The following is a 62,916-nucleotide window of genomic DNA, read 5'->3' on the forward strand; positions in this document are numbered from 1 at the left end:
TTCACCCTAATTTCACCAGGGAAGTTGGCCCATTTATGATTGCAGCAATAGTCTCAGAGATGGCATTTTAATACTCATGATAGCATCTGGGCGCCGCACGCCTACAACCACAGTCTGGCTTCATTAACTGATGCTGTAAATGGAGCTGTTGTTAGTTCTAATATATTAAACCCACTTTGCACTGCAGAAAGATAAACATTTGCGATTTAGCCGGTGAACATAACGACAGCATTTAGCAGCTAAAGTAACACACATTCCCCCAGAGGTGGTGGAGACCAAAGCACAGCCAAAACAAGGTTGAAGTTTGGATTTTGAGAAACTCAACTTTGAATGAATGCTATTGTTGCTCAACGTGTGCAAGATGTGCGCAGACAATTGTTTGCTGACACGTTGGGCACAACAACTTTTACAAGCCCACAATATGTCAAAAGGGATCGTCAGGTTGTTTCGTAGTTCTGACCCTTAAGTGACAAAAGAAAGGATGAAGGCAGCTTTACATACCCAGTGCTTCCTTGCCAGATAACTTGACCGTTTGTATTCTTTTTTAATACCTCACAACTCTTCTTATTAGAGTCCAGTTTTTCTAAGATGATTTCATGGCAATGAGCATTTTATTTCTGCTGACCAATGGGGAATTACAACTGGTCCATTGTCTTCCAATCTTCCAATCAATCACAATCATCTAAAAGCATCCTCATTTCTTGCTACATACTTACTACTTTCAGCCAACTTACTAGCAGTCCACTAGTTTTATTTTTGTGATCAATTAAATTAACCTAAAAAGAAAAGAATAACATAGTTTGGTTAAGGTGCTTCCGGCCAAAAAGGATGAGAACCACTGTAAGTGTACTGCTTCTGTTTATTGTAAGCTATTTATTCCTCTCCCACTGCGCCCAGAGCAGGTCGGGGTACTGTAAACCTACTGTAGTCATCCAACTGTTATTGCAGAGAAATATGCAAATTCCTCCTGAATAATGAGGGATTCCTTGAGCACAGAGCAAGAAGGGGGGTGGGGAGAGGGGAGAGGGGGGGAGGATAGGGAAGAGAGACGGGGACAGTGGAGAATGAGTAGGAAAGAAGAGATGTGTAAGGGAGGAAATAAGACGGGGAAGATATTGGGATAGTGGGCGATTGTAGGAGGAAAAGAAAAAGCAGGAAGCTGCAGAGCCTTGAGACGTCAAAAACAAAAAGGAGGGCAAAAGAGAGAAGTGGGTGAGGAAGGCCTCGGGAAAAGACAGAATGGGGAAGTGTGCGGGGAGATGAGGGGTCGGTAATGAGAGAAGGTGTGAGAAGAAGACCTGAATGTGGTATTTCCCAGTTCCCATGGTAACGCTAGACTGATACCCCCCCCCCCCTCTGTCTCTCTCTACAACACATATTCTCACATCTTTCTGCTTCTCCCATTTTCATACCCAGTGGGATAACATTCCACACTAAAGTATGCTAAACACATAGTACATTATGTGTCCTTGATGGATGGTGATGCTCTCTGCATATTGTATACAGTTGTCGGTGCAAAGCCCCACTCGTGGGTACTCGTGTGTGACGAGAGAAAGAGAGAGAGGATGACGTACATTTTAAAATGATTCAATTAGACATACTTTCAGATCGCTTGCATTTGCCAGTATGTGTCCTTTATAGTACATAAAGATTTTGGTGAATTGAAATTCCTGACTTTGGCGCTCCCAGTGATTGTATGAAAAAAATGGCGGACTGTGAGGCAAATGGTTTAAATAATGAACCGTTTGATACAATTATTACAAATGATGGCGAGTGACATTCATGTACAATTAAGAGAAAAGGGCACGGGAGCCATCAGTCATTTATGGGATGCTATGAACACACACAAAATGTACACGTGGGGGATTTTCAAGTTGAGCAAATAAGCAAAAAGCAGTATGTGTCTCTGGCAGATCGCTGGCTGCTGTGCTCCGACACTAATCGTCAGGGTCAAATTTGGTGTTGACCCTGTCAACTAGATCCATGTGTAGGGTTAGAGCTCTATAGGTAGCAGCCTGTCACAGATCCCGCTAGGTCGCCATAGGCGGGGCCTTCACACTGGTGCAGTGGGTTGGCAGAGGGGCGAAGCTGCAAATATTTGCAAATAAATTTCAATGACAGCAGCTAGAAACTAAACTGATGAGGTGGTTTTCAGCCGAGATGCCCCACTGGATGATAGAAAAGCCTGTGCACAGAGCACAGTGACATCATTAGGTAATAGTTGAGAGGCGGAGCCTCAATGTGAACACATGATAGGCTTGACATTAAAGCTTCATTTAATTTAAAACAACTTTTCTCCAATATACCATGTTCTTTATTCATCAAAAGTGTTCCGCTATCTTGCATTCATTGAGGTAGAGTCTGAGATTTTTTTTTCTGGTTCCTTTAAAGTCACAATGAAATGTATTTGTGAGCATCTTTAGTGAAGCATTTCAAAATGACATCATGAAAACGTCTGTACAAACACTATTCTTGTGACAATATTGTTCCGATTATTTTTTTGTGAAGTCAAAATCATGATTGTAAAAATTGTTGACAGGATTCAGCTCTAGTTGGCAGCAGAAGAACTCCGTGTCTTCAATAGATAAAAACAGGCTTGAAGAATGCTGATAGAGCCCCAGAAAAAGACAGGAATCAAATATTATTTATACGAGCTTATGAACAAGGCTCCACGAATCTTTACGACGCGGGGATAGTCGTTTCTCCAACCAAACAGACATGTAGAGTTAATAGTTTCCTATAAACACACACACACACACACACACACACTGCATGCAATCGTTTTCTTTCTCTACATTTGCAAGAAGAAGCACCTTGATATATGTTCTTGTTGACAACACATTCACAGTCCTACTGACAGACGCTGGCAGAGCATGTCCATTAGATCATTTATTTTGAAAGCTCAGTGCAGTGCTTACACTCTATAAAGTAATGAGCCGCAGACCTCTTGACAGGAGCATGTGCGTATTTCAAAACCGGTGGGTGCTTGGGGATTTTCCCAACATCTTGCGCTGTTCAATACCATCACGTTTCAGTTCATTCCACTGTATTTCCATTGTCATTGTGCCCACCACTGTAACTCTACACGTCTAACCAATATGTATTAGATCTAAAATGTCCTACATTTGGCAGGATCTCAGGGAAGGGGTTTACACATTGTGGCTTTCAATCTGTTATGGGCGAAAAATGTTGATTTCATTCTAAAGAAACAAAGACTCGAGGCTTTGACTTGAACGCGTCGGTCACACGAGACATTGTCCTTAAAACTCCAGCAGCACACCGAATCAAAACTAGTCTTGACCACTCAATTTATTTCATCACAGGTTATTACACATAAGATTTATAATCTGTATTAATCTATTTTATGGTGGTATATGGTTTATTGTTTCACTTTGAAGACCGGGATGTTAGAGAAGGTCACGTGTTACCTTCATGGATGTACCTTCGGTGATGCGCATTAACACAGAGGTTAGCAGTGCGGCGCAACCGGAGCCTGAGAGTTTGTTATCGCCTCTGCAGGGCCACAGTGACAGAGGGGAGCCGATGTAATCGTACTGATTCGGTCAGGGAGGCAGGATGGTTAATGGAGTGGTAGTGATTAGATTAGCAGAGGCTGCTGGGCAATGTAGTGTTTCTAATTGAGTTGGTGGGATGTCTGTGTGTACCGTGTGTGTGTGCGTTCACGTCTTAAGCTAGTCTGTACAGCGGTTATAAGCCTGCCAGGTACAATCGCTTTTATGGGTACTTCACACAAACATGCAATCATTGCCTCGTCAATCCCATGAACACGCATACAACATGTATCGTTACAGACAAGCAACCCAGGTGTTCATCCTCGCAGCTAAATGTTGCAGTATGGCTTTTGCCTCACGACACCAATTAAAGTAAATGGCAGCAGATGAACTGCGACGTCGAGAGATAAACAGTCATAGCATGCCAATGAAACACTTGTGCATTCACTTACGCACAAGTGAATGCAGATGTGTTGAATACTTAGAGCCTGCATGTGAACAAGCTGCAAACGCTGCAGCTAATATATAGAGAGCTAAATATAGAGAGCGCTCTCATTAGGATGTTTTACAAAAAGCAATTTCCAGTTACACAACAGCTGCACCATCTGATGAGTAATATCTGTCCCGATGATAGCAACAACACTTCCTGTATCTGCCGTCACTGACAGAATTCTAAAGATTATTCAGGAATATTTGGGGGACACGGGTAAAAAGATTAAAACCCGACGGTGGTGAAAAAAACGGCAGCCAACCGGGGTCACCAACAGGGTAACCACAGAGAGAGCTGTAGTGATTTCCATACAGATAAATAGGAGTTAATCACATTTGTATTCTAGAGGAGAACCAGGATAGAATAATTATAATAGGATTAGTGTTGATTAGAAAGGGTTCGGTGAGGTAGAAGTAGAGTAAGAAGAGAGGAAGACAAGCCAATGCCAAATTGAGTAATAAATGGTTCTGGCTAATGCTGAACAAGTGGCTAAATACTGCGTCCTTTAACATCGTTACGCAGATGACACCCAGTTGTACGTCTCACTTAATCTTGAGAATTGATTAACAGAGCTATCTCGATGGCGTCTGCAGCTGAATACTGATAAGTTCTGGTCATTTATCCTGATCACATTTTCAATCAATGATCAGCAGCCTTCATTTCCTCTCACCTAGACTGCAGCTCATTGCTTACTTGTCTTAATGGTGCCTGTCTATAAATGCTGCGGAATGCAACAGTAAGACTTCTAACAAACACTAGATATAGAAAACATATCTCTCCGATCTGAGTAAAGTTACAGAAATAAATGTCTGATTCTGTGGAGTACATATTTAAGTACTTAAGTACTTAAACCCTCTGTAGTTCGTCTCCGCTTAACATTTCAAATAATGTAACCCATCGTTCTTGCCCAAGACCCTTAATACCTGACAAGCAATTGTTCTTAAAAGTTCTACTGTCTTAAGACAAAGTGGGAGTGTGCTTTTGCTGTTTTAGCTCCAATACTGTGGAACTAATTGTCAGATCAGCTGAGTCACTGGCATATTTTTAAATCCCTTAGAAAACCCTCTTGTATAGACTTTACTTTTCACCAATGGAGGCCTCTCAAGGATTGTCAAGTCATTACAGGTACTGCTGCAAATCACTATCAGTGAAAAGGAGGAAGCCATGGCAGGATGAGAGAAAGTCGGCGTAACAATAGTCCATTCTAACAGTTAAACAGTCAACTGCAGGAAAGAATTGGACATAAACTACATATGTTTTTATATAAATGTAACGGAATGAGATTATCTGAGAATAAATATTTCAACACAGCGTGTGTGTGTGTGTGTGTGCATAAGTGTGTGTGAATGTGTAATACTGAAGTCTCAGTGAGACACTGCTGGAGTTATCTAGGTCATAACGGATGAATTTTTAATTGTACTGTATTGAGCTTTATACAGTAACGAAAAAAGAAAATGGAAAAAGCAGCTAATCTCGTCTGTTAAAAAGCAATGCAGCTGCACGTCTTTGGTTCTTCTTGTTATAAATAGGATTTATACAAATAGTTCCAAAAGACCCTCCGGGCTCTAATTGTACAGCACCACTTAAACACACATGCATGCTCGCAGATACACACACCTTCCACACACTGAAGCTTCTGTTGCATGCTGGGTCACTGGGAAGGGAGCTACTGTACTTTACATAAAGGTCACTGGAGATGTTATGGTTACATCATATGCGTCTTAGACCAGTGGCTCCCCAGGACGGGTCCATCAATACATTTCCTATAGGCTGTGTGAGATTATGAACATTTTGCTTTTTACTGCAGAAGAATTCAGTAACAGAGAAATGTAGCTGTAGGCGATACACAACACTTACGCCACAGAGGAATAAGAGATTTGCAGTTGTATCACAAAGCGCCTGGTAACTGCAGATGCTATCATAAAGCCACTGTGGTACCTAGATAACAACAGGACGTAATCTTCACAAGGACCTAAAACGCTGTAGCGGATAGCAAAATGCTAACGTCAGCATGCTGGTATGCTCACAATAGCAGGTTTCACAATCCAAATATCACTAAAATACAGCTGAGGCTGGTGGGAATTTCATTAGTTTTGCAAAGAATTGGACAAATTGAAATGTTGAGCTGGTGAGGGTGCTAGATGAAAAGTTTTTACAATTCACGAGGGGGACATCAATCTGCCAAACATCATGTGAATTCATCAAACATTTGTCGACATCTCAATCTTGAAATGCGGTGCTCTAAAGTCAGGGGATCAACACGGCGAAATGTCTCATAGAAGAAGTGCGAATTAGGCGCGTTTCATTCAACTGGTTTGGAGCAAATAAACTTGGCTGCGGTGTCGTTTTCGGCAGATTTTGGTGCTGAAGGCTACGCGTGACAGTTTGTATTCACCGTGTTTCATGTTGTCTGGAGACAAAGACACGCATTCACATTCATATCGGAAAGATTGTGGTGTAGGTTTAATCATTCAAAAAGTCTAAACTATAAAATGTCAGCCAATGAAGACATACAAAAGTCAATTAAAAAGTCAAGTCAACCTTCATTGTTTCATAAAGTCCCTTATATACAGTATGCATGTATTTATATATTTGTCTGCTTGTACCAAACACGATTGCTTGAACTTATACGAGTTATCAACACAAAATTGACTTCCGCTTCTCTCTCTCTTCCTCTGCAGTCCTTGCTGCTGATTCGTCAGGAGATGGTGGTTTCCCAGAAGAAGCTTGGCGACTTTTGCGAGGCTCTGAAGCAATACCTGAAGAATGTCTCCACTCAGAGAGACTGCTTTCAGTAAGTCTCACTACTGCTCCACATTTCCACAGCTGCCCTGCTGCTGCTGCTGCTTGTGCAGAGTGAAGCACCATAATCGCAATCATCTTTAATATTTAATGTGCTCCGTTTTCAGTGTCAGGACCTCACTGTTTTTCTCACTTCATCAAGTACTACCTCAAATATTACCTCCTCTGTTCTTTGATGTTCACGCACACACAACATTGTGTGTGCTTTGTGTAGGTAGCTCATCGTCATCTTTCCAAAATCGGAGAAAAAAACGGCTCTAACTCCCAAGTGGTTTGGATCAGTGAGCTGCTAATATACCGCATAATGCGCATTATATTATACTTTTAATATAGTCTGATATACACATACTGTGCATATTATAAACTTCCTTTGCCTACAACTCTGAGCTGCAGGGTTCCGTGAAACAATCTAATATCCAGAGAGATTTCTCCAGATCCCAGACTCAATAATCTGTATGCATAATCCAGAGCCATATACTGCATATGCCCTCGGCAAGACTCCGAAGCTCCGGCTCCACTGCGACTCTATTCGTGTTACAGTTTCTCCCACCAGTTACTGCAGCCTGTACTGTGAGATAAGGGGTCCGCGAGAGGGGCAGAGGTGTAAGGCTTGACAACTCCTATAGTAATTAGGTAATTTAAGACATACTGTAAAACCCTTGTTCATATTTCATTATTTTACAACATCGATTCATAGTTAAGGTAATTGGGTTTTTCTAACACTGTTTAACAGAAAAAATACTCTTTAATGTCAAATTTAACAGACAGAGACAGAGCGAGAGAGAGAGCAGTTTTCCAAAGATGAATGGGGGGGAAAGCTGCCAGTATCCACACAAACTAAAAGCTGTAACTGCTGCCAAAGGTGTCTCTACTAAATATTGACTGAAGTGGGGGGGGATTGCTTTTTGATGAGCAAGAACTACTATAGCAAGGTCTAATGATGAGTATCTACATTTAGAGGCAGAACATGAACGATGCAAACGCAGCAAAATCCATATTTTTGTTATGTTTGCACCCACCTCATTACAATGTATTTCACCCCATAGTGAAAATAGTGCCAGCATATCTTGTACTGAGATGATATCTGTGGGGAGGGGGGCACATATACAGTCATCTGCATGGAAGTTAAATCACGAGAGACAAGTCAGATGAAGAAATTATAATTGTTTATGATTAACATATGATATGTGATGACAGAGCCGTTGGTGCTTGGACTCTACAGGGAGATTTATCTTTTCTGGTTATGAAGTGCTGTTGTGCGCCTCGGGCTCACACTGTGATGGAAAAGTTGGTCACACATAATCAAAGCTCGTAGTGAACCGTGGCAGGAAACGTGAGATTGCACGTCCCTATCTTTAAAACTCAATGTTATTAAATCTCTTTTGCTGCTGGGAATTTTTTGCAACTGGCAGCTGATCCCAGCACTGTTTCTCCAGCGTTTTCCCTTCTATTGTAAAAGCAGTTCCAACATTGCCTTTTGTTAAATTGTATGTCTGTACCGTTTAGAGCTAAATGTTAGCATGCAGTTTAGCGTGTTAGCTAAACTAAGATGGTGAACCTGGTAAACGGTATACATACCTGCTAAACCACCACCTTTTATGTGGATGTCCAATCAGTGTTGATGGTAAATGTCGTCAATTGAAGCAATAAATTCCTCAGTGAGGAAGCTTGAGTTCTCCTGCTCGCAGATTCTTAGTTGTCTTTTGTTGCTTTTTTATTTTTGCGAGGAACATGAAGTTGAAACGTGACAAAAAGTTAAAGAGGGAGAAATCATGAAATCATTCATTGTAATAGTGCTACATTACAAATGAAAATCCAGTGTTTAAAATGTGGGTATACTGCTGAAGTTGGATACTATCAGTAACTTTGTCATCCATCCTTTTTTTCAAACAGCATTTTCTGTCATTCCAAACACTTTCAAGCATTTTCAAATTCTGGTTTCTAACAGAAGAGGCCTTCAGATGAAACTCTGCCGTTATTCTAGGGAGGCTGTTTGCTTTTAGCATTATCTTTTTCATTTGTTACTCTCCAGCGGAGCTCACACACCTCGAGTTCTTTCTTTTAAAGGCACTTTCACAGGTAGCAGAGAGCAGCAGCCTGTCCCCCCAGTGCCCTCCTCAGGTTGAGGGAAGAACTACCTTTTAGACTGTATATACACTGCTCAGGGCAAGTGATCAAATCCAGTGTTCAGATGGCAGAAAATACAAGAAGTGGCAAAGTATTGCTGATATACATGTTATTAGTCATAGTCATCTGTCCAGTGGCACTGACTACCAGGTTGCACCTCAAACTGCATGAACAGGACGTTTCTCATGTCACTCTTACTTTGTAATTACTTTTTTTGACAGACTATTCTTTGACTTTTCTTTTTACATAGTATACGATGACTTTTGTTTGGCTTTTTTTTAACATATACCAGGACTTTTTTCGACTTTTTATGTTTTTTTGACATATTACTACTTTTTTCAAAACGTTTTTTCAACTTACTAAACTGTTTTTAATGACGTTTTTCGCTATCCTATTACCTCTTTGAGTTTTTGTTACTTTATTATCTTTCAACATACTATGTTATGACTGTTATGACTTTTTTCCACATACTATCATTTTTCTTTTTACTTTTTATGATAGACTATACTAAGACTTTTTTTAACTTACTATACTGTGACTTTTTTTGACTATACTACGATGTTTTATGATTTTTTTAACCAACTATACTACGATTTTTTTATTTCATTTTTTTACATACTATAACATTTGTGACACATGGCATGACATTTTTTGCCATATGATACTATGACATTTTCATTACTTTTCTTGCCACACCGAACTATGACTTTTATTTTGACTTGTTAATGACCTTTGTGTGATTGTAGAAAGCTCTGTGCGTGCACAATGAAAATTGGAAAGTAAATTGTGTTTGTGATAAGAGGTACCCTGAGCAGCCATTTATGCAAACGTAATTTCATGCCAAAACAACTACCAAAATTGCAGTGCTCCATCTGATCTGCATAACCACAACCTCAGCTGCTCCGCTCCTCTCACTGTGATGTCAAATGAAATAGAATCCCGCTGCGTTAATGCTGCTATTCGCTTTTACTGGCACTAAATCAGAGGCCTTTGGGTTTAGTCAAAAACTCGTATCTCGGGACATTGTCGTACAATGATTTATTTAGCTTTAGTAGTCCATGGTCATTTTGTATAAAATATTTCAGACAGAAGTTAAGACTGTAAACATTTGAAAGAGACTACAGTTAGGTGGACATGTGATCGACAAAACTAAACGACTGAGTCGCAGAACGTCACCCCGATCCTTGTTTCAGATGTGACAGTTTGATGCCAGGGTGAGCGTCAGGTACAAACAGGACAGTCAGCGGCACAGACTGTTGGGGGCGGTTCAAAGCGGATCAATATCTATATATTAAGAATGGATGAAATGACAATGTGCAACATGAAAAGGGCCACTCGGAGTGACAAACGGTGGACACGTACAGCGAGACGCATCAATGCTCTACTTGAGCATTATGGAGCCCTTGTTCATTACAGCGAAATGTGCCCTCTGAAGCGCCTCACAGAATTGACCAATAACATCCAGCTTCTCCCACCGGCACTGACCGGGTCACACATTGTTTCATTAGATTATTATTAACACAATGCCATTTTTTTTTTAAATGGCATTGTGTCATGTGCTGTGGCATCAATATTGTGCAGGATGAGGAAACTATTCACCATCTTCTTCTCCTGAAACTATTATCGTGTCTATGTTGTTATTTTAATAATGTCTCTAATGTGCACCTGCTATGATGTATGCTTCCTCATATCACATGTCCTCAGCATCCTCCATCTTTCTTCTCTTTTACTCCTTTGCACCTACTCCACCTTTCTCTTCTGTGATGTCGAATCCATCTTTCCCTCTCCATCAACCTACTGCATGCCTGCATATCTCCCCCCCCCCCCCCCCCCCCCCACCTCTTCTCCCTCCTTGATCCACAAACCATTCTGTCATAACTCACTTCTTCCCCGTCACCTTCCCTCCTCTTATTATCCACTCATTGCCTTTTCTCCTCCGTCTCCCCTCCAGTGTGACTGCGGTGCGTCTGCCGGACGGTTTATCTTTTGTCGTCTACGAGTTCTGGGATGGAGAGGAGGAGTGGAAGAGGTGAGTCTTCAATCCCGTGTAAGCCCTGGCTTATATCTGTCACTCACTGCCAGTATTGAGAGCTTTTTGATTTTCTGCGACTTGTGTGAACAAGCTAAACAACAAAAAAAGCGTCAAAGTCTGGCTGTGGTACTAAAAATGAGAGGAATCAACAGGCAGAGTGATACATCTGTAAATGTTGAGAATGTTGCCCCATTGCTGCAAAATGTTTCATTCCTAATGCACCTTAAAAAATATTAAAAGCCATTACCGAGTGTGGACATTCATTTTGTGTCTGAAAATGCCGGCTAGTCAGCACTCTGAAAGTCCTTTCTCGAGCTGAGCGTGCCGTTTCTTCCTGCCATTGTTTTCATTGATTGGTCGATGGCCGATGAAAGAGAGCACTCAGGTTCCTTCCATTACTGTCACGTGCCTGTTGGAAAGAATTCCTCCACTCTCATTTAATTAGCAGTCTTCAGCCATTCAGCTCGCTCCGAAAGTTGCTGAAGCACTTGAGCTGCGTCAGGTCATCATGATTAAGTGATGGTGCCGGTGCTGGGCAATGAGGGGGGGGGGCTGCTGATGTAGCTGCCTGCTGATCTGAGTTTCTGCTCCACTGCACGCAGCATCCAACTGCCATCAATATTTCAACTCTTACAGTACGGGCTGAAGGCCGTGCTAAGCGGTTGAAGGCCGTGTGTGCTTGCGGGCATTCACGGGTGGCCATGCAGATGAGTTTGCTTGTACACATACATGATGTGTGAGTAGCTATATATATATATGTGTGTGTGTGTGTGTGTGTGTGTGTGCGCGCTCTCTCTCATCCTCCCTTCTGATTCCAGGCACCTCCAGTCGGCCCCCAACAAAGCCTTTCAGCATGTGAAGGTGGATACACTGTGCCAGCCGGAGGCCATGTCCTCTGTAGCCGTGCCAGGTCAGTGGAGAAATACTACAGAAGAATGAACTTCATTTTTTTTTTTTTTTATTGTCAGTCAAAGGAGCAGTCCAATGATTTTAAACGTTGCGTTCAGTTTACTGGTCACAGGGAAGTTTGAGTTAAAAAAAACAAATAAAGAATAGAAATGGACATTTACCGTGTGTAGGACTCAGTGTATTTTAGAGAGTGATCCACACTAGGGGAGTTCTGAGGCCTGTTCTGATCTCTGGGAGCTGCCAACAGTGGAGCAAGAGCAGACGTGATTAATCGCACCACTCGCTCAAACAAATGGCTCAGTCAAGCTCAGATGATTTGCTCCTATTTTATTTCCCACATAGAGCACAACAATAATTAAACGGTACAGTATTACAGTTACAAGTAGATGGCAGTGAAAAACCAATTCACTCTCAGGGGCTGGAGGACTAATACAACACACAAAGCAGCTACTGTAGAGCTGCTATAGAAGAGACAAAGCTTGGTATTATTTTGAATGGTTTCTGTCTGACACAATGTGTTAGAGAACGAACAGGAACATATTCATGAAAATCAGTGATAAGAGGATATCATATGAAATATTTATGTTCTATACTATTCAGCATAGTCAGTGACTTGAGGGTGACGCCTGGCAGACTGCCATTTCTACTTTTATTTTCAAGTCTAACTTTTTTCATCCTGCCCTCTCCTCGATCACTTCGACGTCTTTCCTTCTCTGCCTCGCCAAATTCCTCCTCATCTCCTTTCAATCGGTTTCCTCTCACTCCCTTCTCCGTCTGCACTGCCCTCTGGGCCTCATTTTCTCTCTCTCTCTCTCTCTCTCTAACCTCTATCTAACTTGTCATCCCTCTCTCTCTCCCTCTGCAGCCGCCTGGTGCAGCGTGAACAGGGACTGAGCATGAAGATATTCAGCGACTCGCCACGACTCCTGGACACTCCCCTCTTCCTCTTTGAACTAGCCCTCCGACCCTAAAACCTTCACCCTCCTCTGCGTTTCACCCCCCCCCCCCTCCCCCTCCCCCTCCCCCTTTCAACCCTCACATTCCTCAACTCTTTTTGTAAGTACATGTTTACACAGTGCAAATGAATGGTGTCAACTGCAGTGAAAATTGAACAAAGTGCATTTTACAGTGTGAGATTACTAATTTTGCTGGCTCAAGATATTGGATTATGTATAACGTTCATGTTTCGAGTAGCTTTGAGCCGCTGTAAAGTGGAGTTTGTCATGTAGCAAGGACCCTGGCGTTGAGTTTTTCATGTAGCAGTAACGTTTTTTGGGGTAGAGCATTTTTGGAATGTGGCTTTTCTTTTCTTCTAACTCCTGTTAGGGTTGACCACAGGTCGCTCATCTAGTTGGTCGTTATTTCATAGTAGCTGCTCATTCCACACTTGCTCCCATACGGTGTTCTAATAATGACATTTTTTGTTTTGTAACTGATCAAATGCTTCGGACATTATTCCCACGTCAGCCATTCGGCACCATCTAAACACCTCGTTGCCCCTCGTAGCTCCCAATCTCAGGAAAACTGAATGCCTGAAATTAGCTTGAAGGTTAGCTAACGCCCTAGCTAGCTGTCACACTGACTTCTTTGAGTGTCTTAGCACGTCTCTGCACTGATATGGACAAGAGCTAGCAAAAAAACTGTAATATCGCAAATTATCTTGATAAAACATTCATTCATGCAGTATAATAATACATACACGTGCATACACGTAATATACATTTTTTAATAAGACAACCTCTATTTTCCAAACCCCCGTTTTTGGAAAAGATGAATGAGTTTTTGGACATGAAAATGACTCTGAATAATATGAGGAAGGCAGATATAACACATCGGACATCATAAATGAGAATACATCGTTACAAATAAAAACAATCCATCTCAAAGAGAATCCCCATTGACCTGCTTTACCAGAGAACCAGGGTTACAATCGTAACTTTGGATTAGAAACGCTTACTGATCAATTTGAGCTTGTTGAGTGTCCTCACACACCAAGTAGGCTACATTAGTGTACAATGGCTGCTGTGGGAGTAATGTCTATTAAGGTAGGAACTTATAATCATGTGTAAACACAGCACGTGTTTTTAATGAGCAACAGAACCACTAAACCCAAATCTCTGCGAAGTCACGTATGATGATTGAATCCCTACATGAGATATGTGAAAACACCCGGCACCAAACACCAGCCCATAGGAGAGGGTCGGTTCAGTATCCGGAATTTGGAAAAGATGTCAATCTTCACAAATATTTGGGTTGTGTAGATGATTCTGATTGACAAGACACGTAGAGAAAAGAGTTCTTCGTGTAGCTTTTATTTCATGAAAGCAGGGCCATGGAAGAGGTGAGATGAATAGATCGTTTTGCTGTCAAGGGATAATTTGTGACTTAAGACAAAGAGTCTGCTGCTACCTTGAGACAGAGATAAGGGCAGCGCCTCACTGCTATCCATGCAGCTGAAGTTTGATTCATGTCTGCCTTCCGTTTGTGTACCTCTGTGTCTGAATTGGCGGTGAGTAGCTCATATTAGCTGTGTGAGTCCAGTAGAGATTGTACATATGAAAATGTTGTTCTATTATGATTATATTTGTATTTATGGACATCTTTTAGTGCTATGGTGCAAAGTTTTCCTCAGTGGAGGTTGGCAGCAGCTCTCTAGGCGCTGCGGCTTCTCGTAATGGTGATTTTGAATCCGAACGCCTACCATCAGACACTTATACCCATCTGAATGACATTGAATATGAAGCCTTAAAACATCACAACATGGTAGAGAAACTTTCAAAGGGGTTTTCAAAAGGTGACTTTCTTTTTTTGGGTGTGATGTAAACTCCCAGGAAGCAGGGAAATGCCCACTAAGCGGTCTTTTCATTGTGGTACCTCTCGGCATCAAATTACACAACACCAGATTTGTGTTGCTTTGGCATATTACTGATACGAAGAGTTTCTCCAATTCATTCGATATCTTTACATCAGACGTTTTCAGTTCACAACATATCACTGGAGAAATGACTTTGAAAAAGGACTTCACATCGCTTAGCATACCGTAGCTGATAGATCAACCGCCTCAGCATCAATATCTCGAACACCCAATGATCATGTATATTAACACTATCACCCCCCAACTATAGGAGGCCAAGGGTCTCAATGCCTAGGACTCAACTGGAGGTCAATAGAGAAACCCGTGGACCATCACAATCAAATGCTGAATGGGTCTAATCGGCTGGGTCTGGTCTCTCAAACAATGAGGAAAAAGACCAAAGCCTGAAAATTACAGTATTGTTCAACTCTGGCAGTAAAAGTGGCTCACAGTTCAACAGAGGGTCAGAGTTAATCTTTGACTCCATACTGTGCATACAAACCAAATAAATACAAGTATATTGAAACCTCTGTAGTAAATTGTGTGACTACAAACTGGCTTAATTAGCAACATTTCTTTCCTTCAGCGCAATTGATGCTGGAGAACACAAACCCGAACAACCATAATCAGGTCAACAAACCGGTTGATTTTGGCCACATTCCTGCGTTCCCGACCCACCCCACGCATCTGTTGTGCTCGTTCTCGATCTTTGGCACAAATCTCACCTGTAAATCAACCGCTCACCCTGGGGTGACCCTGAGGTTGAATTCAGGTCAAAACACCCAGACTCAATCCCCCAGACGCCTCACCTTACCTCACCCCCACTAACACCACTATGAGCCCACCACTGTAATACAATCAGACTCTCACTCAGAAAGCACAATGTAAAAAATGAGTGAATATTGTGACTTGAAGATACAGTATATTAGAGGTTATTGAGTATGATGAGAGTATTTAAAGATATATAGTGTTACTGTTGTATCTGCTTAAAGATGTTTTGATGAATCACTCTTTCTTTCTAGCTCTATCTATACTTTCAAAAGGTGCCATCTTGCCATCCACCTCACTGTTGAGTCTATTTTCACACGTGAATGACAGACAGCCTGTCATCTGCCACTACTGTGGTAGCAGTGAGTGGGGATCCAGCTACACTGATACCAATATTGATCTAGCGCCGCACTGGGCTGCATTGAGCAGGGCAGGACTGCGTGGAATGTGGAAGTGTTGAATATTATTACATATGCTGTAACAGAAATAGGTATGACAGTAGGCTTATAGAACAGGCATGCAAATGCGTTGCTGCTTTATCTGTGAAATGTCTTTACTAATCTCTCTGTGTCTGTGTTAAAGGCACCCTGTGGAGTTTTTCACCACTAAGTAGCGCTGTAGAGCAATGTTTTACTGAGTTGTTTGAATGGTGCCGGCCACAGGATTCACATACTGGCCGCTGGTTTCGCGCCGTTTTGCTGATTATATAGCAGTACCGCGCCAAGAACTGTAGCAGTGCACCAACAAAAGGCAGAGAAGACAAAGGCTGCTGGCAAATATGGATGTAAACAATGCGATAAAAAAGAAAGAGTTGTTTTGATGTTTTATGAGAAAGAAAACTCTCAAGGAATCCCACAATGGGGCCGTCATGTCTCTTAACATCTGAATAGCTGCAGTTTAGGGTCCGGCTAAACCAGGACTCACAGGTTTTTAAAACGCTGCTACGTGATGAACAGGAGATAACCTGCAGCTAAATCTGAAGTATGAAGAAGTTGCCTTACGATCGGCGCAACGCAGGTTCTTCAGAGGAATGGTAAATGGATTTGTACTTGTACAGCGCTTTCCTAGTCCTACAACCAATCAAAGCGCTTTAGCGCTTCACATCATTCACACCCATTCATACACTGATGGCAGCGGCTACCATGCAAAGTGCCACCTGCACATTCATGCATCGATGGCACAGCCTTTAGAGCCTTTGGCAGCAATTTGGGGTTAAGTGCCTTGCCCAAGGACACATCGACATGGACTGGAGGAGCCGGGGATCGACCCGCCGATCCTCTGATAGAAGGACGACCCGCTCTACCTCTACCGCCCCCCCAACACAACATCACTACCCACTTCGGTCAGTAGCTAAACAAAAAGAAAGAAGGAAAAAAAAAGCCCACCAAACTTTATTTTATTTATTCGTGCAAATATTTGAAAAAATATAAATGTGAAAATAACATAACCTCAAACAATCAGATGTACCCCTATCCCACCCCTGATCTAGAATCGGGAAATAATAATAACATATTTTATCTTGTATAGCATCCTGTCATAGGCTGTGCCATCATCTCGGCCTTGGTTATTGCAGTTGATGCAGAATGCAGCAGCAGAGACCATATCTCCCTTTATGGCTCCCTATAGAGTTCACTTTATGACTCTTGAAGCTACTTCCAGAGTCGTCTGTGGCTTTGGCTCGGTTATAATTTGTGATCTTTTAAACACTTTAAATCTGCACCAAGGCCACTCGGGTTTGAAAGATGTTTTCTTCTTTTTTTTTGGCACGTGTGGGGTAAATAAGTACAGCTTGTCAAAGTTGCTTGGCTCTGATTTACAGGCTAAACATATTTTGGATGTATTCCACTCCCATTCATTGCCGATTACACAACAACCACATTCTCACATATTAAAGATCGGATTAAACAATTACTTTCCTTTAATCCCTCAAATGACGTCCGCAGTAGGTTTAAATCAAACCTCAGATTCCGACAGTGATTTCAATCTCAGGTTTCTGAGGACGCGGCCTTTAAGAGACCACGTGATTCTTTTACCCCAGATAACAGGTTTACACCTTAAACTGCAGCTAAGCTAACCACAGAGCGACAGTGGGAGACACTGACCCTAAACAGGACTTTGGCTTGTTTACAAGAAAGCTCCACAGGGCACCTTTAACCTTTCACTTCTTTAAAAAAAATATATATATATATATAACTATTTGCACTCCTGTGCCAAATCCTTGTTTGCGTTCCAGAAGGAGCTGCTGTGTTCTGAATAAAAACATAAAGCCATATTGCATGGATTGATGTTTACATGTCAGTGACTTACTATACTGATAGCCATAGTTTTACAGTACGGAGTGCTCAGCTGAATGCAGCCCACACGCTCCAATCGAGGGTTTCTTTCCTGTACATTGTGCCCAGCTCCGTTGGGTTGTGTATATGCGGTAGATAGCGAGTGACCCGTCAGAAATGCCAATACCGTTTCCTATTGATACATTCCTGAATGTCCCTCAGACTGTGCAACCCGTTCTTTTCTATCCTCCTACCCCCCCCCCCCCCCCCCCCCCCCCCCCCCAGTGCAACCCGTGCTTCGCCATACAACGGGAAGAGTTATGCCGTTGAGATGCAGTGAAACAGGCCTTGATTGAACGTTCCCTGGCAACATGAACAGACACATGCGGCGGTCAGGCCTTCCTGTAAGCAGCAGCAGCGGTCTCTGTGGCTGCAGGGAAGCTGGTGAGCAGGAAGCGTGTCACCAGGTTTACCTCACGATAACCAAGCCAATCAGGAATTTGACGAGCAGATCGAGGCCATAACTCTCCCGTTCTATGGCCGTGTTCTTTTTCTATCCTTCAACTGAGTGCATGTCAACTGAATGTCCAGTAACTTCTTTGCTGTAGTATTAGGGCCATGCTACTCTTCAATGGGTTTTGTGCATTTCTTACCTTCTTTCTTTTCTAGTATTCCTATGAAGGAGACACAGACTAAAATCTATTATATAAAAAAATAAATATATATATATACACACATATATATATATATGACTAGAAAAATGGCATTTAAGAATGAACAGTCACTTTTATGGCAATGTTTAATGAAATATTAATTCTTAATGTATGTTTCAGTAAAAACAGCTTTCTCTTAAGTGTAGAGACTTAATGCAGGGATGCAAGTATTATATTTGGTCTTTAAAGAATATCTTGTTGAAATTCTAGATGATGTAGAGTGATGCAATTCAATAAAACTATAAAACTGAGAACTGTGGCTTTGATTTGAAAAATCCCGTCTGAGTCACATCGTTTCATGCAGGAAAGCTTCTGGCAGATCTGCGATTCATTTAAACTTTCAGTTGTCCTACGCTGGAGTTTCTGTCCCAACTCGAGCTTTATCATCCTGCATGACAATCCTCCGCTCACACATGTTTACTTCACGGTTTGATAAGCATTATAAACGGGCTAAGCTATAAACCATCCGGTTCACCCGATCTCAACCCGACAAAGCACAGGACTGGTGCAGGACGTGTGGTACAGCCTCATTAAAAGCAGCACTTTCAGCTTATTGGTCTTGGTTACAGAGTGTTCCAAACTCATTCTAATTCTAAGGAGATTTGAATTCTGTAGCGTGTCCGCATCGGGAAAGCGCCAAAATGACGTATATTTACCCCACACGGTATACACACACACGCTAAATACTGCAGATTTTTAAGTGTGTTGTTGATGCACACTATTCCCCCAGCATGCAATGCAAAACAGAAATTGGAGAGCTGCTCACGGCCAAAACAGAATCATATTTAAAGTCACTGTGAGGAACTTTTAACTGGTTATGAAACAGTCCCCGCATCAGTACTACATAGTAATACTGTTGGCTCTATAGGACGTACAGAGAATAAACGGGACCATCAGCGAGACAATTGTTTATTTCTATGTAGTTTTTCTTTATGCTCGTTGTTGGTGCCATAGAGTCGGATTCCGCGCAAAATTAGTTCTCGGGTGAAATCATGCAGGTTCACCAGAAACTCCTCAATTTCGCTGCTCCGCCGGCACCACGCTGCAGGAGACCCAGGCTGTGATGCTTGACACGCGGAATGAAGGGAGACACAGGAGGACCAGGACCAGGACTGAGCAGGGTTTTCTTAAAGGGGCTCTGGTGCTCGGAAACACTACCTCCGTTGTCCACAGGGACCAGCAAATTCAACACAACCTTTAAAAGTTCCTCGTATTAGCTATAAGTAAAATTTGCAAAGCTTCTTTTTTTTTAACACTGTAAAAAAAATTCATTCAATTCAAGATTTCACTTAAAAGGCACAGTGAGTAGGGTTTGTCGGTTCGTAAACACAACATTCAAAGTAGGCCCCATCACCATCGGTTTGGATTGAACTTTGTCAGCTTGGTGTTTCTTCTCGCTATATTTGTGTTTTCTTTTGTCACTTTGCATTTGTAGGAAGCTTCCTCTTGGATGCGTGCTTACAGTTTGGCACCTGGTCGCTATGATCTTATACAGGTTGACGCCCAGAAACGTCCCAAACACAGCAAAATTATATTTCAATTAAAATGAAAAGAAAATCGTTTTTAACTCATGCAGGTCTTTGTAGATACAGACACACACACACACGTCTAGTGGGTCATAAGTGATGATTGAGTGAGATTATTTTTGCACAAATCAATATATTGTATTTTAGGAAAATCCTAATTATTGTGCCTTTAAGTACAAAAGTATTATCAGCAAAATGTACATAGTATCAAAAGTAAAAGTACTTTTTGAGTGTGTGTTATTATATTATTGCTGATTTACTGTCACATGGGCATCATTTCAATTTTACAGCTGGTTTCCACTAAAAATCAAATCAATTGTGAATGGTGGTGAGACACATGACTCTCGAATAGCTCTTAATCTATTTCATAATAATTCTGTCGCTATGATTTTGACCACTCTTTTTCAAATCTGCAATACCTAACAGCTGGTTGACGGCAAAATGTAGCTGCGCTTGAGGCTACTGAACACGATGCCTCGTTCAGAGTGTAATAAGAGCAAAGAAATGCACATTCAACGAAGGTTTCATATAAAAAGTCTTTTATTCAATTATATTTTTATTAACTTAATATTCACCTTTAATGAGACTACTTGGATATTTGATCAAAAAAAAGTTAAGAATGCAGCACATTTTTCTTTTTTTTTAACAATCAAAAGAAATAACATGACTTATTCACACTATACAGAAACATCAAGACATCCTCCTCCCAGCCCTTTTGTTGGGACAAACCTCAAGCAACCGGTCAACCCAAGTCTTACTAAAACATATAGAGCGATTAAGTCCCGCCCACACCGGAGGGGAATTCCATCTGCTAGCAAACAAGTCAGAGAGTTATGCAGTATTATGTGTCTAAGAGCCTTGGCTAACTACAGTAACTCGCTAACACACAGCTAACATTAGCTTGCTAACAGCTAACTCGTCCCGGCATCATTACAGCCATTAACGTCACCCCTGGTTGACGTGTGTGTGCTAAAATAATCCTTCAGACATGCTGAAATCGGACAATTTTAGCTAGCTGCAGGCATTTTGGAAGCGTTCCAGCCCTCGGTTGCATATTGTAGCGGTTGATTCGTGGTTTCCGGAGCATCTCTACGGCTCTAGATACCAGCAGCTCTATGGAAATATTCCCGATCAGGCCTCCTCCTCCTCATATTCTAGTGGTAACTGGCTTACTGCACCATGTTCGGCACACATAATAAAACCTGTAAAGTTTGAATTTCATATCGGTACAACGTTCTAGTTGGTTTAATGTTACACTACTGACAATTAAATATTGTGCCCACCATTAAAATTGTATACATTGTTCAAGAAAATAACAAAAATGGAAAAAAAAGAAAAACATGTCTTCAACACCCTGCCCACCATCAGTTTAAACTCCTTACCCACAGACTGTATGTTAATGTTTTCTCAAATACAGGCAGGTCTAATGCCGATATGCACACATACAGCAGATCAACTACAGTATAAATATGAACAAACCTGAGGATTTCAATCAGATCGTCTCAGTATGGCAAGAGGCAGACGGAGCTCGTCTCACGTGCAGCTACGAACAATTAACCCAAATGAAAGTGAGGGAGGGAGGGAGGGAGGGAGGGAGGGGGTTAAAGGCCATTACAGTAGGTGCAAGTTTTGAGGGGCCACACTGTAGTTCAGGGGCCGTGTCCATTCTTCAAGTCCACGGTGGTCATAATTTAGTCATGGGCTCTTTAGGGGGAGAGGAAAGGGGGTCGTGGTCTGGTCTCCATGTAAACCCCTTGGATCGGTGAGGGAGGAGGAGCGGTCAGATCTTTCCGAGGACCTGCATGACGGCGGTGGTGGTGCTCTGGCCGAAGATGAAAGCCCCACAGAGCAGGGTCACCACTCCCCACGCTGTGAGGACCACTCTGGAGAGGAGCAGGTGACAAAGAAATGGAATGACTGAAGCAAATGCCGCAAGCATCTCTCAGATCAGTCAGTTAAAGAAAATAGCATCATCCCTTTAGTCTTTCTCTGTATACATTTTGGCAAATTGGTCCAGTTAAAAGAATTGTGAAAATAGCCATTAGCAGTTCCCGTTTACAATGTCCCCATGAATCTACAGACAGCCGACGCTGGGTTACTTTGATACTGAAGGGAATTAAGGAGGATCGTTTTCTATGATTTGTAGTCAGATTGTTTGGATATATTTGTATCTCACAGAACAGACACGCTTCCATTTGATTAAATGGATCAATCCACGCCGGCTCTGCGAGACGTCTGATGAGAGAGCGGCTGCGTTCTTTTACGCCTCACGTCTACTTACAGAGTTTAGTGAAGCGTAATCTGCACATATTGATTTGATGCTTTTAAACAGTGTCACATCGTTTGTTATGTTTATAGAGAGGCGGCGCGGTTTTCTTACCCGACATGTTTTATAACTTTTTAAAATCAGCCGAGGACGAGACGTGCGAGTTAGACGTTAGAGTGAGGACATCCAAAACACAGACAGGCATCGGAGCTCCGCGCAAGCACAACTTCTGTGACTTTAGGGCGTGTAGTCCTTATAATTACATATGTTATTTAAAATAAGGTCCGATGAAGGTTCATTGGAAGGGGCGGTGCTTCACCTCTCTATACGTTCATATGGCCGACAGTGATCGACAGATTCAGAGCAAAACATGTTGACAAAGTGTCAAGAACCAACAGACTCGGACGTATATTTACAACACATTAACATTTAAATAAATGAAGCTGGTTCTCACCTGGTTTTACAGGAGACTGGCTCCGACTGCATGGCGAATATCAAACAGAGTCCTGTCCAAACACACATCACAGGGTCGGAGGGTTTAAGGGCTGCAGCACACACACACACACGCGTGTGAGAATATGATTGTGTAACCCGGAGCGTTACCTGGGAAGATGAAGATGAAGAAGGCGCTGATCCCTCCGATGACGCTGATGACCTTGCTGATGTCCGGCACGTACGTGGCGATGAGCAGTGTCGCCGTGATCCACAGGACCGACAGCACGTAGCGGCTGCGGCTCTCGAACTCCGCCGTCACCACGCCGTGGCGCCTCCGCCGCCAGCTCAGCAGGGGGTCCTGGATCACGGACCTGGTGTGAAGGGAGCGAGTGTGTGTTTGATCGACCAGTGAGGCTTGAGAGTATTCATGCAGCCGAAACATTGTAACCCAGGCAGAGAATTTGAGAACATTGGAGGTTGTGTGTACGACTGTATTTGCTTTAAATAAAACGCATCCTCTTTATCTAAACATGTCAGAAGACTTTTCATCATTTAAATAAAAGTGGAAAGGTCTCTTTGCAAAGATGTAACTGACCTGCCCAGCAGCAGGATGATGGGATAGATGGTGATGATGGAGATTCCAAACAGCAGCCTGGCGATGAGCATCAGAATGTCATCGCCGGTGTACGACATCAGAATGTCGGCCTTCACGTCCTTTCCAAAGGTCAGGTACCCATAAGCCCCTGCGACAGAGAAAGACGGAACCTCAACACCAACATAAGCGTGCCGACATTACGTATGCAGTATGTTCACCGTCTTAGTTTAGCTTGCTGACATTTCTAATTAGTCCTAAACCCAACGTGTGGGCGAGGGGGGGGGGCAGACTTCTCTGTATCAAAACCAACCGAACACAAAGCACCCCCGCCCCCCCCTCCCCCCGATGCTTTACAACCGTGGAACACGGGTGGAGGTTTTAGCAGAAGCTTGTCTGACCTGTGAGGGAGTAGATGACGAGACAAAAGATCATGGAGACCACAGAGATGAAGACCCAGTGAGAGAGCCGCTGGTTCTCCATGCTGCTGTAGATGGTGATGCACGCCTCGTGGCACTGGAACAAAACGCACGGACAAGGGGAGTAAAAGGTGAGATCAGCTGTTGGTTGGAGTTATTCTCTACAAACTACGTCAGTGTAACTATGAAATATGAAGGCAGAATCTGTAGGCAATGGGACAAGAGCACGGAGCTTCTCCCCAACAGTCCTGCTGATAACAGAGCTAACGACTCAAATGAACAGAGGTTGCATTGACTTGCATTGTGATGCGTTCAAGCACTATTCAGTAAAAAAAGAAAAAAATTGTATTGGGCAAATTATATTATTATTAAATTAAATGATATGTTTAAATGTGATCTTGTAGAATTTAAATTGAATAAATCCAGTTATTTAAAGATGTTTTCACAGTAAAACAGATATTAGAGCGGGAATTATGACCCGTTTAACCCGATTTGAATTGTGCGTTTTTATGCAAATAAAAACTATAGAGGACAATGACAAAGTAAAACGATAACATTTCACATTTTTTACAGTGTACCCTGACTTTGGGACGGTTGAAATTACTTTTGCAACAGTAATCTGCCAAAAAAAATTGTAATCGGTGCATCTTTAATTCGGAGACGACTATTCAGCTTTTTATTCACTTTTCTTTAATCTGTAATCACAGTGTAAACTGGCGACTTGTTTAATTCATAACCCAGCTGTAGACGTCGGCTCTCAACTTCATTCTCACGTTCAACTGTTGCCTGATTGGACTGTAACCATTGACCAGCACATGAAGAGGGAGCCTTGGCCTTCTTATCTGTTATCCGGGTATCTGCTGGCTACACCTGAACGTTGCCCACAGAGGCTCAATCGATCCGATAGTCGACGGGTCCAGATATTTGGTCGGATTAAACTCAGAAAAGATACAGACCCACTGACCGATAAAACAGAGACTAGCTGTCGGCCACACAGATCTCTAACAGCCAACCTTCGGCTTTTCCTCATCTGTTTGGAGCTCACGGTGCGGGGGGGGGGTGAGGATCCAAAAGTCTTATTATCCGTGATCTCTCTGCCGGTGTGATGAACTGAGATGAGATAGGGAATTAAATGAAGGCTATGGGCTCCGATTGGCACAGTGGGGTGACTTAAACAATCCCGGCGGCCAGGATACAGACTCTTGTCCTCACTTGATCCCAGCTGCCATCGCCTGGTTTTAAATCCTGCCTCCCCTCCTCCTCCTCTCCTCCTCCTCTCCTCCTCCTCTCCTCCTCCTCCTCCTCCTCTCCTCCTCCTCCTCTCCTCCTCTCCTCCTCCTCCTCCTCCTCTCCTCCTCCTCTCAGGATCTCATCAGCTCTCTTTTCAACCCCTTTGCGGCGCAATCACTCACCCCGAGGAAGCGTGTCTCTGTGTGTGTGTGACAGGACATGCATCAGTCCGTTTGTGCTTTCTCCTCCTTTTATTAGATCCTGCCAGCATCCCTCAGGGGTTACCGTGGCAACTTGGGAAGTTACACAACAGTCTGTCTTGCTTTAGATTGACAAAATGATCGCTTATCGAGAACCCTACCTCTGCTATTGAATGTGAAACGCTCGCTCTCGGAGATCCTGCGGAGAGCAGAGGCCCCAGCCTGCTGACCTTTACTACACTATAAAAACACTCTCCTGAGAACGGCCAGTTAATAGCTCAACATAATGAGAACCAGTTTGCAAAAGTAAGTTTCTCATTATATTACGATACCAAGTCATTGCTTTGAGATACTTTGCGTTTAAAATTGGCCATTATTATACAGTCAGAGTCAGACAGGAGACGGGTCGAATTAGAACCCGGCCACCGCGGTACGGACTCACCTTTTGCACATGGGGAGGGCGCTCTACAATCCCATTTTGAGAGAGCATCTCATTTTACGATAAGTCATTCGTTTGAATGACTTCGTCATTACTTCAAGAAGGTTTGTCATATTGACTATGAAATTCCATTTACCTCCATTGTTTTGAGGTGTAGGCCGACCTGAACAAATAGCGTAAAAACCCAAACTAACTGAGGCTAGAGGCTAAAAAAATAAACATGTTTTCTGCAATTTGGTTGAACCATATCTTTAAAGTCAAATGTTAATGGAGATTGTATGCTTCTTTACTTGCTGGGTAATCACTTTAAATGCAGTCACTTGCATGCATTTGCAATTTTGCATCCATAACTTAAGCATGCACTCCTGAATAAATCCTCAAGCATAGGTTACCCGGGTCTATTTTACGTGAATACATTTCAAATTTGATGAACTCACCTGGAAACCAAAGCAGATGGTCGGTATGACGCTGAACATGGAGGACCAGGAGCTGATCCTGCACACAGACAAGGAGACACAACGGTCATTTCTTTTTCCTGGAGTTCACAAACGCCACGAGATGAAGAGGGAAAACGAGGTATTATTAGGGCTCCATTCATAACGCCGTGGCATTTAGAAAAACTTCACCAGAGAGTTCATCCATCAATCACGGGCACGCGGGGCTGACGACAGCCGCCGAGGTAAGTCTGTGAGCCAGACAGAGAGTCTGATCAGCGACACGGGGGTTCAAGGAGACGAGCGAGCAGAACGGCTTCATCTACTTTTGTCCGTCCTGGTGGCCTGGATTCAGAGCAGATTTATGGATGATTCATATTTCCTCGTAGAAACCTCATGATATGAACTTGCTGTGGTGATTACGTTTATTTATGGCAGAGAAAAGACATCCTCAAATCCAAAACTTTACTTTTTAAAAAGACACCTAGTTATTTTTTGCATTTTGTTGTAGTTATTTATGTTTTTTTTCCTTTTCTGCACATATACAGATTGTTTTTGTTTCTGGCTTTGTGAGTGCAGTGTGGACGGAGCAGCCCGTCTGTCGCAACAGTCTGAATGGGGAGAATTGCGGCGAGGGGGTTAATGACAGACGGGGCCAGTAGGGGAATAGTCACGGGACACTGTGGTGGCAGCATAGAAGAAGAAGGGGTGTGTGTGTGTGTGTGTGTGTGTGTGTGTGTGTGTGTGTGTGTGTGTGTGTGTGTAGAGTAAATAGTCAGTCGCAGACAGGATTGTACAGCGCGCTTCAAATTAGCCGCGAGCAGATGGCTACCCAGCTTGTTGAGATGAATACCATCGAGCGAGCGAGCGAGAGATACATACATACACACACACACACACACGTATATATACACACATTACCTCAGAAATCCCAAATAGCACATGACATAAGGGATAGTAATTCCACATTATTAATTATGCATCAACATTAATTATGAGTAATCCTCAGACGGATAGCTCTGTTGTGTGTAGAGGGTGTGTGTGTGTGTGTGTGTGTGTGTGTGTGTGGTACTGTAAGGAAAAAGGAAGAGATCGACAGTCTCAACAAAATCAGGTATTTTATTTCCGGCCCATATGTTGGCATAGGCATAGTCGTTTACAGACCTAAATAGGAGCAAATTAGTGTTTATGGGTCATACGGCTAGAACTTATTTGATGTGACTATTGCACATTTTGTAGCTGTTTTTTCTTTCAATAAAAAAAGGAAAACTTCCAACATCATGAAATAAATACCTCGAACAGGAAGACGACGTTCTTTGAAAACATACAGCTGTGCAAGACAGACAACGAGTAAGTTAACTACAGCTTTGATAGTTCATTGCACTCCTGATGGAACCAATTAGTCTGACACATCTACTCTCTACACTCATTTGGACTTCACTAGCCATTTGTGACCAGTGGAGCAAATGGATCGTTTGGAGTCCTGGATCCCATCAATTGTCTCCACACACACACACACAAATACATACCCACTGGTGTAGAGAGGCGAGATGTGAACCAGAGCAGAAGGCGTGGTGTGGTATTTCACGATGATGGCAATGGTCAGGTAGGTTGCAGCCACAGTGCCAAGACCACTGTGAGAGGACGGAGACAGAAATCAGACAAGGAGACAGAATGACAGACATCGCGACAACCAACAGTGATGTCATGGTGCACTGACACGCCCTGGTGTACACTTCTACGTCACTGCAGCGAGACCGAAACAGATATTTATGGGAGGCCAAACAACCGCCTGGCCGAGACAGACGCCAACAACTCGATATGTAGATCTGTGAGCTTAGCACAAGTCAGCTGGACGGGTGGTGTATTATTCTGTACACATGACATCTATTGTCCCTCTGTCCATCCAGGGAGTGGGATCCTTCCTCTGTTGCTCTCCCTAAGGCTTCTTCATTTCCCGGGGACTTTTCTCTGTACCGATGAGAGGGTCCCGGGACAGAGGATGTCGCATGTGCACAGACTGTTAAGTCCTCTGAGGCAAATTTGTGATTTTGGGGCCAATACAAAATAAATTTAACAAATGGGAGTCCATCTTTGCCGGGTTTATGAATTGTTTGGCCTCCCATCGATCCTCAGGGGGTGTTGAGCTGCTCCTCACTGTTAATCTGCCTGTTGAATTGTAAGATATGACATTATGAATGAATTAGACATTTTGAAATGTTAGTGGCACCTGGAGAAGAGCTTATAAAATATACATGAAACAAATGCATATTAGTTTGAACTTTTCATTCCTATTTTGGGGAAATCTGGGCATTCGCTTTTGAGTTCCATTGTTATGCATCAAAGCGTTGGTGAAGAGGAGATTTTGAGCAAATAGTGGAGCTCAGTGGTCACCAACGTTATTATGTAGCAACCTGCGGTGACCGTGAACGATACACCTTTTAATAAAAAATACTTAAAATCTAAAATGAATATACAAACAATTGGATGCCACGCCACACACACACACGCATTGAACTCCCACACGCGACACGGGACGCCTGACCTGATGTATTTCTGAATGCTGATCTCTCTGGGGATGGACAGCGGCAGGATGAGGAAGAGGCAGAGCAGCACCAGCCCGAAGTGCTGGTCCGTGTAGAAGTGGTGCGGCATCTCCGACGCCGGCAGATCGGTGATCAGCTCGTACAGGGAGCCGCACACTGCCGGAGAGAAAAAAAACAAGTCATGAAACAAACAATGAACAGAAACGTGCCCTTTAACTGAGGGGGAGTCTACTACAGAACTCTCCAACTCACACTTCTCCAGCTGGTCGTCCACGATCACCAGGAAGGCCACGGAGATCATGAAGAGGTTGAAGACGAAGCAGATCTCACACAGCTGACCGATGGCCGGACCGCACACCTCCTTCACCACCGCCTGGTACGTGCACTGGCCACTGATGGACGACGAGTAGCCCAGGATGATCAGGCCGCTGACCAGGAACACGAGGGAGACCTGAGGGGAGGAAGGAAGGCGGAGCTAAGAGACACAGATTACACTTTGGGCTCTCTTTTGGCTCAGTCCAAATGAAACACTGACTGACTCATCAAGACCAACTACAGATGGTAGCATCTCATGAATTACTCAGACGGCTCATGTTTTCGTTTGTAGACAAATGAGACGATGCCGGTGCAAACTGGTGCAGCCCATTATTCCTCAGATGTTAGATTATACCACCAGATGGGGGAATGGTATCAATTTTACACAGACGCGTAACATAAACCATCCCTTGAATGTTTTGTGTTAAAGAATTGTGAGCAAGATACATACGAGCTGGACATTTTGCAGTTCAACTTGCAAGGGAAACTATAATGGGAACAGAATTTCAAAATGTACCTGAAATCTAGTTTGGAATATACAGATTTACAGGTCTAGCTCTCATTTAGACAAAATTCAACATTTGAGAATTGCGTCTTGTTCGATGAAAATATATATTTTTTTTTTATAGTAACACAGGATCACATTAACAATACATTCAAAACCATTTCAGAAGCGTATCTAGCTTTTGGGACTGAAGCTGATGAGTGACGATGAAAAACTAATACGAGGGACAGGAAGTAGGTGAAAGGCCTCCCTATGGGTATGTCCCGTGTCCTCACAAATGCTTGATCTAAAACGTTGGGAGGCCTGAGAGAGACGAGGGCAAGGGAAACAGAAACAGGGAGAAGTGTTGAAATTGGAAGAAGTAAAGTGTTTCTACCGGTCAATGTAAGAAAACTAGCTACGCAACCTAAACAGAGAGACAGGAGTGAACACTGGAGGGAGGAAGCATCCTTCAGGGCTGTAGATCCCTGCTGTACAGTCAAAAGTCTCCAACATGGACAAACAAATACAGCAATTATGCAAATAAGGTCTGTAGAGAACCTGAAGGGAAAACACATGGAGTGCAGAAGAGCAAGCTCGGACACAAATTAAACAAAAAAAAAAAAAAAAAAATCTATGATCCAATTATGCTCTAAAGTTGCTGCCAAGTGTCCAGTCAGATGTTTAGCACCGCGGTAGTGTAAACAGGAAGACCTGGCCTCATTTAAGAAGTAAAGAGGAAAAGAAAACTTTAGACTCGGGTGACCTCGTTTAGCACCAACAACACTGTACAGGACTTTCTGTTGTTTAGCTTAGAGGAGGAAAGCTCTTAAACAGAATACAATGAGCTGAACGCAAACTTTTAATGTAGCCATTGATTCAACATATTAAAAGTACTAATCTTTAGGCATTGCGTGGTGAAGGGCATTATCGCAGATCAAGATGGGATTAATGGAGTGGTCTCATAGACAACACCATATGACCTGTTTCTCAAGTATTTAATCAGTGCTTTCATTATCGGTAATCTAGAGATATGTGGTTCATTTAATATATAAAAAGAACAAATGTTATTCTCCTGTGACAAGTTCCACAAAGACCAAGCGATGCACCAAATTGCTCATTTTGTCTGAACGACAATCAATTGAAAAAGACACAAAACGCAGCCAGTTAGCAAATACTTTAGAATCTTTTGGAATAACCTTAATCCACCATTAATATTAGTGAAAATGATGAGCTAATAAGACTGTAGTATGAAAGAGGTGTTCTCATAATGAAAGACTGTGAAACCGAAGCTTAGCTAACGGTTTAGGTTTCATAGCACAATGATTGTGTCTTTTAGTTTCACCGTTTTTATTCAAAGACCTGAAGACAATTGTAAAAGAAAAAAAAATCCGGCAGCGGACCATTGTAGGATTTTTTCGTCAGGTGTCCAAAAAAAAGGACGTTCAATTGATGCTAATGTTGCTACTTGTAATTAGGCAACCGTTTACTAATGCATTAGCCATGCTAACAATTTTCCGAGCCTCTGATATGAGGCTGTTAGCTTGCTTTGATAGTTTTTCTGCCTAGTGGAAACTCACTTTTTTCTAGTGGCCATAAAAAATCAATACACGCAGCTTTAATCTAAATATTATCTTGAATTATGTTTCAGAAGTTTTGGTGGATAAAACCCTTTTTTGTTTCACATTCAACTGTGGAATAGGACAAGACAAGGAGACCATAGGGTGGCAAATCAAACAGCATACAAATAAAAGGGGGAAAAACTGACTTTCTAGTCAACATTTAACCTGACACAACATAGAGGACAGACAATGTAGATAAAAAGTCTGTAGGATGTCACAGCATTAGTGCAGAGCAGCAAAGTCACAGATGCTCTGAACGTAATACTTTTCCATCATCAAATTAATGGAGGAACCAGGACACCAGGAGAATAAATGAATGATTTAAATATTTCTATTAAACTCTTGGACAGTGGTTTGACTTTTACCGAAAAAATTAAAAAGTACACGAGGAATGCTTGGATTGGGTGAGCAGAATTTCCCTAATCCACATGAGAAATAGGATTTGTGTTGAGTCTGGGGAACCTTTTACACACGACTAAGACAGATATTTAAAGTTAGGTTTCTGGGTCAAAGTGATGGCCAACTGGGGTTTGGGCTGAAGACATATAGTAAATTAAAAAAAATTAAAATCACAGAATCAATGTTCAATATTGCAGTGGTGTGAGCGACAGAGGGAAGGAGAGAAGGTGAGAAGAGAAGTTCTACTGATAAAGATGAAGTGACTCTAAAAAGGTGCTGAGGTGAAGACTAACATGGCCTCACTGGTGAGGTGGAAGACTTCACTATCTCCTTAATTGATCTCAGCAGACCTCTGTAGATAAGACGCATCTCTCCTACAACCAACTTCCAACAAAAGATTACTATAAAAAGTTGCCCTTTTTTAAAAGCAAACTTTTGAGATGTCTGCCATAAATCTAGCAATGCAGAGAAATCTCATTTTTTTAATCTTATCTTTAAGTTTCAAAAATGCCCACCAGCTCCACGGTGACTGCGCTGCGGATGCCCCCGGCTCTCTCGAAGGCCCAGGGGAAGTTGAGGAGGCCGGCACCCAGGGCGGATTTCAGCATGATGAAAATGGCCCCCAAGGAGCCGAGCCGGGGCCCGGCGGCCACGTCCAGCCGGGGCTTGGTCGAGGCTGACGCCAGCAGACTGATGCTCTCTCTGGCTAACTCCTCCATGCTTCAACCGGCGGGAAACTCGCGGTGGGACACACTGACGCACATGCGCGCTCACAAGCTGCACACATAAGTACGTACATCCACACGGTGCGGCCGGTCTGCTCACCACCCCAACTCCTCCGCGGGGCCGGGGCCGCTCACTGAGCAAGGTGAGCCGGGTGGAGGGCGGAGGGAAGGAGGGGCTCGATGGAGGGCTGCTGCCTTCAGGTGCAGCTCGGATATTTTAGCGAACATCTCAGAGATAGAACCACAGGAGGACTTTTACATGACATTTGTTTTGAATACAAAATTGTGAAGAATAATGTAAGTGCCACAGTAAGGTGCAGTGGAGTACCATAATGAAGCAGCCTCTATGAATCTTATGAATGAACACGGCTTCAACTTCCAACATAAATTCAAAGCAACTGTGTGTGCCTTAACAACATGTACAATGGTGATCATTCCAGCTAAAAGGGGACTCTCTGGTTCACAAACTTGATGATTGGCATACTTTGTCAGCCCACTCACAATTTATTTATTAATTTCATTTATTTGTAAGGGGCCATGTACAATATGCTTAACATAAACCTTTCTATTTGATGTATTGTACCGCAGTTAGCTTTAAGCTTGTTATCTCTTTCAGGTAACACTTAAGACATAACAGCACTGAACAAACAGGACGGCACACACAATGCAAAATGACACAATAACAATCATCACACACACCATGTAAGCCAGAAGTCTTGAAAATAGTTTTAGGCTCTGCATTTTGCAAAAATCCTCAAACTATTCACACAGTGTGTGGGCGGGGCAGTGTGTGTGTGTGTGTGTGTGTGTGTGTGTGTGTGTGTGTGTGTGTGTGTGTGTGTGTGTGTGTGTGTGTGTGTGTGTGTGTGTGTGTGTGTGTGTGTTAGGCTGCCTGGCTCACTGTCAAATCTGTTGATGTCAATATGTGAAGGGGAAGAAAATGTGGGGAATGAGAACGTTTGGATAAAACAATCTCGGCACCAGAGGACGTCTGTCTGGGGCCAGAATGTCTTGCGTCCAGACTGGCCAGGCTATCACATGCAGTACAGCCAGTGAAGGTTTAGATGTGAGAGGAATTAGGGAGACGATAGTGTCCCACATGGACACGGTCGTTTTCACACAAGCATAAAAGATCAGATCGACCACTGATGACTTTTTATGTGGGTGAAACCAATCTGATTTCACCTCAGGCTGTAATGAAAAACTCAAATGTACTTTTTTTTGTACATCACTTGTCGTTCTGCAGCTTGCATGGCCTGGAAAGAGGAGCAAACACGCAATAACTCAATAGTCAACAAGTGTAACACGGGTACATCGACTTGTAAGTGTCATGCCCAGAATTGATTTCAAGGTGCAAAAGGCAAAAACACGTTTGAGGTCGCCCCTCAAAAAGAAAATGCAACACAAATCAATTTCCTGCAGCGCAGTCACAGGGTAACAGATTGAAGGTGAAGCCAGCGTTGTGAAATAAAAGGAAGGCCGTGGCCCCAATCAGATAATAACCTTTCTGTTTCGAATTTACAGGAACGGTAAATAGAAAATGAATTAAATTATCTTTGACTAGGAGCTAATCATGGAGATAACGGGTAAGAAGAGTGGAAGCATGGGGTCCTTTTACTGCTCAGGTGCTGCAGGCCCTTCCATAAGTCCTAATGGATTCAGGGATCGTTCATCATCAGGTCAAAGTTTCGACCCATCTACTTCAGTTTATGATCAAAATGGTGTCAGCTGTGCCCTTTTGTTGTATCAATATTTCTAATCGTTGGCTAGAGTCCAAGTGAAGTCACAAGTCATCTGTCTGATGCCGCTTGATTCATGACTCGAGTCCCAGTTCTGTGAACTTGAGTCATGGCTCCTAACTTTGTAAAGACTCACATCAGCCAGCGACACATTTAAACCTTGGCCCCTGAGGAGGACTGATGGAAGCAGTGGGAGGGACATGTGAACAGGTGTGGCAGGAGGGGACGCAGGACTGTTTGGCCTGCCTTTCATGCCCACACACCTTCATGGAGAAAGTAGACGAGGAGAGGAACAGGCTGGCAGGACATATGATGAGGGAGGAACTGATGAATTGAAGGCGGGGGTGGGGGGTGCGGGGGTTTGAGGGGTTCAGCTCAGAGCCACCGCGGTGTCTCTTTCAGCTAGCTGTCCGGGATGCGAGCAGGCGACCTGATTGGCCTGACAGGAAGTCCTGGCATCTGGGAACCGCGGAGGGAAAGAGGGCATGTGACCTCCACTCACCACCAGCTTTCCCAAATCTCGTTAGCACAGCTAGCTGGCTCCGAGGTCATTTCCCAGTTTCCCAAGGCTCCGGGGGAGATTAGCACTCCAGCGGGGCCGTCATCCAAGAGGACGGGTGACAGATTCACAGGCTGATCTGGCCTATTAGGCCCGGATAAGGAGCCAAAGCTCAGACCCCCGAGCACACCGATGCACATCACCTCTGATGAAATCAACCTGCATCACTGGATTCAGCCCACGACCAATACTAAAACCACGAGTAAGGTGGAATTAGTCCATTCAATCTGTAATTACTCCACAGAAAATGATATAATTATTCCCGCACAAAAGCCAAAGAAATGGACAAAATGCATTTCTCTAACCTGCAGAATGGAAAAGAATGAACACGTCTCAAGAATAACCTCCACTCTTCCGTTTGTGGCGACTGTGGCCGAATGTTTTGACAGCTTCCATCAAACTGCAAGACATTGGAAGGAAAAGCTGTAAACACGTTGCTGATTGACATTGCTGACCTGGATGAATAACTTTGACTTGTTCAGTGTATGTGCGAACTGTGAGGTTCATTCCCAACAATATGGAAATGTTCAGGGTGTCCTCGTGTCATAAACTGTTAATGCAATGTCCCCAATTCAATTCAGGCCAGTGAACTTTCTGCATAACATTACTCTGACCGGGCTACTGTTGAATAAAAGGCAGAGAAATCCTTCCTTCTGAATTATTCCGTTCAAAGATGACATTCTTTCCCCCCCGACACAGCAGGTTGTCTCCTCATGAGGTAACTGCTGAGTTGGCTGGTGCTCTATGTGTGGTGGTGACGGTCGTGTTCACACTCACAGGTGTTGACTTAACTCTCTGGGATTATTGCAATAACATGGATTTTATGCACAAGTCGCACAATGTGCAAGTTGAGAGATGAATAGTATAAGTATGTGTATAAATATAATGCTATAGGTACATATACTGTATGTGTGTGTGTGTATATAGACATACATGAATGGACTTTAAAAGAGGAGGGGTCCAATACTGCATTCTGAAAAGTTGGGGTGGAGATGTCCTCTGTGTCCCCAATTGCATCATTGCGCTTCATGCAACACTGTGAGGATGTTGACTTCTCATTTCAATTCATCTTCATCCGTGTCAAAGGTAAAGAATACATTTTGGTGTCTAAATTATACTGTTCTTTTTAATTTATCTATTAAAATATGAATTGTTAAAAAAAAGGAAGAAAAGGCGCAGTATAGCAGGTGATTAAACTGTTGAACAGCAGAGTATGTCTGAAAGAATTTACAACTATCACATCAGAGAAGTGCTACATCTTTTGTAGAAATGAATTCTAAATCAAACACGGAACCAAAGTATCAACAGCCATAAAAACAACAACAATGACCGAGCACTTTGATTATGCTTTTTAATTGATGAGATATATTTAAACAAGTCTGTCAATGCTACCATGAGATCACGAAGGCGGATATCAACAGAATATCTGGCCAAGAGTTCATTCATTATAGAAAATATAAAAACAATGAAAAGACAGTGACTTTAAACAGATATGGGCCGGTCTTACAAAACAGTGGATGTTGACACAGAAGAAGACATCCAATGGTCCTCACGTTGGAAATGTGTGCACGACTACGTGTGTGTGTGTGTGTTTCTCTCTGCGTGTATGCCAACCGCTGTATTCTTAAAGTGCATACAGTATGTTTTACGTGTGCGAGCGTGAAATATCTTGTACTTGTATGTGTGTTAGGGTGTGAACAGATTCAATAAATATAAAAAAACGCAGACACATTTTCATTCATAAAGAAACAGTTTGGTCAAAGTAAAGAGCAGGAAATGTAGAGTCTGTCTCAAACAGGCATTTTTAGGGCCAGGTGTATCCTGTGTGTTTTACATCATCGATGTCTAATACTGTTCATTAGTCCACACACACCCACACCCACACACACACACACACACACACACACACACACTCATGGACAGCCTTGAACAGACAAGAGGCACAAACACTGTTTTTTTTTTCAGCATCCAAGAGACGCCCAGGGTCTCGGTGTGGCAGGCTTCAGCGCAGCCGGACGTCCGCCTCGACGGCTCATTAGACGCCGCGTAACTCCACGCCTCCGGCGTTGCTACTCAACACAAGTTGTCCGTTTAACCGCGTCTCAGTTTTTGGGAGGTGAACGCTGCTCTCCAGCAGAAGTCCAGAGGTGCAGTCCCAGTCAAACTGCCGGGTTTTTCCCAGTCGTCGTGGTCGTTGTCGTCGTGGTCGTGTGCTGCTGCTGCTGCTGCTGCTGCTGCTGCTGGAGGTACGTCGGCCGTTTGATGCGCGGTTTCCTGCGCTTGGGTTTGCTCTTGGCCTTTGTGAGCTGGACCACGAAGAAAGACAGGACGACCATCGCTCCCAGGAAGGCGAACACGGGGATGGTCTGGCCCACCTCTTGGTTGTAGCGGCCGGGCATTATCCCTACAGGGCATAAGGTCACAGGGTCACACGGGGCTCGGTGACCACCTTTAACATCTTCATTCTCACACACAGTAAATTCTCAAATTAATAACCAGCCACTAGGATAATTAATAGTGTATAATTAAAGACAAACTGAAGAGTGACACATTTCCTCTTTCATGTTTTATCTTAATACTATTCAACTGCAAATGCTACTTTACAGCTCTAAAACTAATCCCAGGTCAGATTAAAGCAACAACTTTGAACGGTGCGTTACCTCCCGGGATGTCCCAGGCCCCGCTCTCCCCAGGAGACAGAGGTCTGACCTGGGGACGGTAAGCCCTCACGTTAGGTAGAGCCACTTTGTCCAGATCCACCGAGAGAAGCTTCTGGTGCTTCCACAGGTTACTGAGAGCAGAGACAGGCAGAGAAAGAAGCAGGAAGAGACAAGTGAGACGGATTCTATACAGAGTAATGTCCGCATGCGTCGAGTCCGTCGCCAAACTGAGGCTTTACTTCATGAGATTGATTTGTTTTTACTTTGGTTCACTTTGCTGATGGGATGGAGAAAAAAGAAAATTCCTGCTAAGCAGAGACTTAGAGATATACTTTCATGGCGCCATGAGCCGGCAGAGCCGATCGTAATGGGACAGAAAATGGGAAGCTGATCACAAATGATGTACGAGTTGCACCTCAGCCATTGATCTCAGCTACCGATGTCACCTGGAGTTGCAGTACATTCACGTCTGGATGAATGAAACTGTATTTTACTTTGATTCATTCTGTTGACAGGTTGGAGGGGGGAAAAGAGGCTGTTGCTGCCAGAAAAAATAAATTCCATGTTAGGAACCCAAGACTGGTTCAAAGTAGTGTGTCACTGAAATGTGTTGCCCACCCACTGGGAGACACATGCCTCTCCCTCGGTGTACGGCTGCGACTGAAGGAGGAGAGGTAACTGAAATGTCGACTGTGGCAGAGCACATAAACAAGACGACTCCATTTAATCTTATTCGGACATGTTGGAAAAATAAGAAACAGCGGGTAGAGCTGCCACGGTCAAACCCGGGCACCACAGAAGGCAATGGCATCTGAGGAAAACGATTATTCAGCCGCACAGATAAGAGATAGAATTGAAAGAGAATGTTGTGCATCAGTGTTTTCAGCACATCTACCTGGGTGCTGTCTCATTGAGCGGCTGTGGCTTTGCCCAAGACAGGTGAGGGCAGGCAGGCAGTGGGCGGGGCTTAGGGTCTCCCAGGTGAGCCTCGAGAACTTTGGAGTAGCGGTAAAGATGGTTGCCTGCAAGAATGGAAATAATATATCTGAATAATAGTAATAATAACGTCACTCATTTTAAAGCAGGGTTTTCAAGAGCATACAATATTTTCAGAAGCTAAAAGAAAACAATATTGACATATTTGTTCATGTGTTAGGGTGTCATTTTCTTTCCTCACCCTCCAGTCTCAGTGGCAGTGGGCGATCGGTGCCCGTGGGCGGGGCCACCCTGCTGTGGGAGTGGCTGAGGCTGGGGGGGGTCATACTGTAGGAGGTGTACTGAAGGAGAGCGTCCAGCAGCCAGAAGCAGTCTGAGAGATCAAGACGGAACAGACATTGTGACAGCACTGTCGGCTCAGCTTTGCCTTCGTTCTGAGTAAAAAAAAAAAGTGAAACAGCATCCACGCATCAGAACACTGAGGAGACGTCACCTTTCTGTCTGTGGCTGTCGTCTATACAGTTAGAATCGCCGTACAGAGCGATGCGACCTCCCCCGTCAGACGGTGTTTGGTATAGTCCGAGGATGGGGACTCCCTCCACTACTGCCGTCTCCTGCTTTAACACTTCCAGACCTGTGAAAAGAGCACACACACACACTCTGTGGTGTTATATCTGAACTAAAGACACACGGATTGAAAAGCTGACTGCATGGCTGCTGGCCAGCACAGTGCTACGCTAAGCTCAGCTGGGTTCAAAACTTGAAGAGCGCCGCTGGTACCTTGGTCCTTGAGATTCTTGGCAATCACTATTCCGTCTTCTGGGAACCGGGCGATGCTGCAGCCTGAGGCATAGTACACTGAGAAAGAGAGGGGCTGTGTAACTGAAACAACACTAACAGGTGACCGGGGGAATAATGCAATCAGAAACTCTGTGTGTGTGTGTGTGTGTGTGTGTGTGTGTGTGTCTTACTGTCATGATCAGCCAGGGTGAAGTCTCCCTCGTACAGCCCGTCACTGAAAGCCATCCCCCACACGGAGATCAGGTCGTTCAGAGCCGGTACGTTGGCGCCCCCTGTGTCTGGCATCCACCACTGCCTGCAGGTTACATCAAGAAAACCATCTCCACAAACGCTCACGATAAAAGGCAAGACAAATAGAAATCTACATCAGTAACTTGAGGATGGGGCTGATCTATTTAATGCACTTCTATATATATATATATATATATTATCTACAGGAATTTCTATTACTGTTGATTTTGAAGATTTGTCACTGAGTTGCTGGTGTACCGTTTATTATTTTACTTCATGTATTTATTCGTTAGATTTTTTTTACAAAGCTAGGAAAGAAAAGTTCGTATCAAGCCTGATGTTGCCTTACACATAACAGAATGATCCCAGTTACTTGCACACAGTGAGGCGTACTGCTTATTAACTAAACACGGGTATCGGATCAGTTGGTATCGGCCGATACCCAAAGCCCAGGTATTGGTGCATCCCCCTATGAACAACAATTACAAATCTATTGCTAATTAGTAGACAGAGCTGAGCATTGCTGTAAATCTGACATCGGCCATAAGCAGAGGATTGCTTAAAGAAAATAAGAGGCCACATGAAAGTCATTTCCCCAGAAATAAATTAACATAAATTCCCAACACGGTTCAAAAATAACTGCAGATTGTAAGGGATAAAAATGACCACAATAAAAAAAAAAAAAAACACATGAGAAGAATAATGGAGGAAAACGTAACAGCAGCAGCGCACTGATGAAATGAAAACACTGAGTTCCTAATTCACTTTTCTGTATCGGGGTCGATTGGTCCAGAAGAGGCAGCAGTGAACGAACAAATCTGAAAATGAACCGTCGCCATTCAATTAAAACTGAATTACTCAGCGAAATATTTTGCAGCTACAGAGACTATATTTAACTCTTTTAATCCTGTGGATATCGTGCGACAGCTTGTGTGGGATACGAAAGCAGCAGCGAGGAGTTCTTAGTCATTCTTAGGTCTGCACGAGCAGCTCCGAATGCAAAACGTCGTGATGGATTACATCTTTTACTGAGCGAGGAGGCATGAATGGAGTGCAACACTGCAGAGAGAGATGAGAGAGAGTCGCACAGAAACTGGGACACAGCGGGCTGTTAACCACACGACGCACTTCGTCTTGCTGTCGTTATCACGTGATGAAGCTGTTTACGTTAACATAAGAGATCATTTTAAAAGAAATAGACACAGGGAGCTTCCCCCGAACAGGAGCAGGAACACGTTCCTGGAGTTTGTTAATCAAAAAAACACTCGGCTTCACCTGTCAGATTTGTCTGAAATGAGCTGTAGTGATGCGAAGAATCCCTGTCTACATATATTAGGGCTGTACCGAATGTCTTTTTCTGTTTGTACATTCAAAGCGTCTGTCAAGGGTTCCGAATGACATCACCAACAATTTCTCAAAATAAATAAAATAAAATTCAAAAAGTTATTTATCAGATTAAATGAGTTTGTCTTCTTTTATTATTATTAAATCCACTAATTGATTAAATAAATCAGGGTCTGCAGATTGCCCTCTTTATTGCTATGCGAGTTGAATACCTGGTGTTTTCGTCGTAGAACTTGACCTTCCTCATGACCGAGGTGTTGTACCAGTCGCTGAAGACGATGAGCGACAGGCCGTTGTCGATGTCTCTCCTCAGCTTGGTGATCTCTTCGGGGAAATACTCCTCCTCGCTGTCCACCATCAGCAAAGTGCCTGCGGGGGAAAACGACAGCAAATGAACCCATTAGCTTGTTATCTTTTACTCAGCCATACAGCACTCTGAGAGCTGCATAAATTCTTCTAATACTGTCGCGTGTTTCTAGTCTCTGCGCTCTCACCATACTGGCTGGCATCAAAGCAGGTGATGGGCGCTCCGAGCACCTCGACAAAGTATCCCATACTCCTCAGGTGCTGGTACATGTCCTTGAAGTTAGTGTGGATGTGGTCTCCATTCCTGGAAGCATAATGTGTCCAGAGAATGAAAACAAACATCACATTTTAAAAATAATGGGAAGAAAACAACCAAATTAGAGATGGGAGACGATATAAGTACAGTGAAAAAGGCTACAGACATCAAGTAAACATGTGCGTACACACACACACACACACACACACACCAGTCTAGTGGGTCGTTCTTCATGCGGAGGTTGTCTCGGGGAAAGTAACCGGGCGGGTAGCGCAGGTTGTGGTACTGGTCCCACAGCACCCTCTTGCTGCGCGGGGGGGTTGGCACGATCTTCACCTTGATGGGCAGTTTGACCGTGGAGGTCAGCTCGCCGCCCGCCTCAGACTGCAAGGGGTGAAAGGTCATGAAGGTGAACGGGTTAGAAGTGAAGAGGAGTATCGAATCACACAATAAAGATACTCTAGAACTAGAATAAGCCGTGAGGTTGCAGGACAAGGAATAAAAAAATAATCATTAAACTATGATTTGATCACAAAATCCACACATGGAGGTGTGCTGATCTTGAGTACATTAATAATAATCAGTAAGCTACATGTTGCCATTGAAGGTGCTTGAAAAATAGTTTGCTAAAAGTAACAGATGCATGGTTTAACTAGATAAACAAAAGGATAAAAGTTATTTATGAGCAGCAGCGCAGATGAACCAGGAAAAAAATGAATCCACTCGTACTACTATGTAGTGTCTTAAAACGCTGTATAAGTGGAGACACTGGACGGGAGCCGATGAAGGGGAAACACTTTAAAAGCGGCTTAGAAGTCGGAGGTCGGGCGTTGCCGCGGTGACTCACGTCGTTCTCTGCCGGCGAGGCCACCGTGACCATCACGTGACCTTGAGCGATCCCCTCCCACGACGCCGCTTTCTTGGCCACGGAGATGGACACGGCCAGGTAGCCGGCCCACGGCCACAGCACGGGCGAATGGGACACGGCCACGTCGATGTGGTCGCCGTTCTGAGGGAGGTAGGGCTGCCAGATGGGCTGAGCGGGAGGGGGAGAAAATCTTAAGACCGTGATGCGAAACCAGGTCGGTGAAGGACGGGACTCGTCCTTCACTCGTCCTCGTAACAGAACTTGAGGAAGTAACATACAGTTGTTTGTGGAGAAAATATTTGGGTTGATCCGTGTAGTTTTGTGCGTTCACCTTGTCGACAATCCTGCCAGTGACACCCATTCCGTTGAGAATGGTGACGTTGACGATGGTCGGCATCCCTCCGTAGTAGATGGGCTGAGAGCAGTACGGCCACATGTACGGAGACTCCGTCAGGTCGATGTAGCTGGGAGAAAGACTGGCGAGAGAGGATACTGTATAACTTGTTTTTTACTGAAACTAACCTGTGACTGAAACAAATGTGTGGGAATAAACTGCAGAGAAATGACTTTTATAGCACGATTTCCACCAATGTGTGTTTGTATGTAAAAAAAATAAACAGAAATAAAGCTCCTGAAACAGCATTTACACAGATAAGACATCCAAAACTCTCCATTGAATCATACATTACATCTATCTTATCGAGATCTGTTTTCTGCATTAAAATGTCTACGACTAGGCTCGTGTAGTATATCTGGTCGAGTTGTGTACTTACATTATCCCTAATGTTTACAAAAAATGTTCAAACCTGAGAAATACATCATTCTGATCAGGGTAACGTTTCGTTTGGTCGCATGTGTCAACATGGTGGTCGTCTGCCAGAAGCTGTCATGAATTGGACATTTTTACAATTCCCTTTTTAGATGTTGGTGGTTTTAACGGGTTGAAGGATTTAAGTAATTTTAGTGATCCGTGTGCATGCCAATATATAGGGACACAGTTCAATCTGAGGAACAGACTTGGGCTGTGTGCAGGTTGCTCTTTCAGGATGTACCTGGCCTGAGGCTTGTAGCTGTTGAGGATCTGGTAGGCTCTGATTAGGTCTAGCTTCCCGTGGCCCTGCTCGAACATGTTGACCCCCGGCAGCCTGCGGGCCGAGGCAATGAGAGCCTGCTTCATGGAGGCTGGGTTCACCAACTCCCTGTTCAGGACGGTGCTGGAGGACAGAATAAGACAGGCTGGGTCAGTTTCTATGCGCGAGTGGGCTGGTGTCACATTCCACAGCTTTTTTTAAAAATTCAGAACAGAGCTGGAGGAAAGAGGAGGGATGGGCTGGCGTGTGTGTGTGTGCGTGTCATTCTCCTGGGAGAAAGGAGGAGGTGGCTGTTCTCATTGAGGGTGATGTGATGTTTAACCCGGCAACATGAGCTCACAAAATCGGCTCAGTTACAAGTTCTGTAACGAGAGGGCTTTCACCATGTCGGCTGACACCTCCTTCCTCTGGGACTCATTTCGCAGCCCGCTCATGTTCAGGATTACAGCACAAGACATCATTACACCACATCAGGCTAAAAAAAAAAACACCCTTCATGTATCCTGAGGTGTCTAACGTTCAAATACTCAAAAGTTGAATCTTAGGAACTCAACTAGAGTGTAGAGAGCGGTCCTCGCCGGTCCTCCCATTCATTCCAATGTGGGTGGTGTGTTTTGCAGGTACAGTATATAGTCGTAAATCAACGTATTGGAAAAAATTACAAAATAAATTGTCATGATGAAAATGCTAGAGGGAAATTTAAACGATCATCAAAGTCAGTCGGATAAATCATTGTAACTTAGCGGTTTAATGTCTCGCCATAAAAATAATAATCAAACCAAACCAATAACAGCTGCAACTTAACAACTTACCCTGGAGGTAAAAATCCCCTAAAGGACTCGCCCGATGAAAACAGACACAACAACGGTTTCTAGCAAACATCAAGCTCCTGTCACTCAATGACAACATAGGCCGGTTGACGACACTGACCTTGCCAGCAGAGTGACGGCGCCGGCCACCACGGGGGACGCCACGCTGGTGCCGGACAGAGAGCGACAGCCCTCCTTCATCCCCGACCCCCGGACGCCGGAACCGTAGGTGACGATGTCGGGCTTCACCCTGCCGTAGCCCCCCGGCAGCTCCTGCGCAGAGATGGGAAGACGAGACGCCGATCATGAGATGATTAGAAGCAATTTAAATCCACTATACAACTCTCACACGCCACACGCCATCAACAAACAGAAAGGGAAGAGACAAAGAGGAAGGGCCTGAGCAGAAAGTAAATAAAATGACTAGGAAATAAGAGTGTGTGGAAAGAAGGGCAGGAAGAAAACAGCTCTTTAAAAAGGATGCATTTTGAAATGTTTCTGATGTTTTCGGGTTGGAGAGCCGAGTGGGTGCGAGAGTGAGTGCTGTCTGCTCCTCCTGCCCTCTTCATGGCTGGCTGACAGCGGTTGAGGGGGCTGAGAGACTGACTGGATCAGAGAAAGTCTTAATCAGATCCCAAAGCAGATGTCTGCTTCGGGCTATGACTGATAAAAGGTAATGTGTGTGTGGGTGTGTGCGATCGCGAGAACAGCTGATGGGATATGGATGAGAGATCAGGAGCTTACATTATGGTTGACTAGCTTATAAAGCAGAGGGTAGATGTCTGCGTGAGACAGCGAGTGTGTGTGTGTGTGTGTGTGTGTGTGTGTGTGTGTGTGTGTGTGTTCCTGGAGTAGCTCACCCAGGTGGTCATGCCTCTGGAGGAAAACCGAGCGATGTTGTCCTCAAAGTCGATCCCTCCCACCCCGATCACGTCCATCTGGTCTGCTGGGTTGTTCAGGGTGCTGAGGGGGGGGAACTTAGGTTTAATTCATTTACTTAAGACTGAAGAAGGAAAGGTTCATGGTTCCAGCTCATGAGAGAGCAGAAAAGAGTCTCACTTTCCTATTTTGTACTTTTAATGGTCTTTAACAAAGACGGGAGAGTCAGCAGTTGTTCAGCAGGGTCATAAAACGCAGTTGGCCAGGGAGTCATTTGGGTAATTAAGGGGGTCAAAGTGGTGCATAGGAAGTAAGCATTTTCATGCAAATAAACAAGGATTTCATTAAACAACAAGAGAAAAAGATCTTCCACAATGACAACATTTAAAAATGAGGAAAATATCCATTTGGACTAATGATAAAGTCATTTGGCAACAAAACACGTTGCTACGAGACATTAGGTGAGATGATGTAACTTTAGCTGAACAGCGGCTAGCGACAATTGTGCGATAGTGCTACTATTGCTTAGCATTTAGCTAAAATATATATATATATAACTAATACATAAAAAAAACTTTAAAAAGAAGAGAAACAGGAGTGAGATGATTAAAGATCACAATATTTCAGGATTAAGAGTTATTATAGTGATTAGCATACCCATACAGAGGTCCATCGTTGCCAATAGCAGACACCATGATCACTTTGTTGGCAGTGAGCTCCCACACCTGTCAATCAAACAAGAAAACTGATTGGGAAAAAATGTAATTTGTATTAATGGGTTACATTTAATTAGTATTTTAATTTTCTTTAATGGGAGTGTAAATAAGGCCACATATAGAGAACATAGCACGTGTTAAGGTCTCCAGAGGTATAGGTCTGACTGCTTCTTACACACTTACACACGGGGGGGGGGGGGGGGGGGGGGGGGTTTGCTGACTATTTATATGCTGAGACAAACAACCAAACATCTGCTAGCAGCTCTCGTCTACCTGGTTGAACATCAGTCAAAGCCGACCAAACGCTCGATGTGACAGGAGCAATCCCCAGTGTGTCCCTTTGTGAGGATACCACTCATCCAGTTTATGGATTAGAACTAGTCTCTCATACCTTATCAACAAAGGGGTGGTCCATGAAGTCAGGCCCCCCGATGCTGAGATTGAGAACATCAATCTTCTTCAGGATGGCGTAGTTGAAAGCGTCCAGGAACCACGACGTGTACGATACCTGGGAGGAGAGGAGAGGATTTGATCTGATGGTGATCCGTCATTGGTTTGTGGAGAAGGCTTACGATGGAACGATTGATATCAGAGTTTCTGGTTATCTTCTTGTTGGATCGGACAGTGTAACTGCTGCGCTTGAAGCTGCACTGGAACACTTGAATAGAGAAGCAAATCCTGAAATTTTAGCTTTTTAGTAAGATTAGTAAGATTAGAAGATCGAAACTACTCTGATGTCTGCCCGTTTAGTGAATTAAAAGGACACTACAGCTAGCAACCAGTTAGCTTAGCTTAGCATAGCAACTGGAAACACTAATTATCCTCTTCTCTAGCAAATGTCTTTCATTGGACTTTCCTTGATCATTTCATTCATGTTCTTTTAAGATTTTTAAATATTGTTTTCTTTCCTCCCAACGATACAACAGCTGGACTAAAGCACAGTGCACGCTGAGGCCATGCGCTGTCAGTACCTGGTTGTTGGTGAACACTCTGAAGATGTGCAGCTCCGAGTCGGGGGCAAAGCCCTGACACTCCCTCATGCTGGCTATCACTCCTGCTACAAAAGTACCGTGGCCCAGACCTGGAGAACAGGGAACAAGAAACCGTCCATAATCCAACCGTCTTTGTCTCTCACACACAACTGCAGTCTACTAATAACCATCATCAATACTATCATTAGCACAGCGTTTTCTTTCCTCCTCACCATCATCCAGTGTTTTTTCATTAGTCCAGTTGGTCCTCTCCTTTACGTTCTTAAAATGCGGGTGCTTCTCACTCAGGCCTGTATCAAACACTGCCACCTTCACACCGGATCCTGTACACAAAAATGAGAGCGATCCCTCTTAGTTTTGTCACGAGCATCGTTTCATTAAAAGCAATTTCTGTTTGCTCGCGCAAACATTCGGAGGCAGATGTTTGGCCCTCTATCAGAGAAGTCAAGGGTGCGAGGTCTAACCGGTGTGTCCCATCTGCCAGAGCACGTCGGCCTGCAGGATCTGGGCGACGTGGCGGGGGATGGCCCGCAGCAGGCGCCGGCTGGAGTGGCGACCGGTGGCGTGCCAGAAGCCCGAGCTCAGCGACAGGCTGGACCGCCGGAAGGGGCGGGACGACTGCCACGAGCGGGTGGCGTTGCCGGGAGCGGCGGGTTCGGGCGCTACGGGAAGGCAAAGCACAAGCAAAGGTCAGATTAAAAAGTCCTCCTTCAGTTCAGACTTTAAGCAGCTGTTAATAACATGCCCCGTCACTGCTGTCGGCCACCACAGTGCCTCCTGCAGACAGCACTATCTTCCTGTTAACCTAATGGAGATTAACGTGTTCTGATCATTCACTTTTCCCTCGTTCTTTCCTCCCCTTCCTTCTGTCTCTCTCCCTCCTTCCATCTTTGAGCAAACCAGCCTCGTTTGAGTCAATCTTATCACACTTTGAACAGACAGAATAAATGATCACGAGGCCGTCGGCAAACAGCAGCGGAGCCCCGCGGGCAATTTCCATGCCTTTAGAGTAGGACTGATATGCAGGAGTGAGGTCGTCTCTCTAATCTCTGCTACTGATTAATTAGCTCACTATGTAGCCGCTTCATGGACCGTGACGTACGTTTCTCAGGTATTCCACTCTATAACCAGATTCAAGTCTCATCTAGAGCGATCTAATCTCGGCTCCCAGGAGCCGAGTAAACACTACGGACACTTTCCGAACTCTTCTTTTGTTTTCTATTTTATTTTTCAATCCAAAGTCTCAACACGACGGCCTCAGGTACGCTTCTCAGTAACGGCCTGTTGCTCATTTCTGACACTCACTCACACTTCAGTTAATAAAGCCACCGTTCGGTTACGTATTGAGCTGAACACGGCACGGACTCGGCTCTGCAGTGCTGCCATTAGCTTCTCCAAAGTGCTCTGCTTTAAGCGCACTAAACGCGGCTATTAGTGATACTGTCGCCTAGCAACTTGAACCGTGTGCATCTAGGTTTGTTGACCCTTTGCGGTCTCTCCTCCCGAGCAGTACTTATGGAGCCGTTTCTGTTTTCTCTCTCATTTGCATATAAAAGAATTGTTGAGATCTTTTTTTCCGGAATATGAATATGTGCAGGTGCACACTGGTCGGCTTGGAGTCCGTTATCATTTGCATATAAAATAGATTAAGATAATCGTATATGCTGTATAATTTGTTGTATTGTATAATGAATTTGGGCACTGTCGCCGATGTATTCTTCTGCTCTTCCCATCGACCAATCGGATTGGTTGGAGAGCAGTCAGATTTTCATTCAACACAGACTTTCTTTGGTTGACTACAGCCCCACCGGAGCGTGTGTGACGTCACCCAGTGAAACATTCTGTCCAAAGTTAAAAACGAGCCACAAACTTGAGTTGGGATAACAGAAAAGCCATGAAAGGCATGAAACAGCTGAATGAATGTGCCGTGAACGGCTTAAGGTTTGAATGAACGGCGTCCACGTGAATGTCTGAATGAGCACCAAGAGGTCACAGAGAAGTGGGTTTGAAGGTTCCTTCTATCTACTTCTCCGAGTACGAATGGTATCTATAGAAGATGAACAAAACCAATGATGTCCGGAAGATGATGCTGAAAATATGAAGTTTGAAGGCTGAAAGTGTAAACCGGTCGAGAGAAAGTGGACGACAGATATTTCGGAAAGTATGAACAGGTTGAATGCCAACAATGTCAACATTTTGACATCATAAAGTATAAAAAGAATCCTCTTAGATGACGATCAGATATTCTTATTACCTCAAAAACTTTGCACAGTAGATAACCGTCCGTTACGTTAAAAAAGCTTTCATCAGAGATTTAAATCTGTAAAAGACTAAAAACTTCTCTGTTCTTTGTTTTCAAGCAATCCAGCACATAGAAGGCGCGACACATGGCCTCCATGCTGACACTGCGTGTGTGTATGCACACTGGGTGCACACTGAGGACTTTCATCCAGTGCCAGACACAGGGTGTGCCCCCCCCCCCCCCCCCCCCCCCCCCCCCCCCCCACCCCCCACCCCACCACCCCACCCCAATCCAGGCAAGCCCCGCCACACTGACTCACCTACTCTCTCCTAGGGTGAGCAAACAGACCTTCTCTGTCCTCCCTCCCATCCCCCAACACCACACACACACACACACACACACACACACACACACACACACACACACACACACACACACACACACACACACACACACACACACACACACACACACACACACACACACACACACACCAGCATCAACACCCCCCACAAGTTGGCCTGCACGTCGCATTAAGATATACAATCCTTCTCCCACACCACAGAGGAGTGGGAGAAATGCATCCTCTGACTCAACAGACAAAGAGACGTTCAGTGAACTGTGGCAGACAAAACAGCTTTTTGTATCTTTTCAGAGGTCCAGATGTCTTGGGGTGCCAACCGTGCCACACAATAACCACCGCGCTGTCAGGACTTACAGGGAGTGTATTTGAGCATGCGGAACACTTTGCGCTGCGGCGTCACCCTCTTGATGTAAGGGTGGTCCTCTAAGGTCCGCAGGCTGCTGGGCGAGGCTTGCCGGATGTGGACCAGCTCGAAGTCGCTGGGGAAGTCGGAGGCGGGGTTCTCCCGAGGGACGATGCGCCACTCCAGCGCTCCGTCGTCCGCGGCGTTCCGCAGGGCGCTGCTGATGTACAGGCTGCGGGCTTTGGCCGAGAAATACCCCGTGAACCCGATGATGTACTCTGGGGAGACGCGAGAGGAGAACGGTTTTTAAGAGCAGACGAGATAATAAGCAATGTGTATTCAAGGGAGCCACATTTAATTGGAGCAAGAGTCCAATTAAAGCAGCATGCATGCTGCAACTAGCTTGGATGGGGCATGCTAAATCCTGAGCTCAGTTCGCTGTTCTGATGGAAGTGACTGAAGTGTGGCGGTGTCGTAATGACCTCAGAGATGGGGTTACATCTTAACATTATAAAGGAACATATCAAGTATTTTGATCTCTCCTGGATTGTTGTGGTGTCTCTGGTTTATGCTACAGCTATAGCAAGAATAAATGAAGATGTTTATTATTGAATGAATTTCAGTCACGTGACAGAAAAATACTATATTACTATATTTTGCTTTCATGATGTAAAAAGCTCTTTCTCCTCCAGTGCATTGGTTGAGTATGAGTTCAAACTTCAGCAGTGACTGTTGAGAGGAAGAGACCCTGACTCAAATCAGCAAATAAGTTGAAGAAATAGCAACACGTCAAATAGGGAACCAGTTCTCCCACCACGGTCTAAATGTTTAAATCAAAGCGAAGAAAGATTAAAACCTTCATTGCAGCCAATAAGTACACAAAACAAGCTCGACTCTGAAACACGACTGAAGTTCACAATTATTGAGAAATTCTGTTGGGAACTCTGGAAATATTTAGATCGAGCCTTTCAGTAGCTTGTACAGACACATAAAATAAATAGTTGAACATTATGTTAGATATAATGTACTTTACCACTTCCATAACTGTATATATATATAAAAATAAATAAAAATGAACTGACTTATAAAAGGCACTGTTAAAAACATATCCACCAGTCTGAACAACTTCTTCGTACCATGTTCCACCACCTTGGTGGAGAACTCCAGCTTCACGGTTAAGTCGGAGCAGTTGGAGCCCGACGACGAGGGGAGGGGCTCTACGTTGGGGGCGTGGTCGGAGTCAGATGTGGCTCCTCCCATCGGCTCCATCCCCACCACAGGCAGGAAGCCCACCAGCAGTCCCAAAAGCATGGACGCCCACACCGGGAGCAGGAGCATCTTGAGTTGCGAAGCGGCGCAAACCATCAGTCTGAACGGGCACTTTGACACAGAGGAAAACTGAGCGGCAGAAAACCTGGTTGGGGGATTAAAGGTTCGGGACAGAGCATTATCAGGTCCAGAGCTCCAAAGCTGAGTCCATACTGAGAACGGCCTGAGCAGCTAGATGAATTTCTTTCTGCGTTTTCTCTCCATGGCGGTGGCCCAGGGTGGAGGTCAGTGGCACAGCCAGAGCGGGGACATGGTCGCCATGTTGAGAACCGAAGGAGGCAACCAGAGAGAGCAGCGGGCGGATGAGAGGATGGTGGGAGGCGTGATGGAGGAAGATGCTGGTGTCACAGTTTAGAGTTCCACTGCGGTCCTTCCTGTTGTTATCTAGAAGGAAAAGAAACAACCAAGATGAATAATTAAGAGGAAGTAGATGAGTGTAGTGCAAAAACAACACATATTTACTATAGAATCTGCCAGCATTGAAAATTGTTTAAACATGCTATTACACCCACAAGCATGAAAGAGTTCCTATCACTCCAGATGAATGGCGAAATCGATCTTGTGACCCCGCAAACACACGGAATCAATCCTGCACTCATTTCACAGCAACAAACAATCCAAGCTTCAGATGAGAGCCTGACAATAACTCTTGTCGTGAGGCCAGCGCCCAACAGTCAATATTGAAGAATAATGGAAATATAATAACCATTAGTCATCTGTAATATGTCGTTCCTGGGGAAGGATATTTTATAGTTAAGCAATGAACCTTGATTAGAAAAGATGTTACGGTAAATAAAACACAACTGTGTGTTGTGCTGGAAAATGTGATAAGAATTGTCTTTTTAATCTTCATCCTCATTATCTTTTTGCCCCTGAAGCTTGAGCCCTGGCCTTTACCTACTTAGTCATTGTATCGACATTACTGATGATTTGTGAATGTTTCTAACCACCTACAACACCATTACTACAGAGAGCCAGTGTACCAAGATAAAAACATAATCTTACCTGCATGGATTTATTGGAGTTATACAGACACCGCCAACAACAACCTTCCACCGTTATTATTACCGCTTCAAATTTTAATTATTATCAAAACAGCCGGTTATTATTACGGTTTGAAGGGCAAAAGTAATCACAGAAAAGCATCAACCAAAGCTAGCGAAAGTCTCCCAAACGCAGCATGAAATAATAATGATTACTGCACTGAACGGGTTTATAAAAAATAATACTGATCGTCGTGATCATTTAACTATAATCGTGAAATAGAATTGTCATACTGTTTTATCTCCACTAACCACAGACCCCGTTAATAAAACACATAACTGATGCACTGTGAGCTGCTTTAAAAACAAACTCATCAAAAACATCTTCATGGAGCAGTAAAACTCGTCCTGCATCGCACAAAGAACTTTCCCAATGAACACAGAAACACCAACCAGCAAGGCTGCCTCACCTGACCTGAAACTGTGTGACACATGACGCCCCGACACACACACACACACACACACACACACACACACACACACACACACACACACACACACACACACACACACACACACACACACACACACACACACACACACACACACACACGCCAAGCTCAACACCAGAGCTCATGAGAACCCGGCTCCACGCTGACTGAGGGTCCAGCCCGGGTTACATAAGACGACCTCCCTTTCACAAAACCCACTCAACGCCCAGCTGCTCTCTGACTGCTGGGAGCACAATTTGTCCCGGATCAGAGTGTGCAGATATGCATTCAGCGATGTGTTTGTATATAAATCTGGTCTATTCTATCCAGGCAGGCACGACTCTATTGTCAGGCTGTCATCACAAATCAGACACTCCCGTCAAAAGGATGAAAACAAGTTGACAAACCCGCTAAGTAATAGGCGTGCGTGCTTACCAACAGCAGGCGTACGAGTTGGTACAATTGCTATGAAGAAAAAACAACAAGCAAATAGATTTATGTGGCACAGCAGCGTATCAACAAGTCCAGATTCTGCACAGCCCCGAATGTTTACTTGTGGGGATGATATCTAAACCGGCTTTTAACTACCGGATCGCTTGTGTATCATCTAAGCATGTTGAAAAACAGTGAATGTGGCCTTTTGGGGACACTGCTTTTTGTATTAGTGTAGCATAACTCAAGTGTTGTCGAGGAAACACTGGAGCACACATTAACTAAAGTTTATATTAATAAAAAAAATGACTAAATCCTCGTCCTTGGCTACTCCTGACGGTGTAGATTCAATCTGCAGATACGGGCCTACACAAATGATGGACGAGCAGACGGTGTCATTAAAAGCCCCCGGCTGGTGTGGGCTGACAGGAGGGGGCTCGCTCACCAATTCCAGCCCGGGGCAAGATCCCTGCCTGTGTGAGACAACAATACAGCTAACAACTACTGGTTTAGACCCATGGGTGTAAAAATAGCCCCACTGGTTAGTTAGGGCTGTAAAAGACAGGCTGGGACTACCTGTGTCAACATCACACCAAGCCACAAAAAATGGCTTCAAACCTCTGGGCAAATATAGATCAACAGCTGGGAAAGAGGCCTGGCAACACAATCAGAGGAGTGTTAGCAGTATAGCAGATGGGATCCCTTGGAAAATTATAACTTCGAGTAGAATTTGGCTGTAATTGGACCAGTTTAATCAGCAGGAACCATCCCTCCTCCCCCAAAAATGACACCAAAGCAGGAATAACTATATCAGAAAGATAGACTAACAAAGGTCGACAGCAGCTGTTTCGTTGGTAAAAACATGAATGGATCTGTCCACAGCGTGCATCACATAAAGGGTCCTTCGGTTGCTGCCTAACTTCCAGTGTTTCACTAATGAAATAAGACTCATTGTGTTCTATGTACCGTTAGTATCCGCGGTTAACTCCCTGAGCAAACTACGCACACTACAATACACACATGCGTTTAAATGCCTTTGGTTTACAATAGCAGGGTGCATGGGAGATTTAGTGTAACCAGGATTTACATACGTCACGCACACGTTCAGCGTCGATGGAGCCATGGCAGTAATATTAAACAGTTTACCGTTTTCCAGTGCGACGCAACATTTATTCTAAAGACTGAATGTAAAGCCTAAACACGTTAGCTAGTGAGCTAACGAAGTCAAATGACGAAACAAAGCCGCGTAGCCACACTGAAGAGTCGACTTTATTGGCATAAACAAAGCAAGCATCGGCACACACATGCTGGAGGCTGATGTATCTCTGGAGATAATTATGTCGACAGTAACGTAGAATAACGTTATTCGCAAGCCATGAACGTGTTGATGTCGCGAAAGCTGAACTTAACGTTAGCCATCAGAAACATGTTTCGTAACGTAAACAAGAAGACATGCTAATATATCTTCTAGACCCAGCAGTCTCTCACATGTATAGCGTTAGCTAGCTAGCGTAGTCATATTTTACAGTATCTGCTGGTGGTTTGTGTGTTTATTATACTTACCGAGCTGAATAACGTCTCACAAGTCACAGTTATCTGTGTGTATTCTTCACTGTCCGTGTACTAATACACTGGTAGCTACTTGGTAGCTGGTTTATTGTGCACCGAACAAAAGCTAGCATCAAACTCACGAAACGCTACAGCCGCAGACCACTGACGTCTGGTTATGACGGGGTGCCAGGTCTGGTTAGCTCATCCTCCTAAACCAAAGAGCACCGCGAGCCCATCGATACACTTCAGATCATATACATCGTAAAGGGACCGCTTGTGTCCCCCTAATGTTTTAGCAGAAACTTAAACTATAACTTGAGTAACCTAATCATGATCACTTTCCTCTCACCTTTCAAAAGCACATTTGTTCGTGCTGGGTGACGCTTTGTACCAAGTCTGGCAACCCTCCGGGCCTCCAGCCTTCACTGTCACGCTGCAGGTTTGCCAGCAGAGGGCGCTGTTTATCGTCAGGAACCTGGGCTGTAGGAGCAGTACTACATAACATGCTTATTTCACTCTTTGTAATGTCAAATACAAACCCAAGAAATGTATTTACCTGCTATCACGATAAATAGTTTGAATTAAAACCACTTCAGTATGACATAGCAGTAAATATTTAGAAATGTAAATGTCTACTGTACTGCTGTGACGTGCGGTGAGGTTCGTGGCTGGTGAGGCACTGACTCTTTCAGAGTCAGATTTACAAATATATGAACCCAATAGAGCAGCTTAAATCACCATTCAATTGGCAGCTTGCACATTGACTACTGGTGTTTTTCATATTTCATATCAGCATTATTTACACACACATGGGTAAGGTACATATTTGATTGCACCAGGAGCGTCTGCAGCCGCGATCTTGCCGCAGCTGGAGAACAACTAGAAAATGCATTTCCTGCTGAAAATACGTTGGAATGCTGAAAGCTGAAATGAATTGCAAAAACATTGCTGAAAATAGATATCCAATTCAAACAAAAAATTGCAAAAAGCTTAATAATTGAAAAGGTTTAAAGATTAGAAATATGAAGAGACATAGCACACGTGTCCTTAACGAGCTGAACATTTTGATATTTGAACGGTTTCTGTAGCTTAAAATATGAAGGAGCAGAAGCCTTTGAAAAAACGTACGAAAGAAATATAATATAAGGAAGAATAAAGAAACAGGATAACAATAATAAAATACTGTCATAAAAACGAATATAGTATTTAAATATGCATACATAATATGTAAATATTAAACAATTAACTAGAAAATGCATTTCCTGCTGAAAATGCGTTGGAATGCTGAAAGCTGAAATTAATTGCAAAAACATTGCTGAAAATAGATATCCAAATAAAAAAAAATCTTAATAATTCAAAAAGTTTAAAGATTACAAATTGCTGAAAATACAGAAATGGGAGACTACCTGTCTGAAAAATGTTGTAGCCTGAAAGCATTTAAACTGCACTGCTGAAAACCCTTCTAGTTGAAATGTTTAACTATGGCGTCTGTAGCTGAAAGTATGAGAAAGAAGAAGGCTTTGAAAGTTGAAGAAGTTTAAGAGGATTTGAAGATTTTCTCCATAGATATCCAATTAAAAAAAGATTGCAAAAAGCTGAATAATTCAAAGTTTAAAGCTTACAAATATGAAAAGTCATATCACTCCTCTCCTGAAAGAGCTGAACATTTTAATATTTGAATGGTTTCTGTGGCTTAAAAAATGTCAGCAGTAGCGATATTTGTTGTAGTAGTAGTATAAGTTGTAGTTGTAGTAGAAGTATTATAAGTCGTAGAAGTATTAGTAGCATTAGAATAAGTGTGTGTGTGGGGGGTCCTCTAAAAGTATCCAAGACCTGAATGACTGAATGAGAGACACAGAGAGAGAGAGAGAAGTGTATGTGCGCGTGTGTCTCTGAGTCTGTGTGTTTATCAACATTGCTGATTACCTTAATCACGAACACCTGTGTGCCAGCAGCCTGTTCATGGAGAACAGACAGGCAGACAGACAGTTACATGGACTGAGTGAGTGAGTGAGACAGGCAGACATGCAGTTACATGTACTGACTGAGTGAGTGAGACAGGCAGACAGACAGTTTTATGTACTGAGTGAGTGAGTGAGACAGAGAGGCAGACAGACAGACAGACAGGAGGTCTAAAAATGCCTTTGATTGAATATCTCCAAGTCGTGTGTGTGTGTAGAAAGAGAGCATGCGTGCTTGCGTGTGTGTTGGTTGCCATGGTGAGGACGCACCTGGTGTTAGAAGCAGACTGATTAAGAAACGTTACAGTAAACAGTGATTTTGAACAAAACTCCTGCCTCCTTTTAACAAAAAGCAGGAGTCTGAGTGCCAAAATAAGGATACCGTGAGAAAGATAAGACTCTGCCGAACGCGATGATGTGTTTTTTATGTTGGTGGTGTTCGCAATATACAAAACTGGTACCGTCTGCTTTCTTTGAGAAATGAGTGGTCAGATTTAACATTGGTCTCTATGGAGCAGAAAGTTGGTTTTCCTCTCAATTAAGTGATTTTCTGCCAAATTTGTAAATCTGTGGGATTCCACAATCACTTTTTAACAAGAAGACAGGATTAGCTACTGTATGTATGTGTGTGAGTCTGTGTGTTTATCAACATTGCTGATTACCTTAATCACGAACACCTGTGTGCCAGCAGCAGCAGAGTGAGACAATGACAGACGGAGGGAGAGAGTGACAGACAGAGATAACCAGACAGAGAGAGACAGACAGACAGACAGACACTCTGGCAATCATTCTCATTTGGAGATTGTCCTATGTTTTAACATTTACAGCTGAAGTAACTATTGTCCTGCTCTGCCAGGTCTTTCCTCGTCTCGCCCACTTGTGTCATGGTGTGTGTACATCTCACTGGAATCAGGAGACTTGTCAGAATACCCATATTTGATTGGCTGAGCAGCATCACGCATATAGAAGAAGTATTATTACTAGTAGAAGTATTAATAATTAGAAGTAGTAGAAGTAGTAGTATCAGTAATTGTAGTAATAGCTATAGTAGTGGTCGTGGTATTTAATATAACAGTAGTAGTAGTAGTAGCAGTCTTACTAATATATGTAGTAGTATTAGTACTGGTAGTAGCATGAATAGCAGTAGTAGTAGTAGTTGAGTCCTCTAAAAGTATCCAAGACCTGAATGAGAGACACACACAGAGATAGATAGAGAGAGGAGTGAGTGCACGTGTCTGTGAGTCTGTGTGTTTATAAACATCCCTAATTAGAAACACCTGTGTGCCAGCAGCCTGTTCATGGAGAACAGACAGGGAAACACCTCATACCCATATTTGATTGGCTGAGCAGCATCACGCATATCTCCAAGTCATGTGTGCGTGTGTGTCTCAGTGCCTCTGTATGTTTATAAACATCACTAACGAGCTCATAGAAACACCTGTGTGCTTGGGTGCACTGGTTGGTGATTGTAGCACCTGTGTGAGAGATTAGAGTGAACAGCGATTTTCAACAAAACTACCTGTCGAACATATGCCCTTTATACCAAAACCATGAGACTAATCAATAAAATATGGATACCGTGAGAAAGATAAGACTCTGCCGAACGCGATGATGTGTTTTTTATGTTGGTGGTGTTAAAAATGTGAGCTCCGGCGCAATATACAAAACTGGTACTGTCTGCTTTCTTTGAGAAATGAGTGGTCAGATTTAACATTGGTCTCTATGGAGCAGAAAGTTGGTTTTTCCTCTCAATTAAGTCATTTTCTGCCAAATGTGTAAATCTGTGGGATTCCACAATCACTTTTTAACGAGAAGACAGGATTAGCTACTGTATGAACTAAAAAATATATATGAAAAGTGTAAATTGTGGAGTCGAAGGCAAAAGACAAATATTTTTTTCACAAGAATCTGAAGCTGCTCTTCACTCTAGCGGTAACGTCACGCACTCTAAGCTGCGCAATACACACCCATTATAAAGGCAGAAGAGGACTGAAAAAATCATAAAAGTTAAAATGGGACAGTTCAAAAACTATACAAGATATCAAAACGATTATAACATACAATAATAGCTTAAGATTTTCTCAGTATTTTAAAGTTGAAATGGTGTCTGTAGCTGAAAGTATGAGGAAGTTGAAGGATTTGAAAGTTGAAGAATTATTTGAATTATTTGAAATATTTGAAAATATTCTCCATAGAAACCCATTCAAAAAAAAAGTTGCTTAAAAGCATTCCAACAATAAGCCCGCAGGATTACAGTCAGTGTGCTTTGGCACAGGCAGTTCTACTGCCTTTGTGCCACAAAGCCACACTGAATAACTGAAAATAATTGAGTTCCCTTAACAGAAAACTGTAAGTCATATTAACTGCAAATATTTGAGTTGAACTAAATGAGCACTTTAATTTAACTGTTATCAAAAGGTACAAGTAGAAGTCATCCAACCTTTTAAGTTCTGGGAAATTTTGACTTTTAAGTTAATCAACTTAAAAAAATTGAGGCAACCGATTACCTCAATTCTTTTGAGTTCCGATAACTTATTCGGGTTTACAGTGTGTTGGTTGTGAGGGATTTAAGTTTTAGAGCATTCCTAGTGCTGGATATTATATGTTACAATGCGTTTACTTGTAAGAGTTTAGACCAAGAAGTCATTTCATCATCAGAGGTCATTTCATACTGTAAGAGGAAGGTGTGAGGACTGTACTGGAAGCGGGGGTTCGGCCAATCAAACAAAGGAACTGGCCCCAAGAATGTAAGGAGGTGTCTGCCAGCGGGGGTTGGAACGAAGCTGGCTGACCTAGGTGAGAAGAACAGAACAATGGGTCATCGGCCCAGGAGGGGCTTATTGGAATCCGGCCAATCACTGAGCTGATCGATTGGCTGAGAAATGTGAAACATGATACTTTTGAGAGACTCAGCAGGGACAAAGGATCTTCAAATTGCAGAAGATCCTCAGACCTCCTCCGCATCATGGGACAGACACACCATTCTGTCCTGTGGTGTGGACGGGGCCTCATATTTCATGGAATATTATGTTTGTTTTACTGTCGATAGTGTAATTTAGTTTGCATTTGTTTTGGCTTCTGTTAGATATTAAATACTTTTGATTTTAACCTGAACTATTTGATTCTGGCCATGCTTGCTGATGGAACAAAGGGAGCAAGGGGGGGGGGGAGCTGCTTCTTCTCCTCTGTGCTCTTCTTCTGTTAGGTTCAGAACCTCTCAGAACTGTGGTAGGCCGCATGTTGAAAAGCAGCCCAGAGGAGAAGAAGCCCCCCCCCCCCTTTGCTCCCATTCTGATGGAGGACAGGAATCGGCAGGTCCAGATCAAAATCACAAGATATTTAATAACCAACAGAAGCCAAAACAGCTGCAAACCGAAGTACACCATGAATGATAAAACAAACATAATATTCCATAAATGTGAGACCCCGTTCAGGCCACCCAGCAAACTGGTGTGTTCACTGGATGGCCCCAAGGAAGTCTGACTCTCTCCTGGGATTCACCGCCCTTTGTCCCCCCAAAGTTACATTCCTGAGCCTATCGATCAGCTCAGTGATTGGCTCATCCAATAAGCCCCTCCTGGGCAGATGACCCATTGTTCTGTTCTTCTCACCTAGGTCAGCCAGCTTCGTTCCAACCCCCGCTGGCAGACACCTCCTTACATTCTTGGGGCCAGTTCCTTTGATTCGCCAAACCCCCGCTTCCAGTACAGTCCTCACACCTTCCTCTTACAGCATGAAATTACCTCTGATGATGAGATTACTTCTTGGTCTAAACTCTTACATGTAAACACACTGTAACATATAATATCAATGCTAGGAGCGCTTTAAAACTTAAATCCCTCACAATTCCCCCCTTTCTCACTGTTCACAGTGAGAATATTAAACAGTTGTATCCATCAATGCATCATCTACTCATAACTGGTTGCCCTGGATATCTGTTTCACTAATTGTCGATCAATCTCTGCAGGAATCCACTTGAACATCTGCATTAACAATTCTTGAGGCTAATACATTCAAAAGCATTTCTAACAGTTCTCGTGTAGCATTTCTAAAATAAGTACAAGCTATGTAGGGAAAAGGATCATTCTTTACACATAGGTGTCATGATGTGTAAGCAGAATAGGTGTTACAATTTACATGGTAAAAACAGTAGACAACACATTGTGCCCCTAAGGCCACATAGTTCCAGGTGTTTCATCATCGTCCAACGGTGGTGAATTTGCTTTTCACTCGTGTCAATTTAGTGATACATCAAGATTATAACCTGCACTGTACAGTTACCAAAATAAAAGTATAAGATTCAATCTCCTTCCTTCTATATTCCTAAAGTCCTATCACTGAGTTAGAAGACTTGGATTTTAGCCCTAATTTGATTCAAAGGTTGCGATTTTTCATGACGTTACCAAATACAAAATGTGGATCTATCTTTACAACAAAATCAAAAAATGACATTACATACCCCCCTTTGCCACGCTATCTCTGCTGTAAACTAATTTAGCGTAACAATGGAAGCGATCATGTGGCAATTGTCTAGGCTTATTCATTCACAATTTATAATAATTGAATATCACAAGTAAGGAATATTTTTGCAGGCACACTTAAGGCACAATTCTGTAGGCATCAGCTGCAGAAATTCCTGTTCAAGAGAAACAAAACTGTTATGCATCTCTCCATCTTTATTACTGTAGTTTACCAGAATCGTCTGTGCTTCTGAAGTCAGTGTATTGAGTCTGACTTGCTGCCAGTCAGACATCACAGCATTCCTCGGCCTCGTAACAGAACACTTGTGGAATCTCCCCCTCTTACAACTCAGATTGTGTGGGAGACAGAGAAACAGAGACACAGCAGTACTTTTCGTCCAATAAACTCATTATAACCATTATAACATAACCTTTCCACTTCTCTAAGTCATACTTCCTCTAACCTTCCTCTAGTTCACATAACATATGTGCTGTGCAGTGAAGTGAATCAGCCTGCATGTGACATTCCTAACATCTATACCTTAATAGTTAACGTGACTTGTCTTAACTTTCCAAATCCTTCAATTTCATTTGAATACATTCGCTATGCGGATGTGAGTGTTGTCTAGTTTCTAATGTGTGTATTAAATGTACGAGTTTGTCATTTAAGAATCTAAAGTTAACTCACCCTCTGTGTTGTATTGCGTGCATCACCATCACTAGGGGTCCACTCCGCTTGCCTGCTGCACCCCCCGAGTCTGATTGCTGATTGTCGATCCTTCCCCCACTCCTTGTTCATGGAGGATGAGCAGCCTCTTCTTTGATGTTCAAGCTGCCACTTTTATGGCACCCAAAGGCTTCAGTTGGTGTGTGTCAACGTCTCAAAGTCTCTGCCCCCCCCTTTCAGCTTCCTCTCATGGCCTGATACCTTATCAGCTGAGCATCCTTGCATCTGTGCTGATGAAACTTCTCTGTCCATGTCACACAATTCTCCTGTGTGATGTTTTCCAGGCTCATGGATGGCGGAAAGTCGTCGGTCAGGGCTGACACTGTAGATCTTGAATGAGTCTCGTTCGTCTTCTTCATCCTCGGCATGTTGAGTGGTGTCGTCCATGTTGTTTGTGGGTGAGGAGCATACGGCAGCGAAGTGGAGTCCCAGATCAGGATTCACTCGACCATGTACCTCGACTAAAAACAAACAAAACAAAAAACTACCCAAAGTTCAGCAGTAAAAGTTAGAATACATCGTCACTAATCTGTAGTTGGCTACAATGTTGAGATCAAATTTAAAAATGACAATCCAATTAACTCACCCTTTGTGTGTGTGTGACCCCCCTTTCTGCTTGTTCTGCTTCGAGCATGGTGTCTCTCTCTGTGTGTGTGTGTGTGTGTGTGTGTGTTTGTGTGTGTGTGTGTTTATGTGTTTATCATCTGCTTCACCTTTTTCTCTGCTCCAAGCACACTCAAAGTTGATCACAATTTTCCTTAGGCAAAAACTGCCTTTTCAAGGAACCCCAATTTGCTTCCCTCCCAATTATTTGATTATCGAAACATTATTATGAATATTTCCAAAAATATTCTATGTCCCAATTCTGTGCACTTTTAAATCCCAATTTGACTCAAAAAACAAACAAACAAAATAAAACAAAACCCAAAACAAAACAAAACAAAACCCCAAAATGAACAAAACCCAAAACAAACAAACCAATTTTTTATCAGAGTCAATTTTCCAAATTTCAGTATCTCAAAGAAATCTGATTTCTGGCTTTAAATTAATTAAGCACCCCCCTTGGTACTCCTAAGTCATCTTGGCAAACTTGGCTATAAAATGAGCCTCTCGCCGAAGTTGATGTAAACATTATGCAGGCTAGGAGCGTTCAATAAACTCTCTACTCCGTCTACCCTCGAATCTCTATTCTGACTGTAGCCCTGACTGAGTGAAAAATCAAGTATCTTTCATTACAATTAAAAATTGTAAAATTAAAAATTATGAAAATTAAAATTCTGAATTAAAATAAAAAATTACAACTGCTGGAATCAAAGTCTAAATCAACTATGCAAGTTGAAATATGAATCAAAGTTAACAATTGTAGAATAAAATTGAATTAAAACTGAAAGTCAAAATATTGGATTAAAGCTAAACGTACCATCTGAAGTTAAATTATTGAATTGAAACTAATTACCAATCGTACAAGTACATGTAAAATTATCTACGGTAGTCTAAAATGCTATATTGATACTAAGCAACAATTGAAGTCACTATGCAAGTTAAAAGATTATAGAGTCAAAAACAATGAATATTATAAGTTTGTCATCAAAAACTTACTTTTGTAATTGATCTACCAATCTACTGGGTGGCGTATTGTAGTTAACTATTTTGCAGTTCTAAACAGATTTCATCTCTAGGTTTTCTGGGTAATGGAGTTTTCTGTAATCATCATGCAATTACTCATCCAAACCG

General features: G+C 43.3%; 3 protein-coding genes across 3 annotated transcripts in view; 1 reads left to right on the plus strand and 2 right to left on the minus strand.

Annotated features, from left to right (window-relative positions):
* The window catches only part of necab2 (N-terminal EF-hand calcium binding protein 2), a gene marked incomplete at both ends in the record, with an annotated part of 97,988 nt that extends 85,222 nt beyond the window's left edge, over window positions 1–12,766 (plus strand). The window contains 4 exons of the mRNA XM_079163696.1: window positions 6,684–6,796; window positions 10,883–10,960; window positions 11,782–11,873; window positions 12,738–12,766. Coding sequence (XP_079019822.1) covers window positions 6,684–6,796; window positions 10,883–10,960; window positions 11,782–11,873; window positions 12,738–12,766 — 312 coding nt within the window. The remainder of the gene's footprint in view (window positions 1–6,683; window positions 6,797–10,882; window positions 10,961–11,781; window positions 11,874–12,737) is intronic.
* A 9,020-nt stretch (window positions 12,767–21,786) lies between these two features.
* slc38a8a (solute carrier family 38 member 8a) lies at window positions 21,787–32,106 on the minus strand (the record flags this gene model as incomplete). Its single annotated transcript, XM_079162302.1, has 10 exons — window positions 21,787–21,889; window positions 22,727–22,778; window positions 22,876–23,078; window positions 23,303–23,450; window positions 23,701–23,815; window positions 26,025–26,082; window positions 27,551–27,655; window positions 28,567–28,723; window positions 28,820–29,018; window positions 31,903–32,106. 10 exons carry the CDS (start codon window positions 32,104–32,106, stop codon window positions 21,787–21,789), a joined length of 1,344 nt encoding a protein of 447 aa, XP_079018428.1.
* Window positions 32,107–35,753: 3,647 nt separating this feature from the next.
* mbtps1 (membrane-bound transcription factor peptidase, site 1) lies at window positions 35,754–54,182 on the minus strand. Its single transcript, XM_079163577.1, has 23 exons — window positions 54,047–54,182; window positions 50,385–50,961; window positions 49,260–49,526; window positions 46,764–46,961; window positions 46,512–46,622; window positions 46,279–46,388; window positions 45,699–45,815; window positions 45,249–45,316; window positions 44,573–44,675; window positions 43,834–43,985; window positions 42,865–43,026; window positions 42,144–42,288; window positions 41,792–41,980; window positions 41,156–41,328; window positions 40,877–40,992; window positions 40,595–40,751; window positions 38,978–39,102; window positions 38,787–38,864; window positions 38,500–38,640; window positions 38,248–38,379; window positions 37,966–38,092; window positions 37,071–37,201; window positions 35,754–36,814 (listed from the first exon to the last, which is right to left on the minus strand). Exons 2-23 carry the CDS (start codon window positions 50,611–50,613, stop codon window positions 36,570–36,572), a joined length of 3,276 nt encoding a protein of 1,091 aa, XP_079019703.1. The 5' UTR covers window positions 50,614–50,961; window positions 54,047–54,182; the 3' UTR covers window positions 35,754–36,569.
* Between the last annotated feature and the right edge of the window lie 8,734 nt (window positions 54,183–62,916).

This window comes from Pholis gunnellus, assembly GCF_910591455.1.
Source record: "Pholis gunnellus genome assembly, chromosome: 7".
Lineage (NCBI taxonomy): Eukaryota > Metazoa > Chordata > Actinopteri > Perciformes > Pholidae > Pholis > Pholis gunnellus.

What these genes read in the sequence shown, in the direction of transcription:
- mbtps1 (XM_079163577.1), bottom strand. Translation starts at nt 50,613, where the DNA reads ATGGTTTGCGCCGCTTCGCAACTCAAGATGCTCCTGCTCCCGGTGTGG. An exon ending in ACCACCCCTTTGTTGATAAG is followed by an intron (nt 45,317 to 45,698) that starts GTATGAGAGACT and finishes TTTGATTGACAG; the next exon opens with GTGTGGGAGCTCACTGCCAA. An exon ending in CTGGCAGGATTGTCGACAAG is followed by an intron (nt 41,981 to 42,143) that starts GTGAACGCACAA and finishes CCTCCCGCTCAG; the next exon opens with CCCATCTGGCAGCCCTACCT.